This window comes from Zea mays, chromosome 10 (assembly GCF_902167145.1).
Source record: "Zea mays cultivar B73 chromosome 10, Zm-B73-REFERENCE-NAM-5.0, whole genome shotgun sequence".
NCBI lineage: Eukaryota > Viridiplantae > Streptophyta > Magnoliopsida > Poales > Poaceae > Zea > Zea mays.
This window is the reverse complement of record NC_050105.1, coordinates 83,409,119-83,481,051: the sequence shown is the minus strand read 5'-3', so window position 1 is coordinate 83,481,051 and position 71,933 is coordinate 83,409,119. Positions and strand designations below refer to the sequence as shown.

Below are 71,933 nucleotides of genomic sequence, written 5' to 3'. Positions count from 1 at the left end.
ATTAAGGACCTTGTCGATGTAGGCCTGCTGACCGAGGACCCTTTAACTGATCACATGCCTCGTCATGGGTAAGCCTTGCCTCGGGTAGACTAAGGCCGGAATAAGATAACACGAAATGGGCGTGGAGCGGTGGCGAGAGTAGCGTGTACCCTCCGTGGCAAGAGGCTGGACGGTGGTGTAGCTGTGCTCTCGGTTTGCGTGAACCTGATCCGGTCTTAAGAACCCCGGTGGCGGGTTGACATATGCAAGGGTTAAGTGCTACATATGTCGTGTGATTGGAGATCCTCAGCTGAGTATAATCGATTCGGATCGCCGTACCTCCGCGGTTATGGAGACTTGGCCACTGACTTACACGTAGCATTCCACTAAAGATAAAGGGTTTTTGTTGAGAAATTGGCTAGTACAGGACCAGTGATTGAACTAGGGTAGAAAGAACTCTAGTGCAGGTAATTTTACCTAACTTGACAAATAAAATTGGATTTTTAAGGATCCACTTTAGTAAGCATTTCTGCAAAACAGAGTCTTTGAATATTGAAAAGCCTTACCTTGACTCCCACATAACCAGCATACCCTTGAGAGTCTTTTCTTTAGTCGGGTAAGACTTGCTGAGTAATTCCATACTCAGGGTTTATCCCTTCGTTGTTTTTAGGTGAGGAAGTAGCAGACTTTTGCTGCTTCTGTGCCAAGGTGGTTCCAAAAGAAGAAAAACAAGACTGAAGTGCGGGAGGACTCGGTCCTCCACATAGGATCTTTGTTTATAGCTTATCGGGAGGAGCCTGTGCCTTCCCTGGTTTGTATAATATTACTTCTCTGCACTCACTTTTAGTCTGGTCTGTAATAAAATAACTCAACCTTGCTTTTGAAATAAATGTAAGTTATGTAATTCGCTTCCGCATTTCTTTATCTCCGATGTTCTGTAATGTCTGCAAGACGGGTGAGACGTTCCTGGTAAGGTAAGGAAAGATACCGAGCTTGTCAAGTAGTTCAGGGGCACCTACTAGGTTGTCTGAAGTCCGTTGGACAAGGACAACTGTAGGTGGGCCTAATTACTTGGGAGGTTCCGTCACACAGAGCTTCGTACTCGGCCATGTTGTTTGACGTCGGGAAATGGAGGCGCAACACGTAGCGGAGGTGCTTCCCGAGGGGTGAGATGAAGAGCAGGCCCGCGCCGGCTCCTGTTTTCATCAGCGACCCATCGAAGTACACGGTCCAGAGTTCCGGTTGGATCGGAGTTGTTGGTAGCTGGGTGTCGACCCATTCAGCCATGAAGTTCGCCAAGACTTGGGACTTGATGGCCTTCCGAGGAGCGAACGAGATTGTCTCGCCCATGATCTCCACCGCCCACTTTGCTATCCTACCCGAGGCCTCTCGGCACTGGATGATCTCCCCCAGGGGGAAGGATGACACCACAGTCACCGGATGAGACTCGAAGCAGTGTCGCAACTTTCGCCGCGTCAGAATTACTGCGTACAGTAGCTTCTGAATTTGCGAGTAGCGGATCTTGGTCTCGGATAGCACTTCACTGAAGAAGTAGACCGGCCTCTGGACGAGCAGTGCATGCCCTTCTTCTCGTCTTTCGACTATGATCGCGGCGCTGAACACCTGAGTGGTCGCGGCTACGTAGATCAAGAGGGCTTCTCCTGCAGCGGGGGGCACCAAGATGGGCGCACTTGTAAGGAGTGCCTTTAAGTTCCCGAGGGCTTCCTCGGCCTCGGGGGTCCAAGAGAAGCGCTCGGTCTTCCTTAAGAGGCGATACAAGGGTAGGCCCCCTTCGCCGAGGCGTGAGATGAAGCGACTCAGAGCCGCAAGGCATCCCATGACCCTTTGTACTCCTTTCAAGTCTTTGATAGGCCCCATATTGGTGATGGCCGCGATTTTCTCCGGGTTGGCCTCGATGCCCCGCTCGGAGACGATGAACCCCAGGAGCATGCCTCGGGGGACTCCGAAGACACATTTCTCGGGGTTGAGTTTCACTCCCTTCGCCCTCAGACACTTGAATGTCGTTTCAAGGTCAGAGAGGAGGTCAGAGGCTTTCCTCGTCTTGACTACGATGTCATCGATGTAAGACTCGACCGTTCGGCCGGTGTGTTCTCCGAACACGTGGTTCATGCACCTTCGGTATGTCACGCCTGCATTCCTCAAACCAAATGGCATAGTAATATAGCAGTACATGCCAAAAGGTGTGATGAAAGAAGTCACGAGCTGGTTGGACTCTTTCATCTTGATTTGGTGATACCCTAAGTAGGCGTCGAGGAGTGACAGGGTTTCGCACCCAGTAGTGGAATCCACGATTTGATCGATGCGAGGCAGAGGGTAGGGAACCTTCGGATATGCTTTGTTTAGACCAGTGTAGTCTACACACATCCTCCACTTCCCACCTTTCTTTTTCACAAGCACAGGGTTGGCTAACCATTCAGGATGGAATACCTCTTTGATGAACCCTGCAGCCATCAGCTTGTGGATCTCCTCGCCTATGGCTCTGCGCTTTTCTTCGTCGAAACGGCGCAGAGGCTGCTTCACGGGTCGGGCACCGGCTCTGATATCCAGTGAGTGCTCGGCGACATCCCTCTGTATGTCGGGCATGTCCGAAGGACTCCATGCAAACACCTCGGCGTTTGCGCGGAGAAAGTCGACGAGCACTGCTTCCTATTTGGGGTCGAGCTCGGAGCCGATCCGGACTTGCTTGCAGGAGTCATTGCTGGGGTCGAGAGGGACGGACTTAACCGCCTCTGCTGGCTCGAAGTTGCCGGTGTGGCTCTTTGCATCAGGCACCTCCCTGGAGAGGCACTCCAGGTCGGCGATGAGGGCCTCGGCGTACTCCACGCATTCCACGTCGCATTCGTACGCGTGTCGGTACGTGGATTCGACGGTGATGACCTCGTTGGGGCCCGACATCTTGAGCTTGAGGTAGGTGTAGTTGGGGACGGCCATGAACTTGGTGTAGCACGGTCTCCCCAGCACCGCGTGGTAGGTTCCTCGGAACCCGACCACCTCGAACGTGAGGGTTTCCTTTCGGAAGTTGGAGGGAGTCCCAAAGCAGATGGGCAGATCGAGTTGTCCAAGGGGCTGGACGCGCTTCCCGGGGATGATCCCGTGAAAGGGCGCTGCACCGGCCCGGATCGTGGACAGATCAATTTCCATGGTGAAAGGGCGCTGCCGATGACGGGGTCGACAACGAGCGAGTACTTTCCTGGGCTCGACACGCAGTCGGGGTGGTCGCCTTGGTTGAAGGTGATGGGCTTGTCGGACCAATCTAGGTAGACTGGCGCCACCACCTTTACCGAGCAGACCTCCCGACGCTCCTGCTTGTGGTGCCGAGCCGAGGCGTTCGCCACTCGCCCACCGTAGATCATGAAACAGTCGTGGACCTCGGGGAACTCCTCTGCCTTGTCGCCCTCCTTCTTGTCATTGTCTTGGCCTTTGCCACCTTCCGCTGGGGGCCCGGTCTTATGGAAGTAGCGCCGAAGCATGACGCATTCCTCAAGGGTGTGCTTGACGGGACCCTGGTGGTAGGGGCACGACTCCTTGAGCATCTTGTCGAACAGGTTGGCCCCTCCAGGAGGCTTTCGAAGGTTCCTGTGCTCGGCGGCAGCGACAAGATCTGCGTCGGCGGCGTCGCGTTTCGCTTGCGACTTCTTCTTGCCTTTCTTCTTCGTGCCGCGCTGGGCGGACGCCTCAGGGACGTCTTCCTGCTAGCGTCCCTGAGGCTGCTTGTCCTTCCGGAAGATGGCCTCGACCGCCTCCTGACCAGAGGCGAACTTGGTGGCGATGTCCATCAACTCGCTCGCCCTCGTGGGAGTCTTGCGACCTAGTTTGCTCACCAGGTCACGGCATGTGATGTTGGGAACGCGCCGATGACATCCGAGTCGGTGATGTTGGGAAGCTCGGTGCGCTGCTTCGAAAATCGCCGGATATACTCCCGCAGGGATTCCCCTGGCTGCTGGCGGCGGCTTCGGAGATCCCAGGAGTTCCCAGGGCGCACGTATGTGCCCTGGAAGTTTCCAGCGAAGGCTTTGACCAGATCATCCCAGTTGGAGATCTACGCAGGAGGTAGATGCTCCAGCCAGGCTCGGGCGGCGTCAGAGAGGAACAGGGGGAGGTTGCGAATGATGAGGTTGTCATCGTCCGTTCCACCTAGCTGGCAGGCCAGCCGGTAGTTCGCAAGCCACAGTTCCGGCCTTGTTTCCCCCGAGTACTTGGTGATGGTAGTCGGGGCTCGAAACCGGGTCAGGAACGGCGCCCGTCGTATGGCCCGGCTGAAGGCTTGCGGACCAGGTGGTTCGGGCGAGGGGCTCCGATCATCCCCACTGTCATAGCATCCCCCACGCCTAGGGTGGTAGCCTCGGCGCACCTTTTTGTCGAGGCGGGCTCGACGGTCGTGGCGGCGGTGCTCGTTGCCGAGGCGACCCGGGGTCGCAGGCGTTGCGTCCCGCGTGCGCCCGGTGTGGACCAAGGCTTCCCGCATGAATCGGGAAGTCGCGGCGCGATGCTCCGGGGGGTACCCTTGCCTTCGGGAGGCAGAGCTCTCGGCCCATCGGACCGCGGCATCCTCCAGGAGATTCTTGAGTTCTCCCTGGATACGCCGCCCCTCGGTGGTGGATGGCTCCGGCATCGCTCGGAGTAGTATTGTCGCTGCAGCCAGGTTCTGGCCGACCCCACTGGAAGTCAGGGACAGCCTTGCCCTGGCATCGTCAGTGATACGGCGCTGGACGTCCTGGGCCTGATGACGCGCTTCTCCGGCTAGTGCTCGGCCTGCCCACTCCTACTCGATGTTTTGCCGGAGCTGCACAAGTTGTCCTGCTTCCTCATCGAGCTTGGCCTGCATCTCGCGGATTTGCTCGAGCTGTGTGTCCTGACCCCCCGCAGGGACTGGGACCACCGCTAGCTCCCGCAGGATGTCAACGCGAGGCGCAGGCCCAAAGGGATCATCGTCCTCCGGCATACCAAGGTGGTTGCCTTCGTCGTGACCCCCTAGATGGACGTGGAAACATTCGTGACTTGGGCCCCAACCCTCGTTGTCAAGGCTGTGGCCATCATCGGAGCAATCAGAGAGGCAGTAGTCACATGCGGTCATGAAGTCTCGCATGGCACTAGGATTACCGAGCTCGGAGAAATCCCAACCAGAGTCGGGCTCGTCGTCTTCCTCAGAACCCGGGGGCCCGTAGGTCAAGACGGCCGTCAGTCGGTCCCAGGTTTACCACATATGGTACCTCGGAAGGTTAGGATATGCTTTATGAAAGCGCTCACAGAAGCGGGATCGCTTGGTGGATCAAAGCTGAATCTAAAAGGCACAGGGTGGAAAATGGACGGTACCTCTCGATCGATGGATGGTAACGAGGTCGTGTCGGGGACGGACCGCACCGTTATCACGGGTACGAGGCTAACGCCCAGCAAGTCTTCCGCGAGAGTGCTGGCGTCATCTGTCCGTTTGGGGTTGGCGTGTTGCGGGGAAACGACGCTCGTCGTCGTCTCAGGCGCGAGGTCAATGCCCGACATGTCCCCCGCTGGGGTGCCGGCGTCGTCGACTCGCTCGACGGCCGACGAGGTGCCGCCTCCCGCTTGGCCACGGTTGCCCCGCCTCCTCCTCCTGTGGCGAGGAAGGTGACGGGACAAACCCGGATGCTGCTCTTCCGCCACGGGGGGAAGACGTCGCCGAGTCCGCCGCCGCCGGGCGGGCTGACGGTCGTCGTTGTCGCTGCCGCGCTGCGGGGGAAGGAGTACCATGTCGTAGCTGCCGTCGAGGGACATGAACTCGAGACTCCCGAAACGGAGGAGCGTCTCGGGCTGAAGAGGTTGCTGGAGACTACCCATCTGGAACTCAACGGGAAGTTGTTCGTCAACACGCAGCATGCCCCTACCTGGCGCGCCAACTGTCGGCGTTTCGACCCCAGGGGGTCCCTGGTCCGACGAGTAAAATTGTCGCTGCGTGCCCCAGCCCAGATGGGTTGGCGCGAGATGGAACACAAAGGGGGGGAAAACCCGCGGCTCGTGTTATCCTGCGCCAGAGGAGGGTGCGCTTTCAGTAGGGGTTACAAGCGTTCGCGAGGGAGAAAGAGAGTGTGAGCCGGTTTGTCGCCCGTCCTCCCGCGTGACCACCCTTCGTATGAGGACCCTGGCCCTTCCTTTTATAGATGCAAGGTGAGGGTCTAGGTGTACAATGGGGGTGTAGCAATATGCTAACATGTCTGGCAGAGAGGAGCTAGAGCCCAATGTACATGCCAACGTGGCTGTCGGAGAGGCGCTAGAGCCCTGTGTACATGGTGTCGTGGCCGTCGGAGGAGCGTTTGAGCCCTGTAGAAGCACAGCTGTCGGGGCTGCTGGGACCTTGCTGACGTCTCCTTGCTTCCGTAGGGGGCTGAGAACCACCGTCGTCACGGACGCATGCGGGGAGCCATCATTACTTGTTACCGGGGCGAGCCTGGATGGAACGCCGGTCTTGTTCCCCCGTAGCCTGAGCTAGCTAGGGGTAGGCTAATGATGTATCCTCTGTGGCGCGGTCGGTCCGAGCCCAAGGTCGGGCGAGGCGGGGACTCCTCCTGAGGCCGAGGTCGAGCAAGGACGCGATTCCTCCCGAGGTCGAGGTTGAGGCCGAGCCCTGGGGTCGGGCGAGGCGGAGACCACCTTCCGGGGCCGAGGCGGGGGCCGAGCCCTGGTGTCAGGCAAGGCTGAGACCACCTTCCGAGGTCAAGGCGGTGGCCGAGCCCTAGGGTCGGGCGAGGCGGAGCTTCCTGTTGCGCCTGAGGCTAGACTTAGCTGCTGTCAGCCTCACCCTGGCGGGTGGCACAGCAGTTGGAGAGGGGCGAGCGGCGCTGTTTTCCTGTCAGGTCAGTCAGCGGGAGGGCGAAGTGACTGTGGCACGCGTGTTAGGATAAGGCGCCAGGCGATCCTTGTATTGAATGCGCCTGCGATACGGTCGGTTGGTGAGGTGATTTGGTCAAGGTTGCTTCACAACGAAGCCTGCCCGAGCTGGGCTTTGGGCAAGTCGAGGGTGCGTCCGTTGCTTGAGGAGGCCCTCGGGCGAGACTACTGTTCTCGCCCGAGGCTGGGCTCGGGCGAGGCGAGATTGCGTCCCTTGAGTAGACGAAGCCTTGACCTGAATTGCGCCCATCAGTCTCTGCAGTTTGTGTTGATGGTGATTACCAGCCGAGTTTAGGAGTGTTGGGGGTACCCCTTATTATTGTACCCGACAATGTTTTTCGCCTTCAGCTCAAAAATGCTAAGTTCGTTCACACCGAAGCACTTTATACATTAACGGAAAGGTAAGAATATATTACAAGGTATGGACAAAGTTCATAGAGTAAAATTTAATTACATTATTCTTTACAAAGGTTATTACAAGAGTTTTTAGAGTTTTTTCTACAGTTATCTATTCAAGCTTCATTAGTATCCATTGAGCTTCGGCTTTGGCTTCGTCATCCGTTAAGCTTCGGCGTCGTCTTCTTACTCTTCAGCTTCGGCTTTGGCTTTGTCATCCTGTACGTATTAAAGTATTGTAAGCAAAATTCAAGTTTGAAGGAAGAGGTAAGAACAAGGTATGATTTTGTTACTAGTTTAAGATGACTCCGAGCTTCATCACCAGCTATGCTTCGTCCACCCTTTGTCCATACCAGTTTTATAAATCTATTTGCTATGCTTCGGGCAAGGTTGGGAATATTATCCAGATCTGCTGGTGATAAACTGAAATTGGGTCTATTGACAACCTTTCCATGTTCGCAACCAGATTTTAGGAAGGCGACAGTTGTGCCCCGAGAAGCTACCAGGGCACAGAAGTCACCATGTCCAGCTATAATTTCGTCAAGATCATCAATTTCACCCTCAATATGTTCCAAGGCCCCCGGTAGGTCTTCAGTCGAAGGATTAAATTTTTCGCAGCTGGCTCCAACCGAATTGAAGACCTGCTTCAGCCGTTGTACACATCGATTACTGAAATCCAGGCATTTGTCTTGAAGACATGTCAATGATTTTTTCAAATCTGAACTTTTCTGGACCTCGTCCTCAAATTTTGCATTAAGCTTCTGTTTTTCTTGTTCGAAGCTTTCTGACTGGGATAGAAGCTTCGTATTTAATTCTGTTATTTTAGCTTCAGCTTCTGCCAATAAGCCTTCGGTTGTCTGAAGCTCGAAGTCCTTCTTTTCAAGAGCAGTTGATTGGTCTTTTATCTTGCTGTCTAAACTCTCAATTATAACTTCGTGTTTTTTAGATTCCAAATCTTGCTGCATTTTCAGAGCTTTACTCAACAGCATACTCTACGCACAAACAACCTTCGTTAGAAAACATCTTCGTTATTAAAAACAATAAAAGTTAAAGAAAAGTTGTTCACCTTGAAATTGGAATAAAATAAACTACCGACGATGTGCTGTCGTCGGTAGCGGCTAATGTCTGTCTCGAGCTTCAGGAAACCGATACTCTTTGATAGAGTACCGATAACCTTCGCTCCAGTATGATCCCGGACACAGCCCAACTTTTCGTCATCGACGCCACCAAAGAGAAGTGCCCCGACTGATATCCGCAAGATATGACATATTCTTTTAGCTCTTCTTTTTCAGCCTTCGTCAATTCTTGGCCAACTAAGTTTTGAAAGTTGAAAATTTCATCTTCCGAAGTATCTTCGGCTATTTTCTTCTCCTTCTCGGGCACTGGGCCATAGTTTTTTCGGTGGCTACAACAGCTTCTTCTGCGGCCATGTCTAGAAGTATCTTATCAATATTAGCAATTTTGCTTTCTAAGTGAATATCTTCGACTGTGGCAGCTTCGGCAGCTGTAGCCTCTGAAGGTACAACTTCGGTAGCTATTGTGCTCTCAACAGCTGGGGCCTTCGGAGCTGAAGCTTGTGGTGGTGTCCCTTCAATGACTTCTGTCACTGTAATGATTCTTTGTTTTTTCGGCCTAGCTGCCTTCTTCATTTTTGCGGGCTCCTTTTCCTTCTAAAAAAGCTTCGTCAGATGTGGCCCCAGTGGACTTAGCTTGACAGGAAAAGATTCAGTCATTACCTTTAAGATTTCCTCCACGTCAGTGGCATAGGGTGTTGCAGCAGTTTCTTCTTCTTCATCAATTGCTTTCTGCTTCAGAGTTGTAGCTTTACTTTTCTTCGAAGCATCTGTTTTCGGCTCAGGCTTCAGCTTTTTCTTTTTCAATTGTTCTTCGTCGACTTTCATCGATTTAGTAGCTTCTTTATTCAGAGCACCAGCCACTCTTTTTCTCTTCTGCCCTTCGGCATCCTTGTCTAGCTGCTCGTAGTCGGGGTACTCAAAGTCTAGAGCATCCATTACTCGGTTTAACCTTCGCTTCGGACGGGTGCCGAAGGCTGTAGTCATTAATAGATCTTCTTTTTTAGAGTAATTGCTAAGAATTTCGTTGCACATTACTTCAATCGTGTATAACCATTCTTGGCAGGGCACTTTGAAATGTTTCTTGAATTTATAATGATACGGCAACCGAATAAGTTCCCCCTTCTTCTTTTCCCCCATCAGCTTCGGCATGTCCCACTCCTTCAAAGTTGGGAACACTCTGAAAGCCAAAAATACTTGCACTAAGTCCCTACTGCCGATATTGTCGGCATTTCGGACCCCGGGGGACCCTCAACCGAGCCGACCAGTGAATTTATCGATGCGTTCCCCTGTCCAGATGGGTTGGCGCAAGATGGAACACAAGGGGGAAATGCGGCTTGTATTATCTCGCACCGGGGGTGCTCGTAGTAGGGGTTACAAGCGTCGCGAGAGAAAGAGCCTGTTCGTTTGCTCGTCCCCCGCGTGACCCTCTCGCAAGAAGGCCCTGGACCTCCCTTTTATAGATGCAAGGAGAGGGTCCAGGTGTACAATGGGGGGTGTAGCTATGCGCTAACGTGTCTGGCAGAGAAGTGCCTGAGCCCTGTGTACATGCCAATGTGGCTGTCGGAGAAGTGCTTGAGCCCTGTGTACGAGATAACGTGGCCATCGGAGAAGTGCCTGAGCCCTGTAGAAGCACAGCTGGCGGTGCGGCTGGGATCCTGCTGACGTCAACTTGCTTCCGTAGGGGGCTGAGAACCACCAACGTCACGGACGCACGTGGGGAACCATCATTACCTGTTACCGGGGTGAACTAGATGGGACGTCGGTCTTGTTCCCTCGTAGCCTGAGCTAACTAGGGGTAGGGTAATGATGTATTCCCTATGGCACGGTCGGTCCGAGCCCAAGGTCGGGCGAGGCGGAGACTTCTCCTGAGGCCGAGGCCGGGGTCGGGCGAGGACGCGATTCCTCCCAAGACCGAGGCTGAGGCCGAGTCTTGGGGTCGGACGAGGCAGAGACCTCCTCCTGAGGTTGAGGCCTAAGGTCGGGCGAGGCGGAGCTTCCTGTTGCGCCCGAAGCTAAACTTGGCTGTTGTCAGCCTTGCCCAGGTGGTTGGCACAGCAGTCGGAGCGGGGCGAGCGGCGCTGTTTTCCTATCAGATCGGTCAGTAAAAGGGTGAAGTGACTGCGGTCACTTCGACCTTGCTGAATGCGGCGCGCGTGTCAGGATAAGGTGACAGGCGATCTTCGCATTGAATGCGCCTGCGATACGGTCGGTTGGTAAGGCGATTTGGCCAAGGTTGCTTCACGATGAAGCCTGCCCGAGCTGGGCTTCGGGCGAGCTGAGGGTGCGCCCACTGCCTGAGGAGGCCCTCGGGCGAGGCGTGAATTCGTCTAGGACTATTGTTCCCGCCCGAGGCCGGGCTCGGGCGAGGCGAGGTTGCGTCCCTTGGTAGACGAGGCCTTGTCCTGAACCGTGTCGATCAGTCTTTGCGGTTTGTGCTGAGGGTGCTTACCAGCCGTGTTTAGGAGTGTTGGGGGTACCCCCAATTACGGTACCCGACAGTAGCCCCCGAGCCCCGAAGGGAGTGTTGGTACTCGCTTGGAGGCTTTGCCGCATTTCTTTGTGAAGGGACCGACCTTTCTCCGTTATACTTTGTTCCGGTGGGTGCGCGCGAGCGCACCCGCCGGGTGTAGCCCCGAGGCCTCGGAGGAGTGGTTTGACTCCTCTGAGGTCTTAATGTTTTTCGTGATGCCTCGGCCAAACGCTATTGCTGTCTTGCCGCCCGAGACGGAGGTCGTTGTCGCGCTGTTGGTGCAGCGGTCGCCGGCGAGCCACCTGGAGTTTGTTATCCCGTAGGCCTTCCGGTGTGGAGGTTGTCCATACCTGCGGGAATGGACCCGGAGTCCTGTTTGTAAGGGTACTTGCTTGAGAGCAAGATGTAACTGCTTCAAGTACTTAGACATGTGCCGCAGGTCGGGAGAACCGCCGAGGGCGCTGCTGGCGTCTAAGTCTATGTAGCATAGTTACCCCAAGTATGGGTGTTTGTTCTTTGCGGCTGTTGAGGCCTGAACATTTGGGCATTTGAGCGTGAAGCTGTGTTTCTTCCTCATTTCGAGCACTAGGACTTGCCTGTCGGCTAGCGGAACCACTTAACCGAGCGTGAGTTGCCTTGCGCGGAAGGTGACGAGTGAGGTATCCATATCCCAGAGCGTAGGAGTCCCTCGGCTCGGTCGGCCTTGCCGCTCAAGGCCTCTCTCGCTCAGTTTTAGGACCTTCGGCCGCTCTGCGATGAGCTGAAGCCGGAGGCAGCGGTGTCGGCGCAGACGGAGGCGGTGTCGGCTCGAATAGAGGCTTCGTCGGCCCAGGAGCAGGTGGCTTCTTAGGCCGAGGAGGTGCAGCAGCGGTAGCTGGAGCTTGGTCAGGTCATCCGCGAGCGGGACCAACCCCGGAGTCACGCTGTCGAGGCCGTGAGCCGGGCTGAGGTCCTTGGGGGACAGCTGGCTGAGGCTACGGAGCGGCCAGCCGAGGCGTCCGCTCGGGCCGGAACCCTTGCGGAGAACCTGGCCGTGAGGGCCCAAGCGCGGTGCCGGCGTCCTCCTTCGAGGTGGAGATCCTTCCGCCCGTGTCGTCGTCTGAGGCTGGGCCAGATTCCGCCGAGGGTGGAAATGACGCCGAGGGTGCTGCTCCTCCCCCTGCCGATGTCTGAACCTGCAGGAACAGTTTGTTTGAAGCATGCGTATGTTTTTCGCGACCGCTGAGGCCTAAACATTTTAACGCTGGATTATAAAGCTGTGTTTTCTTTCCTCTCGTTTCATGTGTTAGGACTTGTTTGGTAGCAGAATCCCTCGTCCGAGCGTGAGTTACTTTTCGCGGAAGGTGATGAGTGAGGTATCCGTATCCCGGAGGTGTAGGAGTCCCTCGGCTCGGTCGGCCTTGCCGCTTACGTGTACTCTCGTCATTTTTAGGGTTCTGCTATCGAAGCAGTCGAAACGGCACGAAAGTCGTTCTGGCAGAAAAGTTTTCGAGCGTTAGGACTTGTTCGGTAGCAGAATCGCTTATCCGAGCGTGAGTTACTTTTCGCGGTAGGTGATGAGTGAGGTATCCATATCCCGGAGGCGTAGGAGTCCCTCGGCTCGGTCGGCCTTGCCGCTTACGTGTACTCTCGTCGTTTTTAGGACCCTGCTATCGAAGCAGTCGAAAAGCGCGAAAGACGTTCTGGCAAAAGACTTTTCCGAGGAAAATTTTGACGCAGAAAGGGTTCCCCCCCTTTTAGCCCCCGAGGGAGGGTCGGGCTTTGCCGAGGCAAGGCTGATCCTTCCTTGACGGTTAGACTTTGTTTATGTATGTAAAGAAAATGAGGTATATGAACAACTTGAAACATCTTAACGGTAGAAGCGACGTAGTTGTTGGATGTTCCAAGCGTTGCGGTAGACCTCGCCTTGATCGTTGGCCAGCTTGTATGTTCCGGGCTTCAATGTCTTGGCGATGATGAATGGCCCTTCCCAGGAAGGAGTAAGCTTGTGGCGCCCTCGGTCGTCATGTCGGAGCCGAAGTACCAAGTCTCCCACCTGGAAGCCTCGGGGCCGAACCCTTCGGCCGTGGTAGCGTCACAGAGACTGCTAATACCGTGCCGAGTGTAGTAAGGCCACGTCCCGAGCCTCTTCCAGCTTATCCAATGAATCTTCTCGGCTGGTCTGGTTGCTTCGGTCGTCGTACGCCTTTGTCCTCGGGGAACCGTATTCTATGTCCGTGGGTAAGATAGCCTCAGCCCCATAGACTAGAAGGAACGGCGAGAAACCCGTGGACCGGCTCGGTGTCGTCCTCAGACTCCAGACCATCGAGGGTAGCTCTTTCATCCATCGCTTGCCAAACTTGTTGAGGTCGTTGTAGATCCTCGATTTTAGTCCATGCAAAATCATACCGTTGGCACGCTCCACCTGCCCATTCGTCATGGGGTGAGCTACGGCGGCCCAGTCCACACGGATGTGGTGGTCCTCGCAGAAGTCCAGGAACTTCTTCCCAGTGAACTGCGTGCCATTGTCGGTGATGATGGAGTTCGGGACCCCAAAGCGATGGATGATGTTTGTGAAGAATGCCACTGCCTGCTCGGACCTGATGCTGGTTAAGGGTCGGACCTCGATCCACTTGGAGAATTTGTCGATGGCGACCAGCAGGTGCGAGAAGCCCCCGGGTGCCTTCTGCAAGGGACCGACGAGGTCCAGACCCCACACGGCACACGGGCAGGTTATGGGTATTGTTTGTAGGGCCTGAGCGGGCAGGTGCGTCTGTCTCGCGTAGAATTGACACCCTTGGCAGGAGCGTACAATCCTAGTGGCGTCGGCCACCGCGGTCGGCCAGTAGAAACCTTGTCGAAAAGCGTTTCCAACGAGGGCTCGAGGTGCTGCATGGTGATCGCAAGCCCCCAAGTGTATCTCTTGCAATAGCTCTTGTCTTTTGGCGACGGATATGCATCGTTGGAGAATGCCTAAGGGGTTGCGGTGGTAGAGCTCCTTTTCATCACCCAGTAAAACAAACGACTTGGCGCGCCGAGCCAGTCGCCGAGCTTCGACCTTGTCGAGGGGTAGCTCTCCTCGGAGGAGATATTCCAGGTACGGGGTCTGCCAGTTCGGGTTTGGCGTGACCCCATTCCGCTCCCCCTCGATGCGCAGGGCCTCACCCTCGGCGGCCGAGGGTACCTTGGGCTGGGCTGAGGTCTCGTCGGGCTCGGGCGCGTCGTCGAGTTTGACGGATGGTTGATGTATGTCCCTGCAGAAGACGTTCGGGGGAACCGTCGTCCGCCCCGAGGCCATCTTAGCCAGCTCATCCGCAGTCTTGTTGTACCATCGAGCAATATGGTTGAGTTCCAGCCCGTGGAACTTATCCTCTAAGCGCCGAACTTCGTCGCAATAGGCCTCCATCTTTCGATCGCGGCAGTGGGAGTTCTTCATGACTTGGTCGATGACGAGCTGCGAGTCGCCCCGAGCGTCGAGGCGCCGAACCCCTAGCTCGACGGCGATGCGCAGCCCGTTAACCAAAGCCTCATACTCGACCACGTTGTTTGACGCCGAGAAATGGAGGCGAATCACGTAGCGCACATGTTTCCCGAGGGGTGAGATGAAGAGCAAGCCAGCACCTGCTCCTATTTTCATCAACGACCCATCGAAGTACATGGTCCAAAGTTCGGCTTGGATTGGAGCCATCGGCAATTGGGTGTCGACCCATTCAGCTAGGAAGTCCGCCAAGGCTTGAGATTTTATGGCCTTCCGCAGAGTGAATGAAATTGTTTCGCCCATGAGTCCCACTGCCCACTTTGCTATCCTACCCGAGGCCTCTCGGCACTGGATGATCTCCCCCAGGGGGAAGGATGACACCACAATCACCGGATGAGACTCGAAGTAGTGTCGCAATTTTTGTCGCGTCAGAATTACTGGGTACAGTAGCTTCTGGATTTGCGGGTAGCGGATCTTGGTCCCGGATAGCACCTCACTGATGAAGTAGACCGACCTCTGGACGAGCAGTGCATGCCCTTCTTCTCGTCTCTCGACTACAATCGCGGCGCTGACCACCTGAGTGGTTACGGCTACGTAGATCAAGAGGGCTTCTCCCGCAGCGGGGGGCACCAAGATGGGCGCGTTTGTAAGGAGCGCCTTTAAGTTTCCGAGGGCTTCCTCGGCCTCGGGGGTCCAAGTGAAGCGTTCGACCTTCCTTAAGAGGTGGTACAAGGGTAATCCTTTCTCGCCGAGGCGCGAGATGAAGCGGCTCAGAGCCGCAAGGCATCCCATGACCCTTTGTACTCCTTTCAGATCTTTGACATGCCCCATGTCGCTGATGGCCGCGATTTTCTCCGGGTTGGCCTCTATGCCTCGCTCGGAGACGATGAACCCCAGGAGCATGCCTCGGGGGACTCCGAAGACACACTTCTCGGGATTGAGTTTCACACCTTTCACTCTCAGACACTTGAATGTTGTCTCAAGGTCAGAGAGGGGTCAGAGGCTTTCCTGGTCTTGACAACGATGTCATCGATGTAAGCCTCGACCGTTCTGCCGATGTGCTCCCCGAACACGTGGTTCATGCACCTTTGGTATGTTGCACCTGCATTCCTCAAGCCAAATGGCATAGTAGTATAACAATACATGCCAAAAGGTGTGATGAAAGAAGTCGCGAGCTGGTCGGACTCTTTCATCTTGATTTGGTGATAACCTGAATAGGCGTCAAGGAATGATAGGGTTTCGCACCCAGCAGTGGAGTCCACAATTTGATCGATGCGAGGCAGAGGGTAGGGAACCTTCGGACATGCTTTGTTTAGACCAGTGTAGTCTACGCACATCCTCCATTTCACACTTTTTTCTTTACAAGCACAGGGTTAGCTAACCATTCAGGATGGAATACCTCTTTGATGAACCCTGCAGCCATCAGCTTGTGGACCTCCTCACCTATGGCCCTGCGCTTTTCTTCATCAAAACGGCGCAGGTGCTGCTTCACGGGTCGGGCGCCGGCTCGGATATCCAGCGAGTGCTCGGCGACATCCCTCGGTATGTCGGGCATGTCCGAGGGACTCCACGCAAAAGTTTCAGCGTTTGCGCGGAGAAAGTCGACGAGCACTGCTTCCTATTTGGGGTCGAGCTTGGAGCCGATCCGGACTTTCTTGTCGGCGTCATTGTTGGGGTCGAGAGGGACGGACTTAACCGCCTCGGCCAGTTCGAAGTTGTCGGCGTGGCGCTTCGCGTCGGACACCTCCTTGGAGAGGCACTCTAGGTCGGCGATGAGGGCCTCGGACTTGGCGAGGGCCTCAGTGTACTCCACGCACTCCATGTCACATTCGTACGCGTGTCGATACGTGGATCCGACGATGATGACCCCGTTGGGGCCTGGCATCTTGAGCTTGAGGTACGTGTAGTTGGGGAAGGCCGTGGTAGGTCCCTCGGAACCCGACCACCTCAAAAGTGAGGGTTTCCCTGTGGAAGATGGAGGGAGTTCCGAAGCAGATAGGCAAATCAATTTGCCCAAGGGGCAGGACGCGCTTACCGGGGACGATCCCGTGGAAAGGTGCTGCATCGGCCCGGATCATGGACAGATCTATCCCCAGGAGCCCGAGGGTCTCGGCGTAGATGATGTTGAGGTTGCTGCCTCCGCCCATGAGGACCTTGGTGAGCCTGGCGTTGCCGATGACAGGGTCGACAACGAGTGGGTACCTTCCTGGGCTCGGTACGCAGTCGGGGTGGTCGCCTTGGTCGAAGGTGATGGGCTTGTCGGACCAGTATAGGAAGACTGGCACCGCCACCTTCACCGAGCAAACCTCTCGGCGCTCCTGCTTACGGTGCCGAGCCGAGGCGTTCACTGCTTGCCCACCGTAGATCATGATGCAGCCATGGACCTCCGGGAACTCCTCTTCCTTGTCGCTCTCCTTCTTGTTGCCTTGGTCCTTGCCACCTTCCACCGGGGGCCCGGCCTTATGGAAGTAGCGCCAGAGCATGACACATTCTTCAAGGGTGTGCTTGACGGGACCCTGCTGGTAGGGGCACGACTCCTTGAGCATCTTGTCGAACAAGTTGGCCCCACCGGGAGGCTTCCGTGGGTTCCTGTGCTCGGCAGCAGCGACGAGATCCGCGTCAGCGGCGTCGCGCTTTGCTTGCACCTTCTTCTTGGCCTTCTTCTTCGTGCCACGCTGGGCGGACGCCTCGGGGACGTCTTCCTTCTGCCTCTCTTGAGGCTTCTTGTCCTTCTGAAAGATGGCCTCAACCGCCTCCTGACTAGAGGCGAACTTGGTGGCGATGTCCATCAATTCACTCGCCTTGGTGGGAGTCCTGCGCCCCAGTTTGCTCACCAGGTCTTGGCAGGTGGTGCCGGCGAGGAACGCCCCGATGACGTCCGAGTCGGTGATGTTGGGCAGCTCGGTGCGCTCCTTTGAAAACCGTCGGATGTACTCTCGCAGCGATTCCCCTGGCCGCTGGCGGCAGCTTTGGATATCCCAGGAGTTCCTAGGGCGCACGTACGTACCTTGGAAGTTTCCCGCGAAGGCCTTGACAAGGTTGTCCCAGTTGGAGATTTGCACGGGAGGCAGATGCTCTAGCCAGGCCCGGGCAGCGTCGGAGAGGAACAGGGGGAGGTTGCGGATGATGAGGTTGTCGTCGTCCGTCCCTCCCAGCTGGCATGCCAGCTGGTAGTCCGAAAGCCACAACTCCGACCTTGTCTCCCGGAGTACTTGGTGATGGTAGTCGGGGCCCAGAACTGAGCCGAGAACGACGCCCGTCGTATGGCCCGGCTGAAGGCTCGCGGACCTAGTGGTTCGGGCGAGGTACTCTGATCCTCCTCACTGTCGTAGCATCCTCCGCGCCTGGGGTGGTAGCCTCGGCGCACCTTCTCGTCGAGGCAGGCTCGATGGTCGCAGCGGTGGTGCTCGTTGCAGAGGCGATCCGGAGCTGCAGGCATCCCGTCCCGCGTGCGCCCGGTGTGGACCGAGGCCTCCCGCATGAGTCGGGAAGTCGTTGCGCGATGCTCCAAGGGGCACCCTTGCCTTCGGGAGGCAGAGCTCTCGGCTCGTCGGACCACTGCGTCTTCCAGGAGACCCTTGAGTTCGCCCTGGATACGCCGCCCCTCGGTGGTGGATGGCTCCGGCATTGCTCGGAGTAGCATTGCTGCTGCAGCTAGATTCTGGCCGACCCCGCTGGAGGCCAGGGGCAGCCTTGCCCTGGCATCATCAGCGATACGACGTTGGACATCTCGGGCCCGATGACGCGCTTCTCCAGCGAGTGCTCGGCCTGTCCACTCCTGCTCGACGTTTTGCCGGAGCTGCACAAGTTGCCCTGCTTCCTCATCGAGCTTGGCCTGCATCTCACGGATTTGCTCGAGCTGTGTGTCCTGACCCCCCGCAGGGACTGGGACCACAACTAGCTCCCGCGGGATGTCAACGCGAGAAGCAGGCACAGGGGGATCGTCATCCTCCGGCATACCGAGGTGGTTGCCTTCGTCGCGATCCCCCAGATCGACGTGGAAACATTCGCGACTTGGGCCGCGACCTTCGTCGTCAAGGCTGTGGCCATCGTCAGAGCAACCGGAGAGGCAGTAGTCACATGCGGTCATGAAGTCTCGCATGGCACTAGGATCACTGAGCCCGGAGAAATCCCAACCGGAGTCGGGGTCGTCTTCTTCCTCGGAACCCGGGGGCCCGTAGGTTGAGATGGCCGTCAGTCGGTCCCAGGATGACCACATATGGTACCCCGGAAGGTTAGGATACGCATTTACGAAGGCGCTCACCGAAGCGGGGTCGCTTGGTGGATCGAAGCTGAATCTAAAAGGGATAGGGTGGAAAACAGATAGTACCTTTTGATCGATGGACGGTGGTGAAGTCGCGTCGGGGACGGAATGCACCGTCATCTCAGGTACGAGGCTAATGCTCAGCAAGTCCTTCGCGAGTGTGCTGGCGTCATCAGTCCGCTTGGGGTTGGCACGTTGCGGGGAAACGACATCCGTCATTGTCTCAGGTGCGAGGACAACGCCCGACATGTCCCCCGCTGGGGTGCCGGCGTAGTCGACTCGCTCTAGACCGACAGTCGACGAGGTGCTGCCTCCTGCCTGGCCACGGTTGCCCCGTCTCCTCCTACAGCGAGGAGGGTGGCGGGGGCAAACCCGGATGCTGCTCTTCCGCCACGGGGGGAAGACGTCGTCGAGTTCGCCGCCGTCGGGCTTGCTGACGATCGTCGTTGTTGCTGTTGCGCTGTGGGGGGAGGAGTACCATGTCGTAGCTGCCGTCGAGGGACATGAACTCGAGACTCCTGAAGCGATGCACCGTCCTGGGATGAAGAGGTTGCTGAAGACTACCCATCTAGAACTGAGAGCACCTAGAGGGGGGGTGAATAGGTGATCCTGTAACACTTAAAAACTTAGGCCACAAAAACTTGGTTAAGTGTTAGCACAATAACCGCCAAGTGGCTAGAGAGGAATCTTCAACAAAACACAATAACCAACAAGATCAATCACAGAGATGGCACAGTGGTTATCCCGTGGTTCGGCCAAGACCAACGTTTGCCTACTCCACGTTGTGGCGTCCCAATGGACGAGGGTTGCAATCAACCCCTCTCAAGCGGTCCAAAGACCCACTTGAATACCACGGTGTTTTGCTTGCTTTACTCAATCCCGTTTGCGAGGAATCTCCACAACTTGGAGCCTCTCGCCCTTACACTTGAAATTCACAAAGAGGCACAGAGCAAGGGAGGGATTAGCAACGCACTCAAGACAAGAAATCACAGCAACACTGATAGTCACCTAGAGGGGGGTGAATAGGGCGAAACTGAAATTTACAAATATAAACACAACTACAAGCCGGGTTAGCGTTAGAAATATAAACGAGTCCGCGAGAGAGGGCGCAAAACAAATCGCAAGCGAATAATGAAGTGAGACATGCGGATATGTTTTACCGAGGTTCGGTTCTCTCAAACCTACTCCCCGTTGAGGAGGCCACAAAGGCCGGGTCTCTTTCAACCCTTCCCTCTCTCAAACGATCCCTCGTACCGAGTGAGCTTCTCTTCTCTAATCAAAGCCGGGAACAAAACTTCCCCGCAAGGGCCACCACACAGTTGGTGCCTCTTGCCTTGATTACAATGGAGTTATGATCTCAAGAACAAGTGAGAAAGAAAAGAAGCAATCCAAGCGCAAGAGCTCAAAAGAACATGGCAAATCTCTCTCGCTAATCACTAAAGACTTGTGTGGAGTTGGAGAGGATTTGATCTCTTTGGTGTGTCTAGAATTGAATGCCTAGCTCTTGTAAGTGGTTGAGAAGTGGAAAACTTGGATGCAATGAATGGTGGGGTGGTTGGGGTATTTATAGCCCCAACCACCAACTTGACCGTTGGTGGAGGCTGTCTGCTCGATGGCGCACCGGACAGTCCGGTGCACACCGGACATGTCCGGTGCCCCCGCCACGTCATCAGTGTCGTTGGAATCTGACCGTTGGAGTTATGACTTCTGGGCCCGCCTTGATGTCCGGTGGCGCACCGGACATGCACTGTTCACTGTCCGGTGCGCCAGTATGGGCGACTCTGACTCCTGCGCGCGCTGCGCGCGCAATAAATGCACAGCAGGTAGTCGTTGCTCCGAGGATGCACCGGACAGTCCGGTGCACACCGGACATGTCCGGTGAATTATAGCGGAGCAGCCTTCGCGAATTCCCGAGACTGGCGAGTTCCTGAGCCGTGCCTTCTTTGGAGCACCGGACATTGTCCGGTGTACACCGGACAGTCCGGTGAATTATAGCGCGCCGGCTCTGGATTTTCCCGAAAGAGAAGAGTTGGAGTCTGAGACCTCTGGTGCACCGGACACTGTCCGGTGGCACACCGGACAGTCCGGTGCGCCAGACCAGAGGAGCCTTCGGTTGCCTCTTTGCCCTTTGTTGAATCCAACACTTGGTCTTTTTATTGGCTAAGTGTGAACCTTTGGCACCTGTATAACTTATACACTAGAGCAAACTAGTTAATCCAAAGATTTGTGTTGGGCAATTCAACCACCAAAATTATATAGGAACTAGGTGTAAGCCTAATTCCCTTTCAATCTCCCCCTTTTTGTTGATTGATGCCAACACAAACCAAAGCAAATGTAGAAGTGCATAATTGAACTAGTTTGCATAATGTAAGTGCAAAGGTTGCTTGGAATTGAGCCAATATAACTACTTACAAGATATGCATGGATTGTTTCTTCATTTTTAACATTTTGGACCACGCTTGCACCACATGTTTTGTTTTTGCAATTTCTTTTGTAAATCCTTTTCAAAGATCTTTTTGCAAATAGTCAAAGATAAATGAATAAGAGTTTTCAAAGCATTTTCGAGATTTGAAATTTTCTCCCCTTCTTTCAAATGCTTTTCCTTTGACTAAACAAAACTCCCCCTCAGTGAAGTCCTCCTCTTAGTGTTCAAGAGGGTTTTGATGAATCAATTTTGAAATACTACTTTCGCCCTCTTTTGAACACAAGAAGATACCAAATTGACAAATGAAAATTATATTTTGAAATTAGGTGGTGGTGCGGTCCTTTTGCTTTGGGCTCATATTTTCTCCCCCTTTGGCATGAATCGCCAAAAACGGAATCATTAGAGCCCAATGAAGTACTTTCTCCTCCTTTGGTCATAAAATAGATGAGTGGAGATTATACCAAAGTTGGAGAGATGCTCGGAGTGACGGCGAAGGATGAGTAGTAGAGTGGAGTGGAAGCCTTTGTCTTCGCCGAAGACTCCAATTCCCTTTCAATATACCTATGACTTGGTTTGAAATACACTTGAAAACACATTAGTCATAGCAAATGATCAAAGGTATACTTGTGTGCTGTGTGTACAAATTAGCAAAAGAAGTTCCTAGAATCAAGAATATTAAGCTCATGCCTAAGTCTGGTAAAAGATTGTTCATCAAGTGGCTTGGTAAAGATATCGGCTAATTGATCTTTAGTGTTAATGTATGAAATCTCGATATCCCCCTTTTGTTGGTGATCCCGAAGAAAATGATACCGAATGGCTATGTGTTTAGTGCGGCTATGCTCGACGGGATTGTCGGCCATTTTGATTGCACTCTCATTATCACATAGCAAAGGGACTTTGGTTAATTTGTAACCGTAGTCCCGCAGGGTTTGCCTCATCCAAAGTAATTGCGCGCAACAATGGCCTGCGGCAATGTACTCGGCTTCGGCGGTAGAAAGAGCAACCGAATTTTGCTTCTTTGAAGCCCAAGACACCAAGGATCTTCCCAAGAACTGGCAAGTCCCCGATGTGCTCTTCCTATTAATCTTACACCCCGCCCAATCGGCATCCGAATAACCAATCAAATCAAAAGTGGATCCCCGAGGGTACCAAAGCCCAAACTTAGGTGTGTAAGCCAAATATCTCAAGATTCGTTTTACGGCCGTAAGGTGTGATTCCTTAGGGCCGGCTTGGAATCTTGCACACATGCATACGGAAAGCATAATGTCCGGTCGAGATGCACATAAATAAAGCAATGAACCAATCATCGACCGGTATACCTTTTGATCCACGGACTTACCTCCCGTGTCGAGGTCGAGATGCCCATTTGTTCCCATGGGGGTCTTGATGGGCTTGGCATCCTTCATTCCAAACTTGCTTAGAATGTCTTGAGTGTACTTCGTTTGACAAATGAAGGTGCCCTCTTGGAGTTGCTTGACTTGAAATCCTAGAAAATACTTCAACTCCCCCATCATAGACATCTCGAATTTCTTTGTCATGATCCTACTAAATTCTTCACATGTAGATTCGTTAGTAGACCCAAATATGATGTCATCAACATAAATTTGGCATACAAACAAATCATTGTCAAGAGTTTTAGTGAACAAAGTAGGATCGGCCTTTCCGACTTTGAAGCCATTTGAAATAAGGAAATCTCTAAGGCATTCATACCATGCTCTTGGGGCTTGCTTGAGCCCATAAAGCGCCTTAGAGAGCCTATAGACATGGTTAGGGTACTCACTATCTTCAAAGCCGGGAGGTTGCTCAACATAGACCTCCTCCTTGATTGGTCCATTGAGGAAGGCACTCTTCACGTCCATTTGATAAATCTTGAAGCCATGGTAAGTAGCATAGGCTAATAATATGCGAATTGACTCAAGCCTAGCTACGGGTGCATAGGTTTCACCGAAATCCAAACCTTCGACTTGTGAATACCCCTTGGCCACGAGTCGAGCTTTGTTCCTTGTCACCACACCATGCTCATCTTGTTTGTTGCGGAAGACCCACTTGGTTCCTACAACATTTTGGTTAGGACGTGGAACCAAATGCCATACCTCGTTCCTCGTGAAGTTGTTGAGCTCCTCTTGCATCGCCATCACCCAATCCGCATCTTGGAGTGCTTCCTCTACCCTGTGTGGCTCAATAGAGGAAACAAAAGAGTAATGTTCACAAAAATGTGCAACACGAGATCGAGTGGTTACCCCCTTATGAATGTCGCCGAGAATGGTGTCGACGGGGTGATCTCGTTGTATTGCTTGGTGGACTCTTGGGTGTGGCGGCCTTGGTTCTTCATCCTCCTTGTCTTCATCATTTCCATCTCCCCCTTGATCGTTGCCGTCATTTTGAGGTGGCTCATCTTCTTGATCCTCTTGTTCAACATCTTGAGCCTCATTCTCAATTTGAGTTGGTGGAGATGCTTGCATGGAGGAGGATGGTTGATCTTGTGCATTTGGAGGCTCTTCGGATTCCTTAGGACACACATCCCCAATGGACATGTTCCTTAGCGCTATGCATGGAGCCTGTTCTTCACCTATCTCATCAAGATCAACTTGCTCTACTTGAGAGCCGTTAGTCTCATCAAACACAACGTCACAAGAAACTTCAACAAGTCCTGAGGACTTGTTAAAGACTCTATATGCCCTTGTGTTTGAGTCATATCCTAGTAAAAAGCTTTCTACAGTTGTAGGAGCAAATTTAGATTTTCTACCTCTCTTAACAAGAATAAAGCATTTGCTACCAAAAACTCTAAAATATGAAATATTGGGCTTTTTACCGGTTAGGAGTTCATATGATGTCTTCTTGAGGATTCGGTGAAGATATAACCGGTTGATGGCGTAGCAAGCGGTGTTGACCGCTTCGGCCCAAAACCGATCCGACGTCTTGTACTCATCAAGCATGGTTCTTGCCATGTCTAATAGAGTTCGATTCTTCCTCTCCACTACACCATTTTGTTGTGGAGTGTAGGGAGAAGAGAACTCATGCTTGATGCCCTCCTCCTCAAGAAAGCCTTCGATTTGAGAGTTCTTGAACTCCGTCCCGTTGTCGCTTCTTATTTTCTTGATCCTTAGGCCGAACTCATTTTGAGCTCGTCTCAAGAATCCCTTTAAGGTCTCTTGGGTTTGAGATTTTTCCTGCAAAAAGAATACCCAAGTGAAGCGAGAATAATCATCCACAATAACTAGACAGTACTTACTCCCGCCGATGCTTATGTAAGCAATCGGGCCGAATAGGTCCATGTGTAGGAGCTCTAGTGGCCTGTCAGTCGTCATGATGTTCTTGTGTGGATGATGGGCTCCAACTTGCTTCCCTGCCTGGCATGCGCTACAAATCCTGTCTTTCTCAAAATGAACATTTGTTAATCCTAAAATGTGTTCTCCCTTTAGAAGCTTATGAAGATTCTTCATCCCAACATGGGCTAGTCGGCGGTGCCAGAGCCAACCCAAGTTAGTCTTAGCAACCAAGCAAGTGTCGAGTTCAGCTCTATCAAAATCTACCAAGTATAGTTGACCCTCTAACACTCCCTTGAATGCTATTGAATCATCACTTCTTCTAAAGACAGTAACACCTATATCAGTAAATAGACAGTTGTAGCCCATTTGACATAATTGGGATACGGAAAGCAAATTGTAATCTAAAGAATTTACAAGAAAAACATTGGAAATAGTATGGTCAGGTGATATAGCAATTTTACCCAATCCTTTGACCAAACCTTGATTTCCATCCCCGAATGTGATAGCTCGTTGGGGATCTTAGTTTTTCTTATATGAGGAGAACATCTTCTTCTCCCCTGTCATGTGGTTTGTGCACCCGCTATCGAGTATCCAACTTGAGCCTCCAGATGCATAAACCTACAAAACAATTTTAGTTCTTGACTTTAGGTACCCAAACGGTTTTGGGTCCTTTGGCATTAGAAACAAGAACTTTGGGTACCCAAACACAAGTCTTTGATCCCTTGTGTTTGCCCCCAACAAACTTGGCAACTACCTTGCCGGATTTGTTAGTCAAAACATAAGATGCATCAAAAGTCTTAAATGAAATGGCATGTTCATTTGATGCATTAGGAGTTTTCTTTGTAGGCAACTTGGCACGGGTTGGTTGCCTAGAGCTAGATGTCTCACCCTTATACATAAAAGCATGGTTAGGGCCAGAGTGAGACTTCCTAAAATGAGTTCTCCTAATTTTGCTCTCAGGATAGTCGGTAGGGTATAAAATGTAACCCTCGTTACCCTGAGGCATGGGAGTCTTGCCCTTAACAAAGTTAGACAAATTCTTTGGAGGGGCATTAAGTTTGACATTGTCTCCCCTTTGGAAGCCAATGCCATCCTTGATGCCAGGGCGTCTCCCATTATAGAGCATACTTCTAGCAAATTTAAACTTTTCATTTTCTAAGTTATGCTCGGCAATTTTGGCATCTAATAATGCTATATGATCATTTTGTTGTTTAATTAAAGCCATGTGATCATGAATAGCATTGATATTAATATCTCTACATCTAGTACAAACAGAAACATGCTCAACATTAGATGTAGAGGGTTTGCAAGATTTTAATTCAACAACCTTAGCATGTAATATATCATTCTCACTTCTAAGGTTGGAAATAGTAACATTGCAAACATCAAAATCTTTAGCCTTAGCAATCAAATTTTCATTTTCTACTCTAAGGCTAGCAAGAGAATCATTCAATTCTTTAATCTTAGCAAGCAAATCATCATTATCATTTCTAAGATCGGGAATTGAAGTAACACAAACATGAGAATCAACCTTAGCAATTAATTTAGCATTTTCATCTCTAAGGTTGGCAATAGTGTCATGGCACGTGCTTAGCTCACTAGATAATTTCTCACATTTTTCTACCTCAAGAGCATAAGCATTTTTAATCTTAACATGTTTCTTATTTTCCTTGATTAGGAAGTCCTCTTGGGAGTCCAAGAGATCATCCTTTTCATGGATGGCACTAATTAGCTCATTTAATTTTTCCTTTTGTTCCATGTTAAGGTTGGCAAAAAGGATACGCAAATTATCTTCCTCACCACTAGCATTATCATCACTAGAAGATTCATATTTAGTGGAGGAGTTGGATTTAACCTTCTTCCTTTTGCCGTCCTTTGCCATGAGGCATTTGTGGCCGACGTTGGGGAAGAGAAGTCCTTTGGTGACGGCGATGTTGGCGGCGTCCTCGTCGTCGGAGGAGTCGCTAGAGCTTTCGTCGGAGTCCCACTCCCGACAAACATGGGCATCGCCGCCCTTCTTCTTGTAGTACCTCTTCTTCTCCTTTCTTCTCCCCTTCTTGTCGTCGCCCCTGTCACTGTCACTTGATAATGGACATTTAGCTATAAAGTGACCGGGCTTACCACACTTGTAGCAAACCTTCTTGGAGCGGGACTTGTAATCTTTCCCTCTCCTTTGTTTGAGGATCTGGCGGAAGCTCTTGATGACGAGTGCCATTTCCTCATTGTCGAGCTTGGAGGCGTCGATTGGTTGTCGACTTGGTGTAGACTCCTCCTTCTTTTCTTCCGTCGCCTTAAATGCGACGGGTTGAGCTTCCGACGTGGAGGGATCATCAAGCTCGTTGATCTTCTTCGAGCCTTCGATCATGCACTCAAAACTTACAAAATTCCCGATAACTTCCTCGGGGGTCATTTTAGTATATCTAGGATTACCACGAATTAATTGAACTTGAGTGGGGTTAAGGAAAATGAGAGATCTTAGAATAACCTTAACCATTTCGTGGTCGTCCCACTTCTTGCTCCCGAGGTTGCGCACTTGGTTCACCAAGGTCTTGAGCCGGTTGTACATGTGTTGTGGCTCTTCCCCTTTGCGAAGCCGGAACCGACCGAGCTCCCCCTCGATCGTTTCCCGCTTGGTGATCTTTGTGAGCTCATCTCCCTCGTGCGCGATTTTGAGCACATCCCAAACCTCCTTGGCGCTCTTCAACCCTTGAACTTTGTTATACTCCTCTCTACTTAAAGAGGCTAGGAGTATTGTTGTTGCTTGAGAGTTGAAGTGCTCGATTTGGGCCACCTCGTCCTCATCATAGTTCTCATCCCCTACGGACGGTACCTGTGCACCAAACTCAACAACATCCCATATACTTTTGTGGAGCGAGGTTAGATGAAATCGCATTAAATCACTCCACCTAGCGTAATCTTCACCATCAAAAGTTGGTGGTTTGCCTAATGGGACGGAAAGTAAAGGTGTATGTTTAGAAATGCGAGGGTAGCGTAGGGGGATCTTACTATACTTCTTGCGCTCTTGGCGCTTAGAAGTTACGGACGCCGCGTCGGAGCCGGAGGTGGATGTCGATGAAGAATCGGTCTCGTAGTAGACCACCTTCCTCATCCTCTTCTTCTTGTCCCCACTCCGATGCGGCTTGTGGGAAGAGGATTTTTCCTTCTTCTCTTTGTGATGTGAAGAAGACATTTTCTCCTTCCCTTTGGAGGAGTCCTTCTTCTTCTCTTCGTGGTGTGAAGAAGATCTTTTCTCCTTCCCTTTGGAGGAGACTTTCTTCTTCTCCTTCCTCTTGGTGCGGGACTCTTCCGATGAAGTGCTCCCTTGGCTTGTAGTGGGCTTGTCGCCGGTCTCCATCTCCCTCTTGGTGTGATCTCCCGTCATCACTTCGAGCGGTTAGGCTCTAATGAAGCACCGGGCTCTGATACCAATTGATAGTCGCCTAGAGGGGGGGTGAATAGGGCGAAACTGAAATTTACAAATATAAACACAACTACAAGCCGGATTAGCGTTAGAAATATAAACGAGTCCGCGAGAGAGGGCGCAAAACAAATCGCAAGCGAATAATGAAGTGAGACACGCGGATTTGTTTTACCGAGGTTCGGTTCTCTCAAACCTACTCCCCATTGAGGAGGCCACAAAGGCCGGGTCTCTTTCAACCCTTCCCTCTCTCAAACGGTCCCTCGGACCGAGTGAGCTTCTCTTCTCTAATCAAAGCCGGGAACAAAACTTCCCCGCAAGGGCCACCACACAGTTGGTGCCTCTTGCCTTGATTACAATGGAGTTATGATCTCAAGAACAAGTGAGAAAGAAAAGAAGCAATCCAAGCGCAAGAGCTCAAAAGAACACGGCAAATCTCTCTCGCTAATCACTAAAGACTTGTGTGGAGTTGGAGAGGATTTGATCTCTTTGGTGTGTCTAGAATTGAATGTCTAGCTCTTGTAAGTGGTTGAGAAGTGGAAAACTTGGATGCAATGAATGGTGGGGTGGTTGGGGTATTTATAGCCCCAACCACCAACTTGACCGTTGGTGGAGGCTGTCTGCTCGATGGCGCACCGGACAGTCCGGTGCACACCGGACATGTCCGGTGCCCCCGCCACGTCATCAGTGCCGTTGGAATCTGACCGTTGGAGTTCTGACTTCTGGGCCCGCCTTGATGTCCGGTGGCGCACCGGACATGCATTGTTCACTGTCCGGTGCGCCAGTATGGGCGACTCTGACTCCTGCGCGCGCTGCGCGCGCAATAAATGCACAGCAGGTAGCCGTTGGCGCCGAAGAGCCGTTGCTCCGAGGACGCACCGGACAGTCCGGTGCACACCGGACATGTCCGGTGAATTATAGCGGAGCAGCCTTCGCGAATTCCCGAGACTGGCGAGTTCCTGAGCCGTGCCTTCTTTGGAGCACCGGACACTGTCCGGTGTACACCGGACAGTCCGGTGAATTATAGCGCGCCGGCTCTGGATTTTCCCGAAAGAGAAGAGTTGGAGTCTGAGACCTCTGGTGCACCGGACACTGTCCGGTGGCACACCGGACAGTCCGGTGCGCCAGACCAGAGGAGCCTTCGGTTGCCTCTTTGCCCTTTGTTGAATCCAACACTTGGTCTTTTTATTGGCTAAGTGTGAACCTTTGGCACCTGTATAACTTATACACTAGAGCAAACTAGTTAATCCAAAGATTTGTGTTGGGCAATTCAACCACCAAAATTATATAGGAACTAGGTGTAAGCCTAATTCCCTTTCAAACACCATGCACACAAGTCACAACGAGAGCTCACAACACAACTCAATGAGTTCACCACTCAGCAAGAGCTCTAATTGCTATCGCAAAGAATCAAAGGCGCGGAATCGATGTCTTGGTGCTTAGGAATGTTGTAGGAATTCTTGGTGTACTCCTCCATGTGCCTAGGGGTCCCTTTTATAGGCCCAAGGCAGCTAGGAGCCGTTGAGAGCAATCTAGGAAGGCTGATCTTGCCTTCTGTCGACTGGCGAACCGGACAGTCCGGTGCACACCGGACACTGTCCGGTGCCCGATTTCCTTCCATAAATGGCACAGTCGACCGTTGGCAGCCTGAGAGCCGTTGGCGCACCGGACATGTCCGGTGCACACCGGACAGTCCGGTGCCCCCTTCTAGCCGTTGGCTCGGCCACGTGTCCCGCACAGATCGCGCGGCCGACCGTTGGCCCTGCCGACCGTTGGCTCACCGGACAGTCCGGTGCACACCGGACAGTCCGGTGAATTATAGCCGTACGTCGCCGGTGAATTCCCGAGAGCGACCACTTCGCTCGAGCCAGCCTGGCGCACCGGACAGTCCGGTGCTCCCAGACTCAGCAGAGTCTTGGCTGCTCGAGCCAAGACATTTCCAATTGGATTTTTCCTGTTTCCAGCACTTAGACACAATACATTAGTCCACAAAACAATGTACTAAGTCTGAGAAACATACCTTTATCCTTGATTTGTACTTTGTCCACCTTTTTACACTTAGGCACTTGTGTTGGATACTAAATCACCAAAATACTTAGAAGTGGCCTAAGGGCACATTTCCCTTTCAATCTCCCCCTTTTTGTTGATTTATGCCAACACAACATAAAGCAAGTAGAACAAGTACAAAATCAATTCAAATAAGAACTCAAAATTGTTTTGATTCAATTTTGACATATATGGATCACTCTATGCCACCACTTGGTTTATTTTTGCAAATCAAACTCAAATTCCTATCTCTAAGTCAAATCCACTTGTAGAGACATAAAAAGAGGTATTCCAAAGAAATTTGATCAAGGATTTCAAAAACTCCCCCTTTTCCCATAATCAACACTTCTCCCCACATGAGGCCAACTTTTGACCTAAGAGACAATAAAAGAGTTTTTGACAAACTAAAAGCTCCTCTAATCTACTATTTTCAAAATTTCTCAAGTGGTAGCTGATCCATCTATTGCTTTGGCCTTTATTTTCTCCCCCTTTGGCATCAAGCACCAAAACGGGAGCAATCTTGGCCCTTTAACCTCATTGCCTCACCAAAATCTTCAAATAAGAACACCAAGGCAATAAGAGTACATGAGATGAACTTGGAATAAGTTACCCTCTCATCGGAGTGCAGTGGAAGTCTTTCATGGTCCAAGTCCACCTTTTCCCTTTCAAACCTCCTTTGAGACTAAAACAAGCAAACTCAAGCATATGGTTAGTCTCAAAGAGTCAAGTTGTAGCACAGCTCCCCCTAAATATGTGCATCACTTGCAAAAAGGACTTGTGAGGTCCAGGGAGTGTTTGTACAACTTGAGCACCATAATAAGCAACAAAATGCAGAATGAACATGATCAAAAGCATAAACATATGTATGCTACAATTCAATCCAAGTTCCATGAATCTAAGACATTTAGCTCACTACGCAGCCTGCAAAAGGTCTTCTCATCTAGAGGCTTGGTTAAGATATCGGCTAGCTGGTTCTCGGTGCTAACATGAAACACTTCGATATCTCCCTTTTGCTGGTGGTCTCTCAAAAAGTGATGTCGGATGTCAATGTGCTTTGTGCGGCTGTGCTCAACAGGATTTTCCGCTATTCGGATAGCACTCTCATTATCACATAGGAGTGGGACTTTGCTCAGATTGTAGCCAAAGTCCCTGAGGGTTTGCCTCATCCAAAGTAGTTGCGCGCAACACTGTCCTGCGGCAACATACTCGGCCTCAGCGGTGGATAGGGCAACGGAAGTTTGTTTCTTAGTATTCCATGACACCAGGGACCTTCCTAAGAATTGGCACGTCCCCAATGTACTCTTCCTATCGACCTTACATCCAGCATAGTCGGAATCTGAGTACCCAATCAAGTCAAAGTTAGACCCCTTTGGATACCAGATCCCGAAGCAAGGCGTAGCGACTAAATATCGAAGAATTCGCTTCACAGCCACTAAGTGACACTCCTTAGGATTGGATTGAAATCTAGCACACATGCATACGCTAAGCATAATATCCGGTCTACTAGCACATAAATAAAGCAAAGAACCTATCATGGACCGGTATGCTTTTTGATCAACGGACTTACCTCCTTTGTTGAGGTCGGTGTGTCCGTCAGTTCCCATCGGAGTCTTTGCGGGCTTGGCGTCCTTCATCCCAAACCGCTTTAGCAAGTCCTGCGTGTACTTCGTTTGGGAGATGAAAGTGCCGTCCTTGAGTTGCTTCACTTGGAACCCAAGGAAGTAGTTCAACTCGCCCATCATCGACATCTCGAATTTCTGCGTCATCACCCTGCTAAACTCTTCACAAGACTTTTGGTTAGTAGAACCAAATATTATGTCATCGACATAAATTTGGCACACAAAAAGATCACCATCGCAAGTCTTAGTGAAAAGAGTTGGATCGGCTTTCCCAACCTTGAAAGCATTAGCAATTAAAAAGTCTCTAAGGCATTCATACCATGCTCTTGGGGCTTGCTTAAGTCCATAGAGCGCCTTAGAGAGCTTACACACATGGTCGGGGTACCGTTCATTCTCGAAGCCAGGGGGTTGCTCCACGTACACCTCCTCCTTGATCGGCCCGTTGAGGAAAGCGCTCTTCACATCCATTTGGTACAACCTGAAAGAATGGTGAGCGGCATATGCTAGCAAAATACGAATTGATTCTAGCCTAGCCACAGGAGCAAAAGTCTCCTCAAAGTCCAAACCTGCGACTTGGGCATAACCTTTTGCCACAAATCGAGCCTTGTTCCTCGTCACCACCCCGTGCTCGTCCTGTTTGTTGCGGAACACCCACTTGGTTCCCACAACATTTTGCTTGGGACGAGGCACCAGTGTCCAAACTTCATTGCGCTTGAAGTTGTTGAGTTCCTCCTGCATGGCCAACACCCAGTCTGGATCTAGCAAGGCCTCTTCTACCCTGAAAGGCTCACTAGAAGAGACAAAGGAGTAATGCTCACAAAAATTAACTAATCGAGATCGAGTAGTTACTCCCTTGCTAATATCACCCAATATTTGGTCGACGGGATGATCCCTTTGGATCGTCGCTCGAACTTGGGTTGGAGGTGCCTGAGGTGCTTCTTCTTCTTCAATTTGAACATCATGTGCTCCCCCTTGATCATGCGCCTCCGCTTGAGGTACCTGTTCGTCATCTTGGGTTGGGGAATGCACCATAGTTGAGGAAGACGGTTGATCTTGCTCCAATTGTTCCTGAGGCCATACATCTCCAATCGCCATGGTGCGTATCGCGGCCGTTGTCTTCTTCATCTACATCATCAAGATCAACAACTTGCTCTCTTGGAGAGCCATTAGTCTCATCAAATACAACGTCGCTAGAGACTTCAACCAAACCTGATGATTTGTTGAAGACCCTATACGCCTTTGTATTTGAATCATAACCTAGTAAAAACCCTTCTACAGCTTTGGGAGCAAATTTAGAGGTTCTACTTTTCTTCACAAGAATATAACACTTGCTCCCAAATACACGAAAATAAGACACATTGGGTTTGTTACCAGTCAGCAGCTCATATGAAGTCTTCATGAGGAGGCAGTGAAGGTAGACCCTGTTGATGGCGTGGCAAGCCGCGTTCACGGCTTCCGACCAAAAGCGCTCGGGGGTCTTGAACTCTCAAAGCATAGTCCTCGCCATATCTATGAGCGTCCTGTTCTTCCTCTCTACCACACCATTTTGCTGAGGTGTGTAGGGAGCGGAGAACTCGTGCTTGATCCCCTCCTCCTCAAGGAATTCCTCCACTTGAAGATTCTTGAATTCGGACCCATTGTCGCTCCTTATCTTCTTCACCTCGAGCTCAAACTCATTTTGAGCTCTCCTGAGGAAGCGCTTGAGGGTCCCTTGGGTTTCAGACTTATCCTGCAAAAAGAACACCCAAGTGAAGCGGGAAAAGTCATCAACAATAACTAGACCATACTTACTTCCTCCTATGCTCAGATAGGCGACGGGTCCGAAGAGGTCCATATGCATCAGCTCCAGAGGTCTTGAAGTGGTCATCACATTCTTGCTGTGATGAGCTCCTCCCACCTGTTTACCTGCTTGACAAGCTGCACAAGGTCTATCTTTTTCGAAATGTACATTGGTTAGACCTATCACGTGTTCTCCCTTTAGAAGCTTGTGGAGGTTCTTCATCCCCACATGTGCTAAGCGGCGATGCCACAACCAGCCCATGCAAGTCTTAGCCATTAAGCTTGCATCTAGACCGACCTCTTCTTTTGCAAAATCAACTAAATAAAGTTTGTCGTCTAGTACACCCTTAAAAGCTAGTGAACCATCACATCTTCTAAAGACAGACACATCTACATTTGTAAATAGACAATTATATCCCATATTACATAATTGACTGACAGATAGTATATTATATCCAAGAGACTCAACTAAAAACACATTAGAGATAGAGTGCTCATTTGATATTGCAATCTTGCCTAAACCTTTCACCTTGCCTTGGTTCCCATCACCGAATATAATTGAATCTTGGGAATCCTTATTCTTGACGTAGGAGGTGAACATCTTCTTCTCCCCCGTCATATGGTTTGTGCATCCGTTGTCGATAATCCAGCTTGAACCCCCGGATGCATAAACCTACAAGGCAAATTTAGGCTTGGGTCTTAGGTACCCAACTCTTGTTGGGTCCTACAAGGTTAGTCACAATTTCCTTAGGGACCCAAATGCAAGTTTTATCACCCTTGCATTTTGCCCCTAATTTCCTAGCAACTATCTTCCTATCCTTTCTACAAATAGCAAAGGAAGCATTTAAAGCATGATAAATTGTAGAGGGACCATTCATAACTTTTCTAGGAATATGAACAACATTCTTTCTAGGCACATGATGAATATTTTTCCTAGGCATATCTCTACCATGCATATAGGAAGAACTGGAAGTATACATAGCATAAGAATCATATGCATGTGAATCAAAAGAATTGCAACTCCTATGAGACTGTCTTCTATCATTGTACATAAAAGCATGGTTCTTTTTAGTACTACTTGCCATAGGGGCCTTCCCTTTCTCCTTGGCGGAGATGGGGGCCTTATGGCTTGTTAAGTTCTTGGCTTCCCTCTTGAAGCCAAGCCCATCCTTAATTGAGGGGTGTCTACCAATCGTGTAGGCATCCCTAGCAAATTTTAGTTTATCAAAATCACTTTTGTTAGCCTTAAGTTGGCCATTAAGACTAGCCATTTCATCATTTAATTTTGCAATAGAAGCTATGTGTTCACTACAAGCATCAATATCAAAATCTTTACATCTATTGCAAATAACAACATTTTCTACACAAGTTGTAGATTTACTAGCTATTTCTAACTTAGCATTTAAATCATCATTAATGCTCCTTAAGCTAGAAATTGTCTCATGGCAAGAAGATAATTCACAAGAAAGCATTTCATTTCTCTTAACTTCTAAGGCATGAGATTTTTGTGCTTCTACAAATTTGTCATGTTCTTCATACAACAAGTCCTCTTGTTTTTCTAAAAGCCTATTCTTATCATTCAAGGCATCAATCAATTCATTAATTTTATCTACCTTGGTTCTATCTAGGCCCTTAAATAAACATGAATAATCTATTTCATCCTCATCACTCGATTCGTCCTCACTTGAAGAAGCATAAGTAGAGTCTCGAGTACATACCTTCTTCTCCCTTGCCATAAGGCATGTGTGACGCTCGTTGGGGAATAGGGATGACTTGTTGAAGGCGGTGGCGGCGAGTCCTTCATTGTCGGAGTCGGACGAGGAGCAATCCGAATCCCACTCCTTGCCAAGATGTGCCTCGCCCTTTGCCTTCTTATAGTTCTTCTTCTTCTCCCTCTTGTTCCCTTGATCCTGATCACTATCATTGTCGGGACAGTTAGCAATAAAATGACCAAGCTTACCACATTTGAAGCATGAGCGCTTCCCCTTTGTCTTGGTCTTGCTTGGCTGCCCCTTGCGACCCTTTAGCGCCGTCTTGAATCTTTTGATGATGAGGGCCATTTCTTCATCATTAAGTCCGGCCGCCTCAATTTGTGCCACCTTGCTAGGTAGCGCCTCCTTGCTTCTTGTTGCCTTGAGAGCAAGGGGTTGAGGCTCGGTGATTGGACCATTCAATGCGTCATCCACGTACCTCGCCTCCTTGATCATCATTCGCCCGCTTACGAATTTTCCAAGGACTTCTTCGGGCGACATTTTGGTGTACCTGGGATTCTCACGAATATTATTCACCAAATGAGGATCAAGAACGGTAAAGGACCTTAGCATCAATCGGACGACGTCGTGGTCCGTCCATCGCGTGCTTCCATAGCTCCTTATTTTGTTGATAAGGGTCTTGAGCCGGTTGTATGTTTGTGTCGGCTCCTTGCCCCTTATCATTGCGAATCGTCCAAGCTCGCCCTCCACCAACTCCATCTTGGTGAGCAAGGTGACGTCGTTCCCCTCATGTGAAATCTTGAGGGTGTCCCAGATCTGCTTGGCGTTATCCAAGCCGCTCACTTTGTGGTATTCATCCCTGCACAATGAAGCTAGAAGAACAGTAGTAGCTTGTGCATTCTTATGAATTTGCTCATTAATGAACATGGGACTATCCGAACTATCAAAGTGCATTCCACTCTCTACAATCTCCCATATACTAGGATGGAGAGAGAACAAGTGACTACGCATTTTGTGACTCCAAAATCCGTAGTCCTCTCCATCAAAATGAGGAGGTTTACCAAGTGGAATAGATAATAAATGAGCATTTGTACTTTGAGGAATACGAGAGTAATCAAAAGAAAAGTTCGAATTGACCGGTTTCCTTCTCTCGTAGTCGTTGTGGTCGTCGACCTTTTGGGAAGAAGTAGACTCATCGCTGTCGTCGTAGTAGACGATCTCCTTGATGCGCCTCGTCTTCTTTTTCTTCCCATCTTTCCGTTTATGGCCCGAGCCCGAGTCGGTAGGCTTGTCATCCTTCAGCTTGTTGACGAAAGATTCCTTCTCTTTATCGTTGATCACGATACCCTTCCCCTTAGGATCCATCTCTTCGGGCGGTTAGTCCCTTTGTGAAGAGAACGACTCTGATACCAATTGAGAGCACCTAGATAGGGGGTGAATAGGTGATCCTGTAACACTTAAAAACTTAGGCCACAAAAACTTGGTTAAGTGTTAGCACAATAACCGCCAAGTGGCTAGAGAGGAATCTTCAACAAAACACAATAACCAACAAGATCAATCACAGAGATGGCACGGTGGTTATCCCGTGGTTCGGCCAAGACCAACGCTTGCCTACTCCACGTTGTGGCGTCCCAATGGACGAGGGTTGCAATCAACCCCTCTCAAGCGGTCCAAAGACCCACTTGAATACCACGGTGTTTTGCTTGCTTTACTCAATCCCGTTTGCGAGGAATCTCCACAACTTGGAGTCTCTCGCCCTTACACTTGAAATTCACAAAGAGGCACAGAGCAAGGGAGGGATTAGCAACGCACTCAAGACAAGAAATCACAGCAACACCACGCACACAAGTCGCAACGAGAGCTCACAACACAACTCAATGAGTTCACCACTCAGCAAGAGCTCTAATTGCTATCGCAAAGAATCAAAGGCGCGGAATCGATGTCTTGGTGCTTAGGAATGTTGTAGGAATTCTTGGTGTACTCCTCCATGCGCCTAGGGGTCCCTTTTATAGCCCCAAGGCAGCTAGGAGCCGTTGAGAGCAATCTAGGAAGGCTGATCTTGCCTTCTGTCGACTGGCGCACCGGACAGTCCGGTGCACACCGGACACTGCCCGGTGCCCGATTTCCTTCCATAAATGGCACAGTCGACCGTTGGCAGCCTGAGAGCCGTTGGCGCACCGGACAGTCCGGTGCCCCCTTCTAGCCGTTGGCTCGGCCACGTGTCCCACGTAGATCGCGCGGCCGACCGTTGGCCCTGCCGACCGTTGGCTCACCGGACAGTCCGGTGCACACCGGACAGTCCGGTGAATTATAGTCGTACGTCGCCAGTGAATTCCCGAGAGCGACCACTTCGCTCGAGCAAGCCTGGCGCACTGGACAGTCTGGTGCTCCCAGACTCAGCAGAGTCTTGGCTGCTCGAGCCAAGACATTTCCAATTGGATTTTTCCTGTTTCCAGCACTTAGACACAATACATTAGTCCACAAAACAATGTACTAAGTCTGAGAAACATACCTTTATCCTTGATTTGTACTTTGTCCACCTTTTTACACTTAGGCACTTGTGTTGGATACTAAATCACCAAAATACTTAGAAATGGCCCAAGGGCACATTTCCCTTTCAGGAACTCAACGGGAAGGTGTTCGTTAACACGCAGCAGGCCCCTACCCGGCGCGCCAACTGTCGACGTTTCGGACCCCGGGGGACCCTCAACCGAGCCGACCAGTGAATTTATCGCTGCGTGCCCCTGCCCAGATGGGTTGGCACAAGATGGAACACAAGGGGGAAATGCGGCTTGTATTATCTCGCACTGGGGGTGCTCGTAGTAGGGGTTACAAGCGTCACGAGAGAGAGAGAGAGCCTGTTCGTTTGCTCGTCCCCCGCGCGACCCTCCCGCAGGAAGGCCCTGAACCTCCCTTTTATAGATGCAAGGAGAGGGTCCAGGTGTACAATGGGGGGTGTAGCTATGCGCTAACGTGTCTGGCAGAGAAGTGCATGAGCCCTGTGTACATGCCAACGTGGCTGTCGGAGAAGTGCTTGAGCCCTGTGTACGCGATAACGTGGCCGTCGGAGAAGTGCCTGAGCCCTGTAGAAGCACAGCTGGCGGTGCGGCTGGGATCCTGCTGACGTCTCCTTGCTTCCGTAGGGGGCTGAGAACCACCGACGTCACGGATGCACGCGGGGAACCATCATTACCTGTTACCGGGGTGAACCAGATGGGACGTCGGTCTTGTTCCCTCGTAGCCTGAGCTACCTAGGGGTAGGGTAATGATGCATTCCCTGTGGCGCGGTCGGTCCGAGTCTTGGGGTCGGGCGAGGCGGAGACCTCCTCCCGAGGCTGAGGCGTAAGGTCCGGCGAGGCGGAGCTTCCTGTTGCGCCCAAAGCTGAACTTGGCTGTTGTCAGCCTTGCCCGGCTGGTTGGCACAGCATTCAGAGCGGGGCGAGCGGCGCTGTTTTCCTGTCAGATCGGTCAGTAAAAGGGTGAAGTGACTGCGGTCACTTCGACCTTGCCGACTGCGGCGCGCGTGTCAGGATAAGGTGCCAGGCGATCTTCGCATTGAATGCTCTTGCGATACGGTCGGTTGGTAAGGCGATTTGGCCAAGGTTGCTTCACGACGAAGCCTGCCCGAGCTGGGCTTCGGGCGAGCTGAGGGTGCGCCCACTACCAGAGGAGGCCCTCGGGCGAGACGTGAATTCGTCCGGGACTACTGTTCCCGCCCGAGGCCGGGCTCGGGCGAGGCGAGGTTGCGTCCCTTGGTAGACGAGGCCTTGTCCTGAACCGTGCCCATCAGTCTTTGTGGTTTGTGCAGAGGGTGCTTACCAGCCGTGTTTAGGAGTGTTGGGGGTACCCCTAATTACGGTACCCGACAGATATGCTCTGCAATAACTCGAAATTCAGCCAGAGCAATTTGGCTTGGACTCCCTGGTGTCATGTTGCACTGGGGTCTGGTCTCTCCGAAGATCAGTTCTAGCGGACTCTGGATCAGCTTCTCCTTTTCTTCGTCAACTGTGATGTAAAACCACTCAGACTTCCAGCCAGCTGGCCACTTGCTTCGGTAGCTAATCACTGGAAATTTTGTATTCTTGTGATAGGCAAAATTGTAGCAGCCAAAGTTTTCATGAAGCCCATCTCCTCTAGCTTTCGTCTGATAATGAAGCTCGTGCACTCGGCAGAAGCCTTCGGCAAATGGCTCCACCCCTTGGCTTCGGAGAGCCCAGATATAAACGCTAAGCCTAACGATAGCGTTAGGAGTTAGCTGATGAAGATAGATCCCAAACTTCTTCAATACATCGGCAATCATCTTGTTTAAAGGAAATCTTAAACCAGCTTTAAAGAAACTTTTGAAGACCACTACTTCATCTTTTCGACCACCAAAACGAACCAGCTCTTTCTTCGCTTCACTAAAATAGCCCAAATTCATCAGCTTAGGCAAATCATCTTCGGAAATGGTGGATTTCCCGAACTCCAGGTGGCTGGGTTTAGTTGGCACTGCACTGTAATCATCTTCAGACTCAAGTTCCTCGGCATCAGCCTGCTCAACTTCAGCGGTAGGTGCATCCTCTGATACTACCAGCCCTGAACGCTTCATCACTTCAGAGATAGGGGCAGTTTCAGCACCTTCGGCTTCCTCTCCGTCGCGAGTAACCCTAGCTGTGGAACATACTCTGGCCATCTGATGATTGAATTTCTTGTTTTTCGAATAAAGTTGAAAATTTTTCTTAACTTTGCCGAAGCTCTTTCTTGTTACGAAGCTTGAGCAAAATAAATAGCTTCGGTTGAGGATGCAGCAAGCAAGCTTCGGCTTTGGTTAATATTTTGGCAGCAAAACAGAGCAATAGCAATGAATGCTGTGGTAACTTCACACCTACCCGTCTATTTATATAGTGCCGCAGGTGGGAAGGTGAATCGTCAAGGTCTTCGGCACCGGACAAACAGCCACCCGCACTCACTGAACGGTGGGCCATAGGGTCCGAGAAGGTGAATCGCCAGGGCGCGCATAACTGCTGCAAGATGGGGCCACCTCACGCGCGCATTAGTTTAATCATTTCTCGCCAACGAGCTCAGGGAAGGTGTTTTTCGGATCTTCGGCATCCCGAAGCCTAGAATACTTTTTCACGGATCTAGCTCGTTACGAAAAACGATCTAGCACCGCGAAGGGGCTACTGTTGGGGGTATGCTTCGTAGCCGAAGATCCTAAAGAAAGAAAACACCTTCGGCAGATCCTCTCAAAAGCAGCGCCGAAGCTATCGCCTATAAAGCTTCGGCACAGTGACATGTCTCAAGTCGAAGGGGTGAACCGACTTAAAGATGAAATGACCTAAAGACCCATGATGTGCTGTGTCATTATTGTAGTCGATTGTAAAGGGCATAAATATGATTTTACACAGGCTGCGCCCTGTGCCTATAAATAGGTGAACAGTACCCCCTGTACTGTTCACGCAATCTTGTAATCGCTGACACATTACGCTGGAATTATTGCTTTCTGCCAAGACGAAGGTATAAATGTACTTAAATATCATGTTTTAATATATAGGTTTGTATAATAAAATATGTGAATAATCTTACGTGTTTTTGATATATCGTTCCCTAATGTTTTATATTTTCTATATTTCATTCTACATTGTTTTATAACTCTAATCACGAAGGTATGACCTTCGTGATATCTTGCTCATGGCCTTCGTCCGAAGCTCATTAAATCCTTGGGGAGATAATGCTTCAGTGGACGAAGGGCATTAATATTTAACATTTTATGTTGCCTTGTTCTTAATTCATAGCATTTGAGAACAAGTCTCCAACACATGCTACTTAGCACAAGTTACGACCGATTTCAGGAGCGGACCGGAAACTTCGAGCACCATGCTCACTTAACATGGCCGTGAACTTGCCATCCAGGTGTTTATAAATTGTATAAAACACAAACAAAGTCAAAAAATCAAGAAACCTGTCCACGTGTCATGATATCATATGTAGAGGCTGTGATAAAAATTTGAAAAAAAATTCGTGGACAGGTTTCATGATTTCATGTGTACAAACCTAAGAGATCCACATTGAAACTCCATGATTTCATGTGTAGTTCTCTTAGGTTTCTACACATACTGTCTCACAACTTTCTCCAAATATTCTAATTTTTTTATCACAGCCTCTACATATGATATCATGACACGTGGACATGTTTCATGATTTTCTGAGTTTGTTTGTGTTTTATACAATTTTTAAACACCTGGATGGCAAGTTCACGGCCATGTTGAGTGAGCATGGTGCTCGAAGTTTCCGGCCCGCTCCTGAAATCGGTCGTAACTTGTGCTAAGTAGCATGGATATCATTTTTGCATGCACGGTTTTCCAAGTTTCGAGTGACCTGCAGTTCAAATCTGAATTTTTCGAAGAAATGCAAATAAACAAACTAAATCTACTAGATATTGAAAACACAGTTATAATTGTCCCCAAATGGTACATGTAGGTCTACATAGTGTATGAACAAACCACAAAAAGTTTGGTGGACAAAAAAATACAAATGTACTTTGTCGAGTGTCAGCTGGTTGACACTCGGCAAAGTATGCTTTGCCGAGTGCCGGTTGGGTGACACTCGGCAAAGAAGTGTAAATTAATCTTTGCCGAGTGTCGCCCAGGTGACACTCGGCAAAGACTCCTTTGCCGAGTGTCCCCGATCTGGCACTCGGCAAAGCATATTTTAAAAATAAAAAAATCTTTGCCGAGTGCCAGATCACGAGCACTCGGCAAAGCGTGTGTAAATAGCGCTGGTAACCTTCTTTCTCCCTCACTCTCACTCTCACGCACTCTGCGCCGCCGTCGCCGTATACACGCCGCCGCCGCGCCCCCGCCCGCGCCCACGTCGTGCCCCCGCCGCCTCGCCCGCGACCCGCCGTCTCGTCTGTGACCCGTTGTCTCGCCCGTCGGGTATGATTAGGTTTAAAATTGAGTTGATTATATACATGTATGATTAGGTTAATATTTAGTTTTCTTGTGTTAAATTTATGTACGTGTATGATTAGGTTAATATTGAGTATTGTTGATTGCCGGCCATTGTGTCGTTGAATTATGTGTGGATGTCAGCCATCGTGCTGATAGTTTTATTTGCAAAAAATTTTGAAACCTCCTCGTGCAGGGGAGGTGCTGCCAAAATTTTCTGTTAGAGGATGGAGGACCGTGAGTGGATGTACACAGGCCGTAGAGAAAGGAACGATGTCACCACTGAATGGATTAGAAAGACTGATGATTTCGTGGAACGGGCATATGGCGAAGCTGCTAAAGGAGCGAGTCTAGTCCCATGCCCGTGCAACAAATGTGCCAACCGGAAAAGAAAACCAAAGAAGTCCATGGTAGAACATATTTGGAAGAATGGATTTACGCCGGGCTATACTCGGTGGATATTTCATGGTGAAGCACATCGTACGAGAGAGGAGGTGCTGAGACAACGTGTCGAGGATTATGACGCGGATGCGGGGGTAGCGAATATGTTGAATGACTATCAAGATGCACAGTACACGGGAGGATGTATGGATGACGAGCCAGAGCCGACTGCAAAGGCGTTCTACGACATGTTCGACGCGGCACAGAAGCCCCTTCACGGCCAGACAAAGGTTTCTCAACTGGATGCCATTGGGCGTGTAATGGCGTTCAAGTCGCAGTATAGCATGAGTAAAGACGCATTCGATGGCTTGTTGACAGTTATTAGTAGCCTGCTTCCGGATGATCACGTTCTGCCAAAGAGCATGTACGAGGCACAGAAACTCCTTTGTGCACTCAAGATGACGTATGAGCAGATTCATGCTTGTCCGAAGGGCTGCGTGCTATTTAGGAAAGAATACGCGGAGGCAAAGTACTGTCCCAAGTGTACATCGTCTAGGTTCATGGAGGTAGACTCTGGTGATAGACAGAAGAGGCAGCTCGACATCCCCTTGACAATCCTACGACACCTTCCATTCATACCGAGGATCCAGCGTCTGTACATGACAGAGGAATCCGCGAAACAGATGACATGGCACAAAAATGGAAAACGATACAATCCTGACAAGATGGTGCACGCATCCGATGGTGAAGCATGGAAACACTTTGATGCCATTCACCGTGAGAAAGCCAAAGAGGCTCGTAATGTACGTGTTGCGTTGGCCAAAGATGGGTTCAATCCCTATGGAATGAGCGCTGCCCCGTACACATGTTGGCCCATGTTTGTTATCCCAATCAATCTCCCCCCTAGAGTGTGCTTTCAAAGGCAGAATATATTCGTGTTGTTGATAATTCCCGGACACCCGGGGAATAAAATGGGCGTGTACATGGAGCCTTTGATCGATGAATTGGTACGTGCCTGGGAGGAAGGGGTATGGACGTATGACTGAGCTACAAAGACAAACTTCAGAATGCATGTTTGGTACCAGTACTCCATGCATGACTTACCGGCGTATGGGCTATTCTGTGCCTGGTGTGTTCACGGTAAGTTCCCATGCCCAGTTTGCAAGGAAGCTCTCAGGTTCATTTGGTTGAAAAAGGGTGGCAAATATTCGTCCTTCGATAAACATCAACAATTTCTCCCTGCTGACCATCCATTCCGCCTAGACATCAAGAACTTTACAAAAGGTGTCGTAGTGACAGACCGCCCACCTGCAACGATGACTGGTGCTGAAATTCGTCAACAGATAGATGGGCTCGTGGCCAATACAGAAGGTGGTTTTATGGGATATGGTGAGCAGCATATGTGGACACATAAGTCTGGCTTGACTCGACTCCCCTATTATGATGACCTGCTCCTTCCACACAACATTGACGTGATGCACACTGAAAAGAATGTTGCCGAGGCACTGTGGGCAACGATTATGGACATTCCTGATAAGTCCAAGGATAACATGAAGGCAAGAGTGGATCTGGCAGCGTTATGTGATAGACCAAACCTAGAGATGAAACTGCCAAGTGGCGGAAAGACGTGGAGAAGGTCTAAGGCCGATTTCGTCCTAAGCAGGGCCCAGAGGAACGAAGTACTTCAGTGGATCAAGATGTTGATGTCCCCTGATGGGTATGTAGCTAACCTGAGTAGGGGGTGAACTTATCTACTATGCGAGTCTTAGGGACGAAGAGTCATGACCTCCACATATGGATTGAACGGATTCTTCCTGCGATGGTTCGAGGCTATGTCCCTGAGCATGTCTGGCTAGCGCTTTCAGAGTTGAGTTATTTCTTCCGTCAGCTTTGTGCAAAAGAGTTATCTCGGACCGTGGTTGCAGATTTGGAAAGATTGGCACCCGTGTTACTGTGTAAGCTTGAGAAGATATTTCCACCCGGCTTCTTCAATCCAATGCAGCATTTGATTCTTCATCTCCCCTATGAGGCACGAATGGGGGGCCCCGTGCAGGGACGTTGGTGCTATTCAATTGAGAGATGTCTAAAGACTATTCGAAAGAAATGTAGAAATAAATGCAAAATCGAGGCTTCCATTGCAGAGGCATACATTCTAGAGGAGGTCTCAAACTTCACAACAACTTATTATGGTGACAAACTGCCGAGCGTGCATAATCCACCCCCTCGTTACAATGATGGTGACAATGAATCGAACCTTAGCATATTTCGAGGCCAACTCGGAAGCGCTAGTGGCTCGACCACCAAGACCCTGACACATGAAGAGTGGCGGCATATCATGCTATATGTATTGACCAACCTTGAAGAGGTGACACCATACATGGAACAATTCCTTCATGAATTCTGGCGTCGATCAAGGGACCCCACTCCACAGGAATATGACACTTTTCTTAGAAAGGGTGCGAGAAATGGGTTGCCCGATTTCATTTCCTAGTTCAAACGTAAGGTACGTGCTTAGTTTGTAAAAAACATACGTTTTTGAACTCAATTTAGCGTCTTTTAACTTGCGAATACTTGCAGGGCCAAAGAGATCCGTCTATGAGTGCTGAGTTGAGACAAGTAGCCAACGGCTTGCAGTCGGCGTCACATGGTGGCCGGCCTTGCTCCACCTTCTCGGCCTATGCTATGGCCCATAAGGGCAAGGCGACTCCGACGTCACCTACAACCCGGATGACGGGCCCGAGGCCTACACCAACCCCGCCGTCTACAGCCGCCTTCATGACTACACCACCATGGCGCAGGAGGTCCATGGCCCAGACTATGATCTGAGCACCGAGCCGATCGACCCCGATGTGCTCATGAGGGTCGGAGGAGGCAAGAGACATGGGTGGTACTGGATTGCCGACAGGGCAATCGACTCGTCCTCCACTCCCACTCTGTCTCAAGTGAGAGCAAGGAGCACGGGCTCGAGTCCAGCCATACGAGCTCGGCACGACAGCTCACAGCAGCGCATACAACAACTCGAGGTTAGTGCTTCTGTAACTCGTCCTTCCTTGAATTATATACCTTCTCTTTGAGTTACTATAATGTTGGCTTGTAATATTACAGACCCAACTAGAAGAGATGCAGGCGAGGATAATGGCGGAGCGGGCGGCGACTGATCAGATGATGGCAGATATGTTCCAGTACATGCAGAGCCTTAGCGCGGCACAGGGTTTCGCTCTGCCACCTCCATTGTTCCCTGCAGTTGACCCTGCTGTGTTCCATACTCCTGTGAGTCAAAATTGTAGTTAGATGTTGGTATGCATCTGGTATAACATATGCAATCTCTTCTCTGTGCAGGGTCAATATGGGGCCGCATCCAACAACCCTCCTGAAGGGTTCAGCCCAACGCAGCACCAGACCAACCGCCCACCTCCATGAGTTTTATGTTTTCAGTGTTGAATACTTATGTTTGTGTGTTTGAAGACTTCAAAACTTGTGTTAGTCACTTATGTTTGAGTTGGATACTTATGTCAGAGCTTGAGACGTATGAGACTTATGTTTGTGTTGGGTACTTGTGTTGAACACTTATATTTGTGATGAATATTTATGTTTGTGTTGGCTATTTATGTTTGTGATGATATATGTGATGTATATATGTGATATATATGTGATATCTTTTGTTTGTGTGGATGGAATACAAAAAACAAATAAAAAAGGTGCATACTAGTCACTTTGCCGAGTGTTACACTCGGCAAAGAGGTTCTTTGCCGAGTGTCAAGACCATAGCACTCGGCAAAGAACCAAGACCTGGGCACCGGTATAGGTTCTTTGCCGAGTGTAATGTCTCTGACACTCGGCAAAGAATCACGCTTTGCCGAGTGTCGTACGTAGCACTCGGCAAAGAACCTAACATGAGAACCCTCCTTGGCGGGTTCTTTGCCGAGTGCCGCTGGGCAGACACTCGGCAAAGACGCCGTCTCCGTCACCCGTCGCCATAACGGCTGCTTTTCTTTGCCGAGTGCTCCCTGGCACTCGGCAAACCTCTTTGTCGAGTGCCCGAGAAAAAGTACTCGGCAAAGAAGGCTTTGCCGATGCACTGTTTGCCGAGCCTTCTTTGCCGAGTGCCACACTCGGCAAAACCTTTGCCGAGTGTTTTTAAGGCTTTGCCGAGTGCTTCGGGCACTCGGCAAAGCGCTCGTTTCCGGTAGTGTAGATGCAGTACAATAAATTCTAAGCCACACATAGTTAAGTACCCCTGAATATAATTATAACCAAAACTTAGGATTCCTTTGTTCTAAATTCAATAATTGTTTCACGTATTGTAGCGGTCAAAAGCAAGGTGAATATATATATATATATACACTCAAATAATGGAGATACGTAAATCAGTCCAATAATCTATACTACTTATTAAGAAGGTAAGAGAATAATGGAGATACGTAAATCAGTCCAATAATCTATACTACTTATTAAGAAGGTAAGAGTAGTCTATCGTTCTGCCGTTCTGCCCTCCCCCGTTCCGCGCGCAAAAAAATCAAATCGTAGCTTCCCAAGGATTGAACCTTAGATCTATTGAGCAAAATGCCTAGCCTTCCACCCTCTAGCCAACATGACTCATGTTGAATTGTGTACAACTTCAACTAAGACGTCTTTTGTGTTTAACCCACCGTCCACTCTGTATGCTCACTGAGTCTAGAAAAACATTTATAGCTTGGCCCCTGATCTTTCTGGAATTTGGGACGCAGTCCAGGAAATAAAGAAAATAGAGAAAAGGAGTTTAGAAATTGATTTTTAGTTTAAAAATAATTGAAGAAACCCATTTAATTCATGGAAATTTCATATTAAATCCAAATGAGTTCATTCCAATTTCTATAATTCTGTAATATTATTTTTATCACATAATACCTCTGTTTTGTCATGAAAACAACAATAAAATTGATTTCCTAATTAATCCTATATCAAATACATAGAAACTTTGGAAATTCGTAACTTCCCCATTTTAATTCCAAATTGAATCGTTCCAGTTGTGTTAGTCTCGTATGAATATTTACTACGCAGTAACAACATTGATTATACCATGTTTCATACTTTTATAATTAGATATTTATTTATCCTATGTTAATTAGGTTAATCTATGTCTATTGGATTAATTTATTTAATATATTAATATAGTATTCTAACTTTATGGTTATACGATGTTTGACCATTAGTCTTGCAAACACACACTTACCTTTTTGTTTAAGCAAAAGCGTATGGTGGTACGTGTCCGATGACTAACGATGTACGAGTGAATTTCTTCCGGTATGTGTGAAACGTGCTCTCCAATAATGAGACCATACAAATCGTGATATATATCAAAGTCTGCATGATACTGATGGTTGCAATGTAGTGGTGAAACAGATAGATTATAAATAACAAAATTTATGTATGGCCAGAATCACAAATTGATTATGAAACATTTTCTCATAACGATATAACACATATTTTGTATATAAGTTATCGTAGTATACTGGTATTATATATTCCCGTTGCAACGCACGGGCATTCAGCTATCATGTATAGAAGTCTGCACGGTACTGTTGGTTGCAATGTAGTGATGAAATAGTTAGATTGAAATAACAAAATTTATGTATGGCTAGGATCACAAATTAATTACGAAACATTTTCACATAACAGTATAACACACATTTGTTCATAAGTTATCATGATATTAAATGTTTCCGTTGCAACGCACGGGCACCCACCTATATGTGTTTATGTCTACATCTATGACAGGAAACACATCTACTACATCTCTCTCCAAGCTCACTTGCTACCATTGCACAATGCGTAGTAGTAGATAAGTATCACCGATATTCTTGAATTATATTTTTGGATGGAGGTAATATTATTTAAAGAAGAGCTTTTCATGCTATTTCTTTTGTTTGAATAATGCATTATACTTAAATTCCCTTTTTTGCATGTGTGAAATTTTTTCTTCGTAATATTTTTTCCATGGATCAGACTTGTGAGTCATTTTCATAAACCAACGCCAAGCATGAATCCATGTTTTCTACTTCAAACCCCGAACAAACTCCATGAGCAGGAGGCACTCGCGTTGTCGTCGCTCATCGATGACGAGAAGAAGCTTGGCAACTGTCAGTTTGACCTCTAAAAGCAGTCTTACGTGGTCGCATGCGCCGCTGTGTACGACAAGCTCCCGCGAAGCCGCCGCTTGAACGCAGTCCCCATCGTTAAGCAGGGGGGCCTCATGGTTGTCGCCAACGTCGACGACTCTCGGGTTGTTCTGGACACCGCATCCGACGACGACGCCATCATGCCGTCCAGCTCATCGTCCACCTGAAGCCCAACCTGTCACGTAAGTCGCTACTGACCGGACATGAATTCTTGTGCGCTGGGACGATGGACGTTGCTGACATTGTGTGAGTGTCCTCGAACATGATGTATGTAGTGGAATAGCGCATCCGGTGGTGCAACGGCCAGGGGTACTACCTCGCTGATGAGCCCGGGATGCACTTCGTTTGGCAGCCCAACCAAGAGTCATCAGTACTCGTCATGTCGCGTGCGTTCGACGACTACTATATCGAGGATTGTGGCGTCATCTTGGCGCCGGAGGTGACACAGAGGAGGATCAACAACAGTGACCAGTTCGTCATCCTCGCCACCGTCAGGGTAGCTTTTGTGCTGGTCTGCCTTTAATTCTCTTCGCAAACACATACACACTTACATTTTTGTTTAAGCAAGAGCATATGGTGGTGCGTGTCTGATGACTAACGATGTACGAGGGAATTTTTCCGGCATGTGTGGAACGTGCTCTCCAATGATGAGACCATATAAATCGTGGCATATATCGAAGTCTGCATGATACTGATGGTTGCAATGTAGTGGTGAAATAACTAGATTAAAATAACAAAATTTATGTATGACTAGGATCACAAATTGATTATGAAACATTTTCTCCTAACAATATAACACAGATTTTGTATATAAGTTATCGTAGTATACTGGTATTATATATTCCCGTTGCAACGCACGGGCATTCAGCTAGTAAATAAATTAATAGCCAGAAGGAATTATATATATTATTAGAAGCACCATCAGATCCCATCGCCATCTCGTATATATACAATTCAGCAAGATGCATGAATACGTATATAATCTGCCTAGCAATAATATAATGCAAGGACGGACCAACTGTTCGAATAAATATACATATACATGCATGCATATATAGTAGTATATATTGAGTTCCCAGCCAGACTAATCTCTCACTCCATGCATGTATAAATATCAGCACTTTGAGGCAAGAAATACGCCATCTCCTTCACTTCCATCTATCCTTTGAATTGGACCCCTAAGCTAAGTAGTACTAGCTAGAGCAACTCTTTTTCATGGCTACATTAATAGCTGCTAGCTCCGCCACCATGCTATTTCTAATGCTCTTATGCTCTCGCTGCTAGACATGGCAAGTTCCCAGCCAGACTAATCTCTCACTCCATGCATGCATGCATGCATGTATAAATAGCAGCACTTTGAGGCAAGAAATACGCCATCTCCTTCACTTCCATCTATCCTTTGAATTGGACGGACCCCTAAGCTAAGTACTAGCTAGAGCAACTCTTTTCATGGCTACATTAATAGCTGCTGCTAGCTCCGCCACCATGGTATTTCTAATGCTTTCGCTGCTAGCAGTCCTGGACATAGCAAGCTCCTCCACAGATTATGGTGCTCTGCCATCATCCTTGCAGCAGGTGCCGTCACTACTGTGTCCATACAACTGTCCCAAGGAAAACGAGACTCGCTTGCACATCTACTTGCACCAATACCCAGCGTGGCCAAACGTCCCCAAGCCAAACGAAGTAGGTGTGATAATGCCAAGCCAGCCTATTGGGTTTGGCCAGATTTACGTCGATGACTGGTTCCTGACTAGTGGGCCGGATCCGAACCAAAACATTGTTGGACGTGCGCATGGCTACCATATACAGGCGGGTCAGACCGTCACCAGTTGGTATACTTCACACATCTTTGCCTTTGAGAATAATGGCGACTGGTAAGATATATTAATTCCTATCAGTTTTAGCTTATTTATTTCACTATAATTAATATCATACGTACTTGATGCTCGTACGTGTTCATTTAATAGGTTTGCAGGGTCCATTCTTCAGGTGTTGGGGATCGTTAGCACAAATCCTAGCGGCCAGTGGTCCATTATTGGTGGTACTGGAGCATTTGCTAATGCCCATGGCACCATCAACTTCTCAAGTTCCATCAGTAGCACTGGCACTGATGTCATATACACACTTGATATTCATGTATTCTATACCCAAGAGAGTAATTAATGGTAGGTACGGTACGTACGCCTCTATGACGAGATGGTTGTTGTTGTACTAGATTATTATTGAGTACGTGCTGAAACAATAATTTTATATATCTAGCTTGCATTGACGCGAGCTAGATATATAGGTCAATGCGTAAGTCTATATATGATATGCTGCTAGAACAGTCAAAAGCATCGTCGTGTCCAGCACGCAGCATGCATATGCCACTACCGGAATCCGAGGCTTTGCCGAGTGTTGAAATCTTTGCCGAGTGCCTTTTGTCGGGCACTCGGCAAAGAAGGCTTTGCCGAGTGCTGCACTCGGTAAAACCAGACGCTCGGCAACGAGGCTCTTTACCGAGTGCTGGACACTCGGCACAGAAAGACACTCGGCAAAGACTGATTTGCCGAGTGTCAAACACTCGGCACAGGGGGCTCTCGGCAAAGGGCCGTCAGTCTTTGCCGAGAGCCAGCGGCTGGCACTCGGCAAAGAGGATTCTTTGCCGAGTGTCACACATCTAGCACTCGGTAAAGAACTCTTTGCCGAGTGTCACCTCTAGACACTCGGCAAAGTATATTTTTATTTTTTTGATTTTGTCTCCCAAACTTTTTGTGGTATGTTCCTACACTATGTAGACCTACATGTAGCATTTGTGGACAATTATAACAGAGATTCAATCGTTAGTAGATTTAGTTCGTTTATTTGAATTTCTTCGGAAAATTCAAATTTGAACTGCAGGTCACTCGAAACTTGGAAAACCGTGCATGAAAAAATGATATTCATGATACTTAGCATAAGTTACGACCGATTTTAGAAGTGTACCGGAAACTTCGAGCAGCGTGCTCACTAAACATGGCCGTGAACTTGGCATCCACGTGTTTAAAAATTGTATAAAACACAAATAAAGTCAGAAAATCATGAAACTTGTCCCCGTGTCATGATATCACATGTATAGGCTGTGATAAAAATTTTAGAGTATTTGGAGAAAGTTGTGAGACACTATGTGTAGAAACCTAAGAGGACTACACATGAAATCATAGAGTTTTAATGTGGATCTCTTAGGTTTCTACACATAGTGTCTCACAACTTTCTCCAAATACTCTAAAATTTTTATCACAGCCTATACATGTGATATCATGACACGGGGACAAGTTTCATGATTTTCTGACTTTATTTGTGTTTTATACAATTTTTAAACACGTGGATGCCAAGTTCACGACCATGTTTAGTGAGCACGTTGCTCGAAGTTTCCGGTACACTTCTAAAATCGGTCGTAACTTATGCTAAGTATCATGAATATCATTTTTTCATGCACGGTTTTCCAAGTTTCGAGTGACCTGCAGTTCAAATTTGAATTTTCCGAAGAAATTCAAATAAACGAACTAAATCTACTAAATATTGCAAACACTACTATAATTGTCCCAAAATGATACATGTAGGTCTATATAGTTTAGAAACATACCACAAAAAGTTTGATGCTGAAAACAAGAAAAAATTCAAATGTACTTTGCCGAGTGTCGAGTGGTAGACACTCGGCAAAGTGGGCTTTGCCGAGTGTCCTCGGGTGGCACTCGGCAAAGAATAGGAAAGTAGTCTTTGCCGAGTGCCCCGGATGGCACTCGGCAAAGAAGGCGTCTTTGCCGAGTGCCGCCGATCTGGCACTCGGCAAATCCTTTTTTAAAAATAAAAAAAAATCTTTGCCGAGTGCCGCATCGCGGGCACTCGGCAAAGAACATGAACTTAGCCGATCCAACGGCTTCTCCCTGTTCTCTCTCTCACTCACGCTCACACTCGCTGCACGCCCGCGCCGCCCGCTCGCCGCCGGTCTGCGCGCCCGTGCCCGCTCGCCGCCACCCGCCGCCGACCACCTCGCCGCCGGCCTGCGCGCCCGTGCGCGCCTGTGCGCCCGCGCCGCCCGCACGCCCAAGCGCCCGCGCCGCCCGCTCGCCGCGCGCCCGCGCCACCCGCTCGCCGCGCGCCCGTGCGCCTGCCGCTCGCCGCGCGCCCGCGCGCCGCCCACGACCACCGACGAACCCGCGCCGACGACCTCCACGCCGTCAACCGCTCACGACCTCCACGCCGTCACGCCCGTTCGCTGTCGTGCACCGTCCACGCCGAGCAAATAGGTATAAACTAATTTTTACATTTTAGTTGCTAACTATTATCAAATAAATGTATATGTGTGGTTGTGTATTGTGATTGTGTATTGTGAAATAGAATTAGGTTTTTTGTGTGTGATTGTGTATTGTGAAATAGAGTTAGGTTTTTAGTCCTCACTTTGCATGCATTAGGTAAGTCTTCTAATTGTTTATATGGTTATTTAGGCATTAATATATATGTGTGGATATGTATATGTGTGGATGTCAGCCATCGTGCTGCTACTTATATTTACAGGCTTTGAAAACCTCCCCGTGCAGGGGAGGTGCTGCCGGATTTTTTTGTTGATAGGCTTTGGTTAAATATGTTATAGGATGGAGCAACGTGAGTGGATGTACACGAGGCGTAGAGGAAGAAACGATGTCACTACTGAATGGATTAGAAAGACCGATGATTTCGTTGAACGGGCATATGGCGAAGCTGCTAAAGGAGCGAGTCTAGTCCCATGCCCGTGCAGCAAATGTGACAACCGGAAAAGAAAACCAAAGAAGACCATGGTAGAACATATTTGGAAGAATGGATTTACGCCGGGCTATACTCGGTGGATATTTCATGGTGAAGCGCATCGTACGAGAGAGGAGGTGCTGAGACAACGTGTCGAGGATTATGACGCGGATGCGGGGGTAGCAGATATGTTGAACGACTATCAGGAGGCACAGTACACGGGAGGATGTATGGATGACGAGCCAGAGCCGACTGCAAAAGCGTTCTACGACATGTTCGACGCGGCACAGAAGCCCCTTCACGGCCAGACAAAGGTTTCTCAACTGGATGCCATTGGGCGTGTAATGGCGTTCAAGTCGCAGTATAGCATGAGTAGAGACGCATTCGATGGCTTGTTGACGGTTATTGGGAGTCTGCTTCCGGATGATCACGTTCTGCCAAAGAGCATGTACGAGGCACAGAAACTACTTCGTGCACTCAAGATGACGTATGAGCAGATTCATGCTTGTCCGAAGGGCTGCGTGCTATTTAGGAAAGAATACGCGGAGGCAAAGTACTGTCCCAAGTGTAATTCGTCTAGGTTTATGGAGGTAGACTCTGGTGATGGACAAAAGAGGCAGCTCGACATCCCCTTGACAATCGTACGACACCTTCCGTTCGTACCGAGGATCCAGCGTCTGTACATGACAGAGGAATCCGCGAAACAGATGACTTGGCACAAAAATGGAAAACGATACAATCCTGACAAGATGGTGCACGCATCAGATGGTGAAGCATGGAAACACTTTGATGACATTCACCGTGAGAAAGCCGAAGAGGCTCGTAATGTACGTGTTGCGTTGGCCACAGATGGGTTCAATCCCTATGGAACGAGCGCTGCCCCGTACACATGTTGGCCCGTGTTTGTTATCCCAATCAATCTCCCCCCTGGTGTGTGCTTTCAAAGGCAGAATATATTCGTGTCGTTGATAATTCCCGGACACCCGGGGAACAAAATGGGCGTGTACATGGAGCCTTTGATCGATGAATTGGTACGTGCCTGGGAGGAAGGGGTATGGACGTTTGACCGAGCTACCAAGACAAACTTCAGAATGCATGTTTGGTACCAGTACTCCATGCATGACTTACCGGCCTATGGGCTATTTTGTGCCTGGTGTGTTCACGGTAAGTTCCCATGCCCAGTTTGCAAGGAAGCTCTCATGTTCATTTGGTTGAAAAAGGGTGGCAAATATTCGTCCTTCGATAAACATCGACAATTTCTTCCTGCTGACCATCCATTCCGCCTAGACATCAAGAACTTTACGAAAGGTGTCATAGTTACAGACCGCCCACCTGCAGCGATGACTGGTGCCGAAATTCGTCAACAGATAGATGGGCTCGTGGCCAATACAGAAGGTGGTTTTGTGGGATATGGTGAGCAGCATATGTGGACACATAAGTCTGGCTTGACTCGGCTCCCCTATTATGACGACCTGCTCCTTCCACACAACATTGACGTGATGCACACTGAAAAGAATGTTGCCGAGGCACTGTGGGCAACAATTATGGACATTCCTGATAAGTCAAAGGATAATGTGAAGGCAAGAGTGGATCTAGCAGCGTTATGTGATAGACCAAAACTAGAGATGAAGCCGCCAAGTGGCGGAAAGACATGGAGAAGGCCTAAGGCCGATTTCGCCCTAAGCAGGGCCCAGAGGAAGGAAGTACTTCAGTGGATCAAGATGTTGATGTCCCCTGATGGTTATGCATCTAACCTGAGTAGGGGGGTGAACTTATCTACTATGCGAGTCTTAGGGATGAAGAGTCATGACTTCCACATATGGATTGAACGGATTCTTCCTGCGATGGTTCGAGGCTATGTCCCTGAGCATGTCTGGCTAGCGCTTTCAGAGTTGAGCTATTTCTTCCGTCAGCTTTGTGCAAAAGAGTTGTCTCGGACCGTTGTTGCAGACTTGGAAAGATTGGCCCCCGTGTTACTGTGTAAGCTTGAGAAGATATTTCCACCCGGCTTTTTCAATCCAATGCAGCATTTGATTCTTCATCTCCCCTATGAGGCACGAATGGGGGGCCCCGTGCAGGGACGTTGGTGCTATCCAATCGAGAGATGTCTAAAGACTATTCGAAAGAAATGTAGAAATAAATGCAAAATCGAGGCTTCCATTGCAGAGGCATACATTCTAGAGGAGGTCTCAAACTTCACAACAACTTATTATGGTGACAAACTGCCGAGCGTGCATAATCCACCCCCTCGTTACAATGATGGCGACAATGAATCGAACCTTAGCATATTTCGAGGCCAACTCGGAAGCGCAAGTGGCTCGACCACCAAGACCCTGAATCATGACGAGTGGCGACATATCATGCTATACGTATTGACCAACCTTGAAGAGGTGACGCCATACATGGAACAATTTCTTCATGAATTCTGGCGTCGATCAAGGGACCCCACTCCACAGGAATATGACGCTCTTCTTAGAAAGGGTGCGCGAAATGGGTTGCCCGATTTCATTTCCTGGTTCAAACGTAAGGTACGTGCTTAGTTTGTAAAAGAGATACGTCTTTGAACTCAATTTAGCATCTTTTAACTTGCGAATACTTGCAGGGCCAAAGAGATCCGTCTATGAGTGCCGAGTTGAGACAAGTAGCCAACGGCTTTGCTTATAGGGTCAAGAAATATTCTGGGTATGACGTCAATGGATACCGTTTTCGCACAACACACTACGACCAAAGTCGGCCCAATCGGAAAACAACGTGTTCTGGAGTCTTTACGCCGGGGCTTGACAATGTCGATTATTTTGGACGAATTGAAGAAATATATGAGCTCAATTTTTATGGTTCCAAACCTCTTACTCCAGTGATATTCAAATGTCATTGTTTTGACCCTCAAGTGACGAGACGGACACATTCTAATCTTGGGATAGTCGAAATTCGACAAGATTCCACCTTAGCAGGAGACGATGTCTATATCGTGGCCCAACAGGCCACACAAGTGTATTATCTCCCATATGCGTGTCAAACGAAAGAACATCTTAAGGGTTGGGATGTTGTGTATAAGGTATCGCCGCATGGGAGGTTACCTGTTCCTAACGATGAAGATTACAACTTAGACCCGGACACATATGATGGAGAGTTCTTCCAAGAAGATGGGCTAGAAGGGCGATTTGAGATAGACTTAACAGAAGCTATCGGAATGGACGTAGATATTGAAATGGTTGTTGATGAGGAGGATGATGAGGTGCAAAATGATAATGACTTAGTAATCCTTGAAGGCAATGATGAGGTTGCGTCTTCCGATGGTGTTGAGATTGAAATGCTTGATAGTGATGATGAGAGTTTTGATCCGGCTAACCCCGACACATATGAAGATTATTTTTAATCGATGTAATGCTATATGACTTTTTATTTCGCACCTGTTTTTAAATACATCTTTTTATATGTGCTTATTTGTTTACTCTTAATTGCAGGTTGTTGGACAAATATGGTGGGCGGTTTCCTGAGGAGGAGGAGGGGGAGGAGGAGTAGGACGGCGGACGATGCAGAGCAGGCAGCGCAGCAGCATGAGGCAGAGCAGGCAGCGCAGCAGCAGCCAGCGCCTCAGGACGACGACGACCAGCAGGACGACGACGACCAGCAGCAGGACGCCTCAGGTTCAGGCGGCTCTAGTTCGAGGAGCATCTACCTGCGAGGCCCCGCGAGTCTCCCGCCGCGTCCCATACTTCGGGACAGACGGCCGTTGATTCGGCCGGAAGGGGAGAGGTATGTAACTTTATGTTCTTCATTCTTGTTCATATTATGTGTTCAAAATCATAATATAAACTAATACTTTTTATTTATCACTTGGACAGGTCTTGGACGGTTTTGGATTATGCTGGGGGTCATCGTCGCCCCCCCAACAACATCCTCGGCCTGCTGTGCAGGGAACACTTCCCTGGACTTGTGGAGTACGCCGGAGTGACGGGCCCAGCCTTCACCTTCGACCACTACGCCGTCGCCCCCGATGCAGTAGACCGGGACGGCAGGGAATTCAATAACAAGGCGGAGCGGGTGAAGCAAGAGCTGTGGGTAAGTCTTAGTATAATATAAAATATGTCGCATTCGTTGCAAATTCTTGAAATAATGTATGGATACATCGTTTTTGTATGCAGGATTTCTTCAGATGCGATGCTGGATACGAGGCTAGGGCGGATGTGGTGGCCACCACGTGCTGTAAGAAGCTCGTCGTGGACATGCACTATGAGGCCCGCATCCAGGCCATCATCACCTACCACGGCTCCGTCCTTGGGGAGAAGGTGACCAAACCTCAAGCCCGAACCATGTCGTTGACCAGGGAGCAGTACCTGCAGGTAAAGTCATGCATGTTTGGTACCAGTACTCCATGCATGAATTTTATTTTATCTTCTGATATGCACTTTATGTGTTTACTTTGCAGGTGATTCCACATTGGTGCGCCGCACATCCTCTCTGCTGGGAGCAGATGGTGGATAGGTGGTGTTCGGCTGAGTGGGACGAGGTGCACACAGCTAGCCGGGAACGGCGTTTGCAGATGCAAGGGCCCTCGCACCACCAAGGCAACCGGAGCCTGGGCCAATATGCCGAAGCATGGGTACGCCACCTTTTTATTTCGATATATAGCACTAAGTTAGATATTATTTCTAACTATCTCGTTGGTTTTCGTTGCAGTCGGCGTCACATGGTGGCAGGCCTTGTTCCACCTTCTCGGCCTATGCTATGGCCCATAAGGGTAAGGCGACGTCCGACGTCACCTACAACCCGGATGACGGGCCCGAGGCCTACACCAACCCCGCCGTCTACAGCCGCCTCCATGACTACACCGCCATGGCGCAGGAGGTCCATGGCCCAGACTATGATCCGAGCACCGAGCCTATCGACCCCGATGTGCTCATGAGGGTCGGAGGAGGCAAGAGACATGGGCGGTACTGGATTGCCGACGGGGCAATCGACTCGTCCTCCACTCCCACTCTGTCTCAGGTGAGAGCAAGGAGCACTGGCTCGAGCCCAGCCATTCGACCTCGGCACGACAGCTCACAGCATCGCATTTCACAACTCGAGGTTAGTGCTTCTGTAACTCGTCCTTCCTTTAGTTATATACCTAGTCTTTGAGTTACTATAACGTTGGCTTGTAATATTACAGACCCAACTAGAAGAGATGGAGGCGAGGATAATGGCGGAGCGGGCGGCGGCTGATCAGAGGATGGCGGAGATGTTCCAGTACATGCAGAGCCTTGGCGCCGCACAGGGCATCGCTCCGCCACCTCCATTGTTCCCCCAGTTGACCCTACTCTCTTCCACACTCCTGTGAGTACCAAAATTGTAGTTAGATGTTTGTAATGCATCTGGTATAACACATGCTATCTCTTCTTTGTGCAGGGCCAATCTGGGGCGGCATCCAACAACCCTCCGGAAGGGTTCACCCCAACGCAACCCCGGCCAAACCGCCCACCTCCATGAGTCGTTGTTTTAGACTTCACAACTTATGTATAATACTTATGTTTCTGTTTGATACTTATGTGAGAGCTTGCGACGTTTGAGACTTATGTTTGTGTTTAATACTTGTGTTGAACACTTATGTTTGTGATGGATATTTATGTTTGTGGTCACGGTTTTATGTTTGTGTTGGCTATTTATGTCTGTGATGATATCTGTGATGTATATATGTGATATATATGTGATATCTTCTGTTTGTGTGGATGGAAAACAAAAATCAAATAAAAAAGGTACATACTGGTCACTTTGCCGAGTGTAACACTCGGCAAAGAGGCTCTTTGCCGAGTGTCTGGGTCAAAACACTCGGCAAAGAGCACAGACCTGGGCACCGGCTTAGGTTCTTTGCCGAGTGTTATGTCGCTGGCACTCGGCAAAGAGGTCGTCTTTGCCGAGTGCCAATTGGGACACTCAGCAAAGAGCCTGACATGGGGACCCTCCCTGGCGGGCTCTTTGCCGAGTGTCCCAAATGGCACTCGGCAAAGAAGGCGGCTTTGCCGAGTGCTGCCAGGAGGACACTCGGCAAAGATATCTTCGTTGCCGAGTGTCAACGGTGACACTCGGCAAAGCCGCCGTCTCCGTCAACCGGCGCCGTAACGGTCGCTTTTCTTTGCCGAGTGCTCCCTGACACTCGGCAAAGATCTTCGCCGAGTGCCCGAGAAAAAGTACTCGGCAAAGAAGTCTTTGCCGATGCACTGTTTGCCGAGCCTTCTTTGCCGAGTGTTACACTCGGCAAAGCCTTTGCCGAGTGTTTTTAGGGCTTCGCCGAGTGCTTCCGGCACTCGGCGAAGCTATTGATTCCGGTAGTGTGCACACATATATTAAAATTCATCGTTCTTCTTCCTTATTATATTATTAAAGAATAAAACTTTTTTTCACTAACTCATATGCATGACAACATGATAGTTTTCCTCTACTCACTTCTCTCTCTCTCTCTCTCTCTCTCTCTCTATGCAGGTACTACTGGCTCTGACTATTTTCATCGCAGTTGTCTAAACTAAATGTTGCATCAGATGCCACTACGTACTATATATACAAGAGTTCAATAAATTCCATGAATAGAATACCTTTTATATATACTTCCAAATGTAATGTCAAATAATATGTGGTTCTTTAGCATATTGGATCTTGCATCCTATATATGTAGCTAGAGCTCAGCATTGGCGTTGAGTTTTGTTCCTACAATATTAATTTCAAGGTTTCAATCTTATCTCCCTTGTATGATACGTGTGTGTCTTTTTAATACCCCAGGGTGGACAAGCACAGCTAGCTCCTGGCATGCTCGGCCGCTCTCACGATGCTATATATGACCATTTTCAACCCCACACGCAGCTAGGCAGGCTATACTGACAAGGCCGCTCAATGGTGGGTGGGCGCTCAAGGAGGACACCCTCCAGTCCTCTGCGCTACTAAGGGCGTTACGACCGCCGAAAATAGACTTATTTTCTGCGGCTGTTGCTCTGGCCACCGAAAATAAGGCTTTTTAAACCGTCATCTGCCTCATTTTTTCTTCTCTCTTCTCTAACATCTCACCCACGTCGCACGTACGCACGCCGCGCCGCCGAGCCCCACCGCGCCCCGCCACCGACAGCCCCGCCACGAGCCCCGCCGTCGCCACGACCAAGTCTGGTGCCCCCTGCTGCTCCGTCACGACGCACCACCCTCGTCCGGCTTCGTACCCCTGCCGAGCCCTCCTCTCGCCACCACTCCATCACAATACACAGATGTGAGTATACTCGTTTTTGTGACCTGGCTCATGGCCATCAAGTCTAAGTATTTTTTTCTTGAACAATGGTTACTATGAGATTTTAAAGTTATTAGGAGATGTGCTGCCAAAGCCCAATAAGTTGTCTAAAGACATGTACCATTCAAAGACAATTATCAAAGCTCTCGATATGGATTATGAAAAGATTGATGTGTGCAAAAATAATTGTATGCTTTTCATGAAGGAGTATGCGGGAGAGAAAAAATGTCTAAACACTAGGGAACATTTACATACTCTTTGCACTGCTGGTTATCAATTCGAAGACGAACAGGCCAATTAGGTTTATCAAGAAGAAGAATTGCCAACCACTTTTACTGTCGATGAGGGCGTTGCACTCAACTCACTAGTCGGATACCGTAACGATATCACTGCTGATGAGTGTGTTGCACCGAAACGAAAACGAAATCTAGGTAACAAAAAAACCACATTGCGAGCTTTGGATCGAAGAAGACTCCTCGATCGTGATCCCGATGAATTTTGATGCGTAATGCATAATTTAATTTTATGTGATGTATTATTTGTTTTTATTAATTATATTTAAATTTATGGAGCTAATACCTTTTGTCGGGTACCGTAATTAGGGGTACCCCCAACACTCCTAAACACGGCTGGTAACCACCATCATCATAAGCTGCAAAGACTGATGGGCACGGTTCAGGTCAAGGCTTCGTCTACCTAAGGGACGCGATCTCGCCCGAGCCCGGCCTCAGGCCAGGACTATAGTCCCAGACGAATTCACGCCTCGCCCGAGGGTCTCCTCAGGCAGCGGGCGCACCCTCGGCTCGCTCGAGGCCCAGCTCGGGCAGGCTTCATCGAGAAGCAACCTTGGCCAAATCGCCTCACCAACCGACCGTATCGCAGGCGCATTCAATGCGAGGATTGCCTGACACCTTATCCTGACACGCGTGCCTCAGTCGGCAAGGTCGAAGTGACCGCAGTCACTTCGCCCTTCCACTGACCGATCTGACAGGAAAACAGCGCCGCTCACACCGCTCCGACTACTGTGCCAGCCACCCGGGCAAGGCTGACAACAGCAAGTTCAGCCTCGGGCGCGACAGGAAGCTCTGCCTCGCCCGACCTAGGCCTCGGCCTCGGGAGGAGGTCTCCGCCTCGCCCGACCCCAGGGCTCGGCCTCAGCATCAGCCTCAGGAGGAATCGCGTCCTCGCCCGACCCCGGTCTCGGCCTCAGGAGAAGCCTCCGCCTCGCCCGACCTTGGGCTCGGACCGACCGCGCCACAGGGGATACATCATTACCCTACCCCTAAGCTAGCTCAGGCTACAAGGGAACAAGACCGGCGTCCCATCTGGCTCGCCCCGGTAAACGGGTGATGATGGTTCCCCGCGTGCGCCCATGACATCGGTGGTTCTCCGCCCCCTACGGAAGCAAGGAGACGTCAGCAGGATCCCAGCCGCACCGCCAGCTGTGCTTCTACAAGGCTCAGGCGCTCCTCCGACGGCCACGTTATCTCGTACACAAGGCTCAAGCACTTCTCCGACAGCCACATTGGCATGTACACAGGGCTAAGGCACTCCTCTGCCGGACATGTTAGCGCATAGCTACACCCCCTATTGTACATCTGGACCCTCTCCTTGCATCTATAAAAGGGAGGTCCAGGGCCTTTCTGAAGGGGGTCGCGCGGAGGGACGAGCAAACGAACAGGCTCACTCTCTCTCCCTCGCGAACGCTTGTAACCCCTACTACGAGCACCCCCCGGCGCGAGATAATACATTTTCCCCTTCTGTTCCATCTTGCGCCAACCCATCTAGACAGGGGCACGCGGCGATAAATTCACTGGTCGGCCCGGTCGAGGGTCCCCCGGGGTCCGAGACGCCGGCACCTTTAATGTTTTTTCTATTGAATAGGATGAGTGTTAGGAAAACAAAAACACACTGCAAGGGGGTTTCTTAGTCCATGGTGCACGTTCCCTTTTCTAAAGGAGTTCTTCTAGCTAGAGCAGACATGAGGCGTTGTTGCTGAGACACGCCCGGCTAGAACTGCGTGATACACCTATCAACTTTGGCTTCTTAAGTGTGTATCCAATATCGACCTTTGCCCATTGATGCTTGAATGCCATTGTTGGAAACTGAGTCCAATATCGACCTTAGCTCTAAATCTGCTCCTGTATTTCTTCATAGCCTGGAAATGATAGTCAGTTGTGATTGAATGATGTGTTAATGCAGATTTGACTGCATTTACGTCAGGATAGATCACACCTTCATCAACACACATGGGTGATCAACATCATAACAAAATGTAGGTTCAATGTCCTCGTCATCATCAAGGCTTATTACATCATCACCATCATAGTTAGACTCATCCATTTTAGAGTTAATGTCAGAAGCAGCAGCATCTGAGTCATAACTGCTATCACTAGCCACCTCAAGTGACTCAGCAGGTTGAACGCTAGCACTACGTTGAGAGGCTGTATCAAGTTGTTGAAAGCATGCACTACGATGAGGCTCTAAAGTTAATAGGTTGCAGGGAGTGCGCTGTTACCTACACAACACAAGGTTAATACCTAATGAGCATATGAACAAATCCAAATCCAAATCCAAATGTATAGGACCAGATCCACCTAGAAGGCATGTTAAGGATGCATCAAATCGACATATACAACATGTTAAAGTACACGACAAATTGACCAAAGTAGCACTCTGCAATGTCAATACCTGCTGCTCTCCATGGCGTTGCCCGGCACTCCGCAATGTCAGCTCAGGGACCACTCGCTGCCACTGCCACACGCCTTGGATCTGCTCGTCGCCTTGGAGCCGTTGGCCACCCGCGTGGACAAGGTTGTCGCGTGGAGCAGGTTGCCACCGCCCGTGGAGCCCTGCTGCGTCGCGCTCAAGGTCATTGCCTCTTGCCGACCTGCCCACGTTGGAACCAGCAGCGACCGCCTCCTGCCCGCGCTGTACCACCAGCAGCCGTCCGCGCAGGATCCCGGCTGCCCACGCGATCCTGCCCGCGCTGGAACCAGCAGCCGCCCGCGCGCGAGCATGGCTGCCCATGCAGCATCTCGAGTCGCCGCCGCCTCGTGCTCAAGGTCGCCCCACCGCGCAGCCTCTCCGCTAGCCCGACGCCGCCAGGGAGCCATCCCAAGGTATGGTTGGGAAGTAAAGGGCATGTTTGTCTCTACAGTAATTATTTCTTTTGTTATTTCGAAAATTGCAACGGAACGTAACAGAAGGGCAGACGGAGAACTCTGTTAGGGGCAAACGTGTAAACGGCGAAACCACAAGGGCAAATAGACATTTGGAACCCAGAACAGGGGCAATGGCACCAATTACCCAAATTAAAATTACATAATCCATAAATAAAATCTAATTTATAAACAAAAGTATAGTTTTTTTTTTGAATTTTAAATATCTGTAGACTTCAAATAGTTAATAAAAACAGCTAGCTAATGTGGCGCACGGGTAGACCAATCAGAACATAACATATCACTAAAAATTGTCATTACTGACTAGTGTTACCAACCGAGTTAGCTTGGTACCGACCAGTTTCTCTAATGCAGTGGTCGATATCGATTGGTTTGTTTTTAACATGATCGATATCGATCGAGCCGACCGATCAGTAGACCCATTAATAGACTCGCTAAACTGGCCCTTACTGAAACCGGATCGATTGGTAGCGACCGGCCCTCTACAGCCCGTGCCATCTCCATTGGATCCAGCCTAATCTTAAGTGGGTAGTGGTACAAATGTGGTAGCAGTGTACTCTTGTGTAGCTTTATCTCGATTCCTGACGTCTCTAATTCCAAGGAGTTCTTGTGTCTGCCGAAGTATATGACGTGGCCCATTCCTATTCTATTATTTCTTCTCTTCTCCTCTCCTCAAACAGGTTCCATCTGTTATGAGTACACAACGGAGACATGAACGAGCAAGCTTGTCATGTTCTGTTCAAGTATATATCAGGACGTGATACGTATTTATTTTTCCATGGCAGCCCTTCATAATGGTTTCACCTACTCCTCAAGAGAAACAACAGGGAGGGTAGCAAATAATCCTACCATGATTTCATCGTACACATTGGTTAATTAATTACTGTGTATCATCCCACATGATGAAGCCATCCTCTGTGCTGATGAGTGCCATATCAAAAACCCATCAAGCCCACACGATGTGCTCCAGCCATTATTATGCGGAGCGCTGGCACAAGCGTGAAACCATGCATTTTTTTCTATTTCTTTTGTGAAACATGCGTGTTGTGTGTGCGAACTTAAGATCTCAAGCCTCGCACAAGCTTGCGTTAACATTTGCTCTAGTATTAACAACTTTAGCGAATCTATCTCGCCCCCTAAACAATTTTAAATGAAAATCGTCTAAACTGCAAAGTTGTAGATGTAGTCTAGCATTATAACATTTGTTTAAGGTGTCCCTCCATCCAAGGTTGTTTGCGAAGTCTTAAAAATAATTTTTTAAAAAAAATCATAAACTTTCATAATTTTAATATTTTTGTTGGGGAGAAGTCTTTGCCAAAGGTCCTCAAGTAGCAGATCCCAGTGTCTTGAGTCTGTTTCAGGAACCAAATGGTACAAGCTTTGGTCGTCTGCTTCGGCAAGTTTGGCGAAGAAGTAAGATTTCAGCAGCACGAATGAAGAGAAGCTTGTCACATCATCTAAGCCATCTTCGGAGAGTAGCGTTTGGATAAAACTTGGGCTAACTACAAATGTCAAAAAGACGAGGGAGCTCACGAGAGACCGTAGAACATGTCTTTTGAGTGAGAAGACAAAAATACTCTCCAGGGATTGTAAAAAAACTCGGGGGAAATACCGCTCCCACGGGTTTATATTAAGAAAAAGTTCAATCGGAACCCCGACCGAGAAAGGTCACGAAAGTTGCCCCTCGTGCAGTATGAGGGTCCGTTCGGCCAGATCTTTACTCGTCCTTCGATCCCTCCCATCCCCTACACGAGGATCCGCCCCCCATCGGACAGTCTATCTCATATGCATACAACCAGGGTAACCAATGCGTGAACTTTTTTAACCTTAGCCTGAAATTCGGTCCCACTGGGATTCGAACTCAGGACATGAGTGTTACTCAGACCACCTAACCAACTCAGCTAGAGGCCCTTTCGCTTTCAGTGACGGTATAGTCCTTATGTAAGGGATTCGTTGTATCGATGTAATTTTAAACTGCTATGAATCAATACGACACAAAGTAGATCAAACACAGAGAATACACAGATTTAACGTGGAAAACCTCTCAAAAGCGAAGGGGGAAAAACCACAGGCGTCGGCCAGCTACAATATCAATATTTTTCGGGTGGTTACAGATCGTAGGAGATTTACAATGAGGTGACGGTCTCCTGCGGATTACAAGTGTATTTATAGAGGCAAAACCCTAAGGTGAGTAGGGAACGATCCGTACCGCGGGGGGCGAAGCCCCCCGCACCCTTCAGGCGTCCCTGGGCTCCGGCTCCGGCCCCAGCCTCCCGACGACAAGCCTCCGCTTCGCTCGCCAACTTGACCACCTTCTTCAGAATTTGGATCACAAACTCAACATATACAAAGTTGTATAGCGTTGAGTCCCTATAAATAGGTGGACAACATTCATGCAAAGGAGATCACAGGACTATTCATGTACCCTCGCTACCTTCAAAGCATTTAACCTTCATAACCTTTCTCTTGTATTCATCTTCGGGCATCCCATGGTTGGTACCAAGGTATTGTTGTAATCTGTTTTGTGTAATAAGAAAGACGGATGAATATTATCTTATTTCCCTAAATGCTTCCTTTACATCTTAGCCATTCATCTACCTTTTTCATTGTTTACACCATTCTTCTCTTGCCCTCTCATGTTTATTGGCAAGGGGAGAAGACATTATCGTTTTAACCGTGTTCCCTGTTATGGTCCCTTTCAGGAGCTTTAACAGGTGACCAACATTTGGCGTCCACCTTCAGTAAACTCACGAACCACTACAATATTCATGCCTCCGAAGAGACCGGAAATACCAGTTGTAATCTATCGAGAAGACCATGGACAACATGATACTGTTTAGCCCTCCGAAGTCACTGACCGAAGGAGGGAGAAGAGGAAAGTCTTAAACCCGCCGCTACGAGATTGATTCTTGACCAAGAAATTGAAAACCTTGAAGCCATCGAAAAATAAATTGAATATGAAGAGAGAAGATGCCTCGGGTCGCTCAACTGCAACAATTTCCATATTTATCCATCAAACTGCTTGTCCATATTAATTGATCAAACTACTTGTAAACCCACACCTTTGGTTCCATATTGATTGATCAAATTGCTTGTCCAAGAATAGCTCTTGGCTTCTGAATATTGGGTCGACTACAATGAGGTTTGGAAGTTTGCTACTCCACTAGGTAGAAACAACAAAATCGTTTTGACAAATTGACGATAACGTGATAAAAATGAAGTCAATCAATTGGAGTTAGTGAAAAGTGACAGGCATAACTTTGAATCCTTCTTTGACCAGTACTTCCTCCAATAGGGTTTGTGTAAGACAACTCTTTATGAGACAACATCAGTCATCATATATTAATCCCTGTTCTATGTATGAATCTTTTGCCGATTATTTTTTTCTCAAAAAAAGATTAAAATCTCTTACATCGTTAGGATTGCTATGTTTCAGTTCCTCACATTATGTAACATATTTAATAACATTAACGAAAAAAATAATCTAGTAGGCTAGTAGTACATTTGATGCAGGCTAATAGTATGTCTCAGCTGAGTGTGAAGGAAGATCAGAGTTGTTACTTGGATGTTTGCTGCCACTTCCACATGTACCGATGTTGAGAATACCCAAATATAAAATAATGTAAATTAGTTGATTTGTGGTGCTTCCCCAACTTGGTACGCTCAGAGCTTCAAATCGATTCCCAGCATGTGGCACTATTTGGGTTCCTAATCTAGTGTTGTTGTATTTGTGTTCCTCATGTCTCTAATTCCACAAAGTTCTTATGCTCATCTTCTAAATCTCTTCGCTGCCAAACAGCTTGTCTCACAAAAACAAAATAGAAATATGAAGCAGGAAGCATGCTACATAATGTTCAAGTATGTGTGTGTATCATACATAATGGTTTGGTGTTGGAATCCTTTTAACACAGTTTGCATCAGACCGAGTCCTAAATTTTATTTTAGATTCCGTTTACGATTCTACATATGGAATGCAAAAAATTAAATTTGAACTCCTTGTATTAACGTTCCTGCACCTCTGTAGTTTGTTTTGCTGAATCCAGTGATGCCTTGTAACCATTCAGATGCCTCTCAATTCGTACAACAATTCATATTCAACTTGGGTCGTGCGTTGTAAACCCAACACCTATGAGGCTGGCTGCAGTGGTCACCCCGAGCTAGCCCCCTCATGGCGGCTACAGGGGGCGCCTCACGCCCATAGCGCTGCCCCCTACAGGCCCCCTTATGCGCCGGCCCCCTTCTCTCTTCCTCTGCAGGTAGTGTTGCACTGTTCACTTCCTCAAGCACTGTTCATTCCTATAGCAGTGGGCCCACGAGTAATTGTTAGTAAATGAAAAATTGATAGTAGGTGAAAAGTAGGTATAAGAAATGATATTTTATGGTTGTAGTGGGGGTATAGAGAGAGTATTTAGGGGGACCGCTGCAGGGATAAAAAAAATAGGGGATAAATTGTTGATGATGTGACGCAAAAAAGTGATATACGAGAAAAATTTAGAGAAAACAGTTACGGATAGTCTGATTCCATATTGATTGAACAAACTGATTGTCCAAGAATAGCTCTTGGCTTCTGAATATTGGACCGGCAATACAATGAGATTTGGAAGTTTGCTACTCCACTAAGTTAGAAACAGCTAAATCGTGACGATAAATTTACGATGACGTGCAAAAGATGAAGCCCATCACTTGGAGTTAGTGAAAAGTGACATGCATAACTTTGAATCCTTCTTCGATCGATACTTCCTTCATCAATAGGATTTGTGTAAGACAGCTCTATGTGAGACAACATCAGTCGTCATATATTGGTCTCTCTTCAGTTGAACTAAACTATGTGTGCATCTTTGGCTGATTATTTTTTCTCAAAAAAGATTAAATCTTTTTACATCGTTAGGATCGCTATGTTCCAGTTCCTCACATTATGCAACACATTTAATAACATTAAAGAAAGTAAAATAATCTAATATTATGTTGGAACACAGGCCTCACAAAAAAAACAGAAACAGAAACACATCGGCTAGCTAGAGGTGGAAGATGAATATTGGACATAGATAGGCGGCGACGAACATCGTGGAGACTATTTTTACTGTACCTTGGCAGAGATCTAGCACATGACTCGACTGGCGTCGAACGCCATGGCCGACAACACAACGCTGGCTCCCTCTCTCCCTGGACTCGCTCGTCATGTACGCACTCACGTACACAACGAGCAAACAACATGGCTAACTAATTAACTCACGCATGCACACATAAACACCATCAAAATTAATCCTAGCAATATATCCATGCTAGTAGTATATCTGGACTGAGTATAAAGGGTGACAAATGACTCCATCTTTGTCCATTGTCTCCAAAGCCATCTAAGACCAGAGTGGTTACTTGGATGTTTGCTACCACTTCCATATGTACCGATGTCGAGAATACCAAAAAGTAAAATAATGTAAATGAGTTGATTTGTGGTGCTTCCTCAACTTGGTGCGCTCAGAGCTTCAAATCAGTTCCCGGTATGTGCCGCTATTTGGCTTCCTAATCTCACGTTGATGTATTTCTGTTCCTGATGTCTCTAATTCCATAAAGGAGTTCTTATGCTCATCTCTTCTATATCTCTACGCCGCCAAACATGATCTCTTAAGAAAGCAAAACACAGAAGTGTGTGTGTATATATATATATAGTTTATATATTAGGAGCCCTGGGCTTCCAATAACAAGAGGAAGCCCAGGTCGGACGGTGCAATCCGGTCGAGCCGGACCACATCCGGACGTCTATAAAACAGGATCCGGAGTGCTAGGGTTCAGTTTTTTATGCTCCACCCCGATTCATTAGCGATGCCGCGTGCGACGACGGCGGTTGCCCCAGAGCGTGCGCGGCGGTGGACCTCCAGCCGGTGGCCGCAACTCCATGACCTCGATGCGCGGTGGCGGAGGTTCCTCGATCCGGAGTAGTGGCGGCGGTTCCCAGGTCGGTCGCGGCGGCTCCCCGATCCAGAGGGCGAGCGACAGCGGGGCCCTTGTGCGGGCAAGCGGCGGCGTCCCCGAGGTCCTGAGGAGGCGGCACTTCCAAGGCCGGCGAGCAAGCGACGCCCGTCGACGTGCGAGTAGCGACGGCGACGCATGAAGCGCGATGTTCGAGCGAGCGGCGTCACGGAAGGCCCGAGATGCGCGCAACGTTGATCGCGCGTGACATCCTCCGATCCGACACAGTTTTCTTTTCGATTATTGTGTTTTATGCCTACCACATGTATTATTTACGACAAAAACTGTACGATTTTATGCTTAAACACGGAGTTCGTATATCAGTTTACTGCATGCACATTGGAAAGACAATTTCTTGATTTATGTTGTTCGTAATTTGCGCACATGCAATGGAAACTCCCACGATTTTTGCCATAATTTTTGTATCTATATAAAAATAGAAACCACATGCAAGCGGCTGCCATGTTTTCGGATCTGCATAAAAATAGGATAGTAATAACAACATACTAGAGCTATCAACATCTCACATTGACTCGGTATTTACGCTTATAATTGAGGGATTTTATGCTCAAAACTTAAGGTTTTTACGCTCCACCCGGAGATGCGTCTACCAGTGAACAACATGCCAGATTTTTTACGCAGTGTAACGAATTGCATAAATACCTACACCGTGTAGTATAATTTGTATCAGTATATATCATAAACTAGTTCTAATGTTAGCTGCATGGCCGTTGGAGGGCTCCTATATTTATGAAGAAAATAAAACATTAAATGCGATTTTTTGTTTCTATGCATGCAATTCATTTCCTTTCGTTGCATATTCTTTCCATCATAAATTCATGTGCATGCAGTTGGTAACATATTTTTACGCAGTATACCGAATTGCATAATTATCTACACACTATGGCATATTTAGTATCAGTATATATCATAAAATGGTCATTACGAGTCTAGCTGCATGGTTGTTGCAACGATCCTAAATTTATGGAGGAAATAAAGCATTTAAAATAGAAACTGCCACACATATCTTTCCTAAATTTACGCGCATGCAAGTGAACGTGTTTGACTCATGCATGCATTTTGCCATAATTTTTGGATCTATATAACCGCATGCATGCGGCTGCCATATTTTTCGGATCTGCCATAAAAATAGGATCGTAATAACAACTTACTAGAGCTATCAACCTCTCACATTGCCTCCGTATTTACGCTTATAATTGAAGGATTTTATGCTCAAAACTTAAGGTTATTACGCTCCAACCCGGAGATGCGTCCACCGGTGAACAACATGCCAGATTTTTTTACGCAGTGTAACGAATTGCATAAATAGCTACACCATGTAGTATAATTTATATCAATATATATCATAAACTAGATCTAATGTGTTTAGTTGTATGGCTGTTGGAGGGATCCTATATTGATGAAGGAAATAAAACATTAAATACGATTTTTTGTTTCTATGTGTGCAATTCATTTCCTTTCATTGCACATTATTTTCATCATAAATTCGTGTGCATGCAGCTGGTAACAGATTTTTACGCAGTATACTGAATTGCATAATTATCTACACAGGGTAGCATATTTAGTAGCAGTATATATCATAAAATGGTCCGTACGAGTCTAGTTGCATGACTGTTGCAGCGATCCTAAATTTATGGAGGAAATAAAGCATTTAAAAATAGAAACTGTCACACATATCTTTCCTAAATTTATGCGCATGCAAGGGGACGTGTTTGACTCATGCATGCATTCCTTTTTTGCGCGCACAGACGTAAGCGCGGGTGGTGCAACCGACAGCCTGGTCCAGTCGGTGCGCTGGGTTGAACCAGTTTGTAGGGGTAGTCGACCTAGGTTTCCTTTAACTATTGGAAGCCCAGGGCTCCCGTTATACCTGCCCTATATATATATATATATACCCAGGTCGATCATCCCTGCAACCTGGTTCAACCCAGCGCGCCCCAACCAGGCTGTCGGGTGCACCACCTGCCCCACGTCTGTTAGCGCAAAAAAAAGGAAGAGTCAAACACGATCCAATGCATGCGCGTAAATTTAGGAAAAATATGTGTGACGGTTTCTATTTTTAAATGCTTTATTTCCTCCATAAATTTAGGATCGCTGCAACAGCCATGCAGCTAGACGCGTAAGGACCATTTTATGATATATACTGAGACTAACTATGCTACATTGTGTAGCTAATTATGCAATTCAGTATACTGCATAAAAATCTGTTACCAGCTGCATGCACACGAATTTATGATGAAAAAAATGTGTAATGAAAGGAAATGAATTACATGCATAGAAACAAAAAATTGTATTTAATGTTTAATTTGCTTCAGAAATATAAAATCCCTCCAACAACCATTCAGCTAAACACATTAGAATTAGTTTATGATATATACTTATACTAATTATACTACACGGTGTATGTATTTATACAATTCGGTGTAGGTATTTAAGCAATTCGGTACACTGCAAAAAAAATCCAGCATGTTGTTCACTGGTGGACGCATCTCCAGGTTGGAGCGTAAAAACCTTAAG

The 71,933-nt window shown here is 48.7% G+C and overlaps 2 protein-coding genes across 2 annotated transcripts; one reads left to right on the top strand and one right to left on the bottom strand.

Moving 5' to 3' along the window:
- The first annotated feature begins 49,409 nt into the window (after positions 1 to 49,409).
- On the top strand, positions 49,410 to 50,569 carry LOC109943179 (dirigent protein 1). The gene is made up of 2 exons (XM_020546097.1): positions 49,410 to 50,131; positions 50,225 to 50,569. The coding sequence occupies exons 1-2, from the start codon at positions 49,707 to 49,709 to the stop codon at positions 50,418 to 50,420; spliced, it is 621 nt and encodes a 206-aa protein (XP_020401686.1). The 5' UTR covers positions 49,410 to 49,706; the 3' UTR covers positions 50,421 to 50,569.
- Positions 50,570 to 62,502: 11,933 nt separating this feature from the next.
- On the bottom strand, positions 62,503 to 63,579 carry LOC109943145 (uncharacterized). Its single transcript, XM_020545999.2, has 2 exons — positions 62,938 to 63,579; positions 62,503 to 62,764 (listed from the first exon to the last, which is right to left on the bottom strand). The coding sequence occupies exons 1-2, from the start codon at positions 63,274 to 63,276 to the stop codon at positions 62,717 to 62,719; spliced, it is 387 nt and encodes a 128-aa protein (XP_020401588.1). The 5' UTR covers positions 63,277 to 63,579; the 3' UTR covers positions 62,503 to 62,716.
- Between the last annotated feature and the right edge of the window lie 8,354 nt (positions 63,580 to 71,933).

Excerpts from the sequence above, each read along its gene's own strand:
- LOC109943179 (XM_020546097.1), top strand. The coding sequence starts at position 49,707 with ATGGCTACATTAATAGCTGCTGCTAGCTCCGCCACCATGGTATTTCTA. Across the intron at positions 50,132-50,224 it reads TTTGAGAATAATGGCGACTG|GTTTGCAGGGTCCATTCTTC; the intron begins GTAAGATATATT and ends TTCATTTAATAG.
- LOC109943145 (XM_020545999.2), bottom strand. The coding sequence starts at position 63,276 with ATGGGCAGCCATGCTCGCGCGCGGGCGGCTGCTGGTTCCAGCGCGGGC. Across the intron at positions 62,765-62,937 it reads AACGCCATGGAGAGCAGCAG|GTAACAGCGCACTCCCTGCA; the intron begins GTATTGACATTG and ends TGTGTTGTGTAG.